Here is a 63,959-nt window from a genome sequence, read left to right on the forward strand (position 1 = left end):
TCATTTCCCTCATCTGAAAAATGGGGATTAAATCCTCCTTCCTCCAATTTAGACTCTGAACCCCTAGAGGGATGGGGACTAGTCCGACATGATAACTCTGTATTTACCCCAGCACTTGATGCATAGTAAATGCTTAACAAATACCATATAAATAAACACATGAATACATAAATAAATCAATAAAATAATCCCAGCTCCACCACTGTGTGGACAAGTCACTTAACTTCTGGCCTGCTTCACGCAGTTCCCACTGAACGAAGCGCAAACCACATTTAGGATTTTGATAACGAGCCTTTGAGCTCGTTCTGAAAACAGAAAACAGAACACAACAAGCTCTTTCCACTTAGTCATGCTGCTTCTGTAGGTTTCAAGTTCAAGGGAAGTTAGAAATCTGTCGCTCTCTCTCTCTCTCTCTCTCTCTCTCTATATATATATATATATATATATATATTAAGTGATTACAATGTTCCAGGCACTATACCACTATACTAAGCACTGGGGTAAGGCAGTCCCTGTCCCACATAAGGGCTCTTAGTCTTAATCCCCATTTTGTAAGTGAGGTACCGGAGGCACAGAGAAGTTAAGTGACTTGCCCAAAGTCACACAGCTGACAAATGGCGGAGCCGGGATTTGAACCCATGAACTCTGACTCCAAAGCCCATGCTCTTTCCACTGAGCCACGCTGCTTCTCTAGAGTACTACATTAAGCGCTTGGGAGGGTTGTGAGCCTGTGAGCTTGTTGTGGGCAGGAATATATCTGTTTGTTGTTATATTGTACTCTCCCAAGCACTTAGTCCAGTGCCTTGCACACAGTAAGTGCTCAATAAATACGATTGAATGAATGTCCTTTTAGAGCGTGAATCTAAAAGTCCTTTTAGACTGTGAGCCCACTGTTGGGTAGGGACTGTCTCTATATGTTGCCAACTTGTCCTTCCCAAGCGCTTAGTACAGTGCTCTGCACACAGTAAGCGCTCAATAAATTCGATTGATGATGATGATGATGAATCAATCAAGTGCTTAAAGGATGCAAATCTAGGTGCAAGGGTGATGCAGAGGAAACAGAGACAGAGTAGGGGACATGAGGACTTGGTAGGGGAGGACCTCTGGGAGGAGATGGGATTTTAAATAAAGTTTTGAGGCTGGAGAAAATGGTGGACTGTCGTGTACGGAGGGGAGGGAGTTCCAGATCAGGGGAGAATGGGGGAAAGCCTGCAGTGTAGTAAGCTCCTGGGCATTCAGGGCGCAGCCATTGCCAAGTGTGTGAGCGATCTATGCCCACGTCAGTCGGTTATAGGTGGAACTGGCACTAGAACTTGGGTCTCCCCCTCAGACTTGAAGGGTGAGGGGAGGAGAGGCAGAGTTTACCACACAGGAAAGTGACAATTAAGGAGAAACATGATGATGATGATGATGATGACGATGACAACAGTATTTGCTAAATGCTTATGATATGCCAAGTACAGTACTAACTGCTGGGATAAACAGAAGATAATCAGGTTGGAACCAGTCTCGGTCCCACCTGGGGCTCCAAGCTCAAAGGGAGGACAATAATAATAATAATAATAATGGCATTTATTAAGCGCTTACTATGTGCAAAGCACTGTTCTAAGCGCTGGGGAGGTTACAAGGAGATCAAGTTGTCCCACAGGGGGCTCACAGTCTTAATCCCCATTTTACAGATGAGGGAACTGAGGCACAGAGAAGGGAAGTGACTTGCCCAAAGTCACACAGCTGACAATTGGCAGAGCTGGGATTCGAACCCATGACCCCCGACTCCAAAGCCCGTGCTCTTTCCACTGAGCCACGCAGCTAGTACAGTGCTCTGCATACAGTAGGCGCTCGATAAATACGATTGAATGAATGAATGAATAGCACTACTAATAATAAGCAATAATAATAATAACCTGTATATAGGTATATATGTTTGTACATATTTATACTCTACTTGTCCATATTTATTCTATTTATTTCATTTTGTTAATATGTTTGGTTTTGTCAGCTGTCTCTCCCTTCTAGACTGGGAGCTCGCTGTTGGTTAGGGACCGTCTCTATATGTTTCTAACTTGTACTTCCCAAGCGCTTAGTACAGTGCTCTGCACACAGTAAGCACTCAATAAATGCAATTGAATGAATGAATGAATGAGGGAGGACAGGTATCGAATCCCCATTTTACAGATGGGGAAACTGCGGTACTGAGATGTTAAGTCACTTGCCCAAGATCACATGGCAGGTTAGTGACAGAGTCAGGATTAGAACCTACGTCCTCTGGCTCTCAAGCTAACTCTCTCCACTAATAAAAATAATTGTGGTATTTGTTAAGCATTTACTCTGTGCCAGGCACTGTACTAAGCGCTGGGGTGGATACAATCAAATTGGGTTGGACACAGTCCCTGTCCCATATGGGGCTTACAATCTCAATCCCCATTTTACAGATGAGGTAACTGAGGCCCAGAGAAGTGAGGTGACTTGCCCAAGGTCACACAGCAGACAAGTGGTGGAGCTGGGATTAGAACCCCTGACCTTCTGACTTCCAGCCCCGTGCTCTATCCACTTCGCCATGATGCTTTCTCTAGAACACAAAGCAATCAGTTTGCCGAGGGCAGGCCATTATTGTATTGTACTCTCCCAAGAACCTCGTACAGTGCTCTGCACACAGTAAGTGCTCAATAAATACTATTGAATAAATGAATGAAATAGGCTCAAAATTGCTTTTTTTTCATTGGGACCCCCCTTTGCAATGTGATGGAAGCAAATTACCAGAAATCCCACAGAAATATTAAAATGATGAGCCCTGTGTAGGACAGGGACTGTGTCCAACCTGATTACCTTGTATCTACCCCAGCGCTCAGTACAGAACCTGGCACATAGCATTTAACAAAGAACATTTTTAAAAAATCACCACTGCCCCAAGTAGTATGAGGCCCTCCCAGCTGAGCTGGAAATGGAAATGCAGTATCTATTCTCCTCTCTTTTGGACTGGGAGCCCTTTGTGGTACGGGGATTGTGTCCAACCTAATTATCTTGTATCTACTCCAACAGTACATGGCACCACTCAGCATTTTCAGGACACAAGCCCTTCCTCCAGCTTCCCAGAAACACCCTCTTAACTCTGACTTTCAAAACTAAATCTTAGTGGGGAAAGGAACCTATTGCTCAATCAGAAAGCTAACGGATGGTTGTCCCACACCAGAAAGATTCAAGAGATTCTCAAGGTGATTCGTTGCTCCTTGGTGGGTTATATGTCAAATTGAAAATGAACCCTAATCAGTCTATTCCTGCTTAAAGCTCAAGGCCAAATACCAGTTCTGGTTACTTGAAACGAAGCACTTTTCAGTACCGTAATGAAGAGCGATACAAATCTTAAAAACAAGTCAGAATTGTTTCAGGGTGGCGATTCCCCAAATTTGCCACTGGATGGAGATGGTAAATTAAAAATCTACATAAAATTCAGATTTCTTAAAATCTGACCTACTGTTTTGGTTTTGAAGCCATTCGTTCTAATGGAGACGAGCCTGACAAGGCTACATCATTTCAATCAATCGATGGTATTCAATGAGCACTTACTTTGTGCAGAGCACTATACAAAGCTCTTGGGTGATGTAGTGGAAAGATCATGAGTCTGAGAGTCAGAGGACCTGGGTTCTAATCCTGACTCTACCACAAGCCCGCTGTGTCACCTTGGACAAGTCATAACTTATCTGTGCCTCAGTCTCCTCATCTGCAACATGTAGACTACCCACCTGTTTCCCCTCCTACTTAGGAGCCCCAGTTGGAGTCGTGTCTGACTTGATTATCTAATATCTACCCCAGCGCTTAGTACTGTGCTTGGCACATACTAAGTGCTTAACAAATATAATTATTAGGATTAGTAGACAATTTTTGCCTTCACAGAGCCTAATTTATTTTAGTGTGAACATGTAAGTGCAGGTTCCAAAAATAGGCAGAAAGACTACCTCATTCCCACTTCATAATTTCAAAGGGCGTAAACTTTGAAACGGGGTTTCTTTGAGGAACTGGAGAGAGTTGGACTTTGCCTAGGAATTCTTGAGCTTGGAGGGGTTGTTTTTATAAACTTCCTCCCTGGCTGCCTTCCCTCCCTATCCCTGTCCCTCTCCCTCCTACCCTTTGGGAATTGAAGCTGGGGAATGGGCTGGAACAGTTTCCCCATTATTGAAGTAGCCTTGAAGGCTCTGACTGCTATAATGCATAGTTTCACAATTTGAGTCTTTGGGCTCTAAGTATTGCCCAGTTGTTCTTGTAATAAAGTCCCTCTTTTCCACGCTAATTTCGAATTCATTCCAAAAGGCTCACCGTTGAAATAAAAATCCATTTTTATAGTACTGAAAATCTGCAAATCTGGTTCATGCATGTATGGAATGAAACGCCCTTACTAGCTTATTAGGTTCACATGTGTAAATATATATATATATATATATATATATATATATTTCTTATATAATATATTATTATTATTATTATGGTACTTGTTAAGTGCTTACTTTGTGCTGGGGTAGATACAAGCTAATCAAGTTGGACAAAGTCCCTGTCCCACAAGGGGCTCGCACTCTTAATCCCATTTTACAGAGGAGGTGACTGAGGCCCTGAGAAGTGAAGTGACTTGTCCAAGGTCACACAGCAGACAAGTGGAAGAGCTGGGATTCAAACCAAAGTCCTTCTGACTCCAAGGCTTGGGCACTATCCACTAAGCTGTGCTGAGCCACCATATTTTCTAAACTATAAGCATAGGTGTGAGAGGGAGTAACAATGGGAACGAGACTGAATACAATACATTTGCTGATCTTCAGAATCTGAAGCACACTCATGTTCATATTGACCTGGGATGTTCTGTCATATTTGCCACCTTCAGGGTCTCGTGCCAGTTTTGTTTCTGTGTCCTAGTGTAGTCATCTAGCAAAAGGCACCCATTTATAATAAGATGATTAAGATGATGATGATGATAAAGATGATTAAGATGATGGGGGCCTTCCCAGACTGAGCCCCTTCCTTCCTCTCCCCCTTGTCCCCCTCTCCATCCCCCCATCTTACCTCCTTCCCTTCCCCACAGCACCTGTATATGTGTATATATGTTTGTACACATTTATTACTCTATTTATTTATTTATTTATTTTACCTGTACATATCTATTCTATTTATTTTATTTTGTTAGTATGTTTGGTTTTGTTCTCTGTCTCCCCCTTTTAGACTGTGAGCCCACTGTTGGGTAGGGACTGTCTCTATATGTTGCCAACTTGTACTTCCCAAGTGCTTAGTACAGTGCTCTGCACACAGTAAGCGCTCAATAAATGCGATTGATTGATTGATTGAATGATTAAGATTCTTGAAAGCAGTTTTTTTTTTTCCAAATGGTATTTGCTAAGGACATACTATCTGTCAAGTACTGCTCTAAGCACTGGGGTGGATACAAGTTAATCAGATTGGACCCAATCCCTGTCCAATTTGGGGCTCACAGCCTGATTGGGAGGAAAAAAAGGTATTTAATCCCCATTTTACAGATGAGATAACTGAGGCACCAAGAAGTGAAGTACCTTGCTCAACATCACACAGCAGGCAACTGACAGAGCTGGGATTAGAACCCCCAGACTCATGCTCTTTCCACTAGGTCAAGATGCTTCTCTGAGTTCACATTAGAGACTCTCAGCAAACTTATAACTGCCTAGAAGAAAGCAAACAGGGCATTTATCTAAGTCCTTAAGCCACAGATAATTGCCTAGAAGGCAAATAAGGCATTTAACTAAGTATTTGAGTCACAAATAAGCATTAGGTTAGCTTCTTTAGACACTGTCATTCAGTCATATTTATTGAGCGCTTACTGTGTGCAGAACACTGTACTAAGTGCTTGGGAGGGTACAACACAACAATAAACAGACACATTCCCCAGTTCCTATCCATTAACTTAATGGATAGAACATAGGTCTGTTAATCAGAAGGACTTCGGTTGTAATCCCAGATCCACCGCATCTGCTGTGTGACCTTGGACAAGTTACTTCACTTCTCTGGGCTTCAGTTACCTCATCTGTAAAATAGGGATTAAGAGTGAGCCCCACAAGGGAAAGGGACTTTGTCCAACCTGAATAACTTCCTTAGAACAAACAGTGCTTGGAACATAGTAAGCGCTTAACAAGTACCATAATTATTAATTATTATTAGACATTGCCACACTTGCATGACCTTGGTGAGGAAGGCTTAACTCAATGGAAGGGTTCTATTCCAACTATGGGGGTCAGCAGGAGTCCCTGATTATACTCTGAACAGAGTAAGCACTAAATAAATGCTGTTGATCAAAACAAGAGACACAATCCCATACTTCTAGACTGTGAGCCCACTGTTGGGTAGGGACTGTCTCTATATGTTGCCAACTTGTACTTCCCAAGCGCTTAGTACAGTGCTCTGCACACAGTAAGTGCTCAATAAATACGATTGAATGAATGAATGAATGAATACTCACCTTGTCTTGTCTTATGCCGTCGAGTCCTCTTCAACCCTTAGCGACCTACATAACACAAAATGCATATGAAAGCAAATGGCCCAAGTAAGTTTAAACTAACGCCTGCTCAATTCCACTAGACTGTAAGTTCCTTAAAGATAGGGATCCTATCTACAAAAATCTACTGTACTCTCCCAAGCATGGAGTACAGTGCTCTGCACACAGTACGCGTTCAAGAAATACCATTGACTGACTGATTGTCAGATGTGGGAGAAACGGACCAAGTGGCTGGGAAGAGATTCTCTTAATTGGAGGAAAAGATGCAGGGATGAAGGGACGGAGGGAGAACACAAAATTGCCTAAGGGAAAACTACAAGGAGAAGGAAGAAGTGGTGGACCTTGAAGAAGTTTCACCCCTGATGGTGTCTAGTTCATCAATAAAGTAGATAATGAGGTGTAATTACCCTGATCCAGGCACTTGTTATCTCCTGAATTGACTAATGAAGTAGCCACCTTGCTGATCACTGTCTCCCCTCACCACTCAATACTTAAATTAACTCTGCTCCCCAGATCATTTTCTGCACAATCCTCTCTACTCAAAAACCTTCAATGCTTACCCCTTCCTCTGCTTCAAACAGAAACTCCTGACTACTGGTTTAGAGATGTCTAATCAGCTCTCTCCCTCCTAATTAGCTGCTGGACTGTAAATATATTATAAGCAGGGAATGCGTCTGCCAACTCTGTTGTATTTTACTCTCCCAAGTGCACAGAACAGTGCTCTGCACAGAAAGGGCTCAATAAATACCATTGATGATGATGCTACTTATCCACTATTTTCTTTCACTGCACTTCAGTTCACATTCTTTGCTCCTTTCAAACTCGTGTATTTGCTGTGCCTCATTGTCGTCTCTCCTATATCATCATCATCATCAATCATATTTATTGAGCGCTTACTGTGTGCAGAGCACTGTACTAAGCGCTTGGGAAGTACAAGTTGGCAACATATAGAGACAGTCCCTACCCAACAGTGGGCTCACAGTCTAAAAGGGGGAGACAGAGAACAAAACCAAACATACTAACAAAATAAAATAAATAGAATAGATATGTACAAGTAATGTTGCCAACTTGTACTTCCCAAGCGCTTAGTACAGTGCTCTGCACACAGTAAGCGCTCAATAAATACGATTGATTGATTGATTGATCCTGCTGTTAAACTCTTGCTCAAAAGCTCGCTCTTGACAGGAACTTCTTCCCTTTTCATATCCAGCAGACTCCAGTTCTCCCCATCCTAAAAATCCTTCAAAAATCACATCAAAACTAGTAGGCCTTACCTGCTGAAGCAGCCTGGTTTAGTGGAAAGAGCCCGGGCTTGGGAGTCAGAGGTCGTGGGTCTAATCCTGGCTCCGCCACCTGTCAGCTGTGTGATTTCGGGCAAGTCGCTTAACTTCTCTGTGCCTCAGTTATCTCATCTGTAAAATGGGGATTAAGACTGTGAGCCCCACGTGGAACAACCTGATTACCTTGCATCTTGTATCTAACAGCACTTGGAACAGTGCTTGGCACAGAGTAAGCACTTAACAAATACCATTATTATTATTATTATTAATCCCACCCAACTAGCACCTCAGGACTTCTGCTCCATATACACACAATCACTTGCAGCACTTAAAATACTCTATTATTTAAGCGCTTACTTCCACATTTCCTTCCTTCCAAACCAATAAATTACTTTGGTATCTCCATCTCCCTGGATAGATTGTAAAACTGAGGGCAGGAATATTGTCTTTTGCCTCTGTGGTACTTTTCCAATGCCTTAGGACAGTGCTTTGCCCTCAGTTGACATTCAAGAAATACAATTGGCTGATTTCATGGATCAATAGCCATTTTATTAATTCATTCATTCAATCGCATTTATTGAGCGCTTACTCTGTGCAGAGCACTGTACTAAGCGCTTGGGAAGTACAAGTTGGCAACATATAGAGAAGGTCCCTACCCAAAAGCGGGCTCACAGTCTAGAAGGGGGAGACAGACAACAAAAGAAAACATATTAATAAAATAAAATAAATAAACATGTTCAAGTAAAATAAATAGAGTAATAAATCCATGCAAACATATATACATATATACAGGTGCTGTGGGGAGGGGAAGGAGGTAAGGCGGGGTGTGGGGAGGGGGAAAGGAAGGAGGGGCTCAGTGTGGGAAGGCCTCCTGGAGGAGGTGAGCTCTCAGTAGGGCTTTGAAGGGAGGAAGAGACCTAGCTTATATACATATATACTGGGGCTGTGGGGAGGGGAAGGAGGTAAGGAGGGGGGATTCATTCATTCAGTTGCATTTATTGAGTGCTTACTGTGTGCAGAGCTCTGTACTAAGCGCTTGGGAAGTACAAGTCGGCAACATCTAGAGATGGTCCCTACCCAACAGCGGGCTCACAGTCTAGAAGGGGGAGACAGACAACAAAACAAAACATATTAACAAAATAAAATAAATAGAATATGTACAAGTAAAATAAATAAATAAATACAGTAATAAACACGTGCAAACATATATACAGGTGCTGTGGGGAGGGGAAGGAGGTAAGGCGGGGGGATTCATACATTCAATTGCATTTATTGAGCACTTACTGTGTGCAGAGCACTGTACTAAGCGCTTGGGAAGTCCAAGTCGGCAACATCTAGAGATGGTCCCTACCCAACAGCAGGCTCGTAGTCTAGAAGGGGGAGACAGACAACAAAACAAAACGTATTAACAAAATAAAATAAATAGAATAAATATGTACAAGTAAAATAAAAAAATAAATAAATAGAGTAGTAAATACGTGCAAACATATATACAGGTGCGGTGGGGAGGGGAAGGAGGTAAGGTGGGGGGCATGGGGACCACAGTCTTCTAGACTGTGAGCCCACTGTTGGGTAGGGACCGTCTCTATATGTTGCCAACTTGGACTTCCCAAGCAATTAGTACAGTGCTCCGCACACAGTAAGCGCTCAATAAATACGATTGAATGAATGAATGAGAGGAAGTAGGGGGCTCAGTGTGGGAAGGCCTGCTGGAGGTGGTGAGCTCTCAGTAGGGCTTTGAAGGGAATATTATTGGGACATTCGGAGGCCTTCCCGGACTGAGCCCCTTCCTTCCTCTCCCCCTCGTCCCCCTCTCCATTCCCCCCCATCTTGCCTCCTTCCCTTCCCCACAGCACCTGTATAGATGTATATATGTTTGTACATATTTATTACTCTATTTATTTATTTTACTTGTACATATCTATTCTATTTATTTTATTTTGTTAATATGTTTGGTTTTGTTCTCTGTCTCCCCCTTCTAGACTGTGAGCCCACTGTTGGGTAGGGCCTGTCAATATATGTTGCCAACTTGTACTTCCTAAGCGCTTAGTACAGTGCTCTGCACACAATATGCGCTCAATAAATATGATTGATTGATTGATTGAAGATGAGGCGGGAAGAGCAATGTACTAAGCGCTAGGGAAGTCCAAGTTGGCAGCATCTAGAGCCGGTCCCTACCCAACAGCGGGCTCACAGTCTAGAAGGGGGAGACAGAGAACAAAACCAAACATACTAACAAAATAAAACAAATAGAATAGTAAATATGTACAAGTAAATTAGAGTAATAAATACGTACAAACATATATACAGGTGCTGTGGGCAAGGGAAGGAGATAAGACTCTGGACATATTTATTACTCTATTTATTTATTTATTTATTTTACTTGTACATGTCTATTCTATTTATTTTATTTCGTTAGTATGGTTTTGTTCTCTGTCTCCCCCCTTTTAGACTGTGAGCCCACTGTTGGGTAGGGACCGTCTCAGTATGTTGCCAACTTGTCCTTCCCAAGCGCTTAGTCCAGTGCTCTGCACACAGTAAGCGCTCAATAAATACGATTGATTGATTGATTGAAGATGAGGCTGGAAGAAATGGCGGCCACAGGGAAGGCCTGTCCCCCCTCATCCCCCTCCCTTCCCCCCTCCCCCAAGGCGGGAAAGAGGCAGGTCCCTCCGGGCTCCGTGATTGGTGCGCGAGGGGGGCGGAGCTACCGCTGATTGGTGAAAACTCGCGGGGTCCCCCCCGGGCACGCGCAGTGCGGGAGGTCACGTGGCGCGGCTCGTGAGGATAAGCGTGGAGCGGGAGCGGCCAGCGCGTGGCCCCGGATCGCCAGGCTGAGGTACGTCCGTGTGCGCGCGCGTGCGTGGTGGGCGGCTGCGCGTTGCCATGGATACCGCCCAGCGGCCTGGGGGCGGGAATGGCGACGCTCGCCGCCAAATCGCCTCAGGAAGGGAGTTTGGGGGCAGCCATGGCCCTGCCCTAACACACGGCCCCCCCCCCCCTCCCCGGATGGACGTTCTTCGTGGGGCCTGTGATAATAATAATAATAATAATAATACCAATAATAATGATGGTTCTTGTTAAGCGCTTACTATGTGCCAAGCACTGTTCTGAGTGCTGGGGAGGTGCCAAGGTGATCAGGTTGTCCCACCCGGGGCTCACAGTCTTCATCCCCATTTGACAGATGAGGGAACTGAGGCCCGGAGAAGTGAAGTGACTTGCCCAAAGTCACCCAGCTGACAATTGGTGGGGCTGGGATTTGAACCCATGACCTCTGACTCCCAAGCCCGGGCTCTTTCCACTGAGCCACGCTGCTTCTCCAATAATAATAATGATGATGATGGCACTTATTAAGCGCTTACTACGTGCCAAGCACTGTTCTAAGTGCTGGGGGGATACAAGGTGATCAGGTTGTCCCAATAATAATAATAATGATGACATTTATTAAGCGCTTACTATGTGCCAAGCACTGTTCTAAGCGCTGGGGGGTTACAAGGTGATCAGGTTGTCCCAATAATAATAATAATGATGGCACTTATTAAGCGCTTACTATGTGCCAAGCACTGTTCTAATCGCTGGGGGGTTACAAGGTGATCAGGTTGTCCCAATAATAATAATAATGATGGCACTTATTAAGTGCTTAACATGTGCCAAGCACTGTTCTAAGTGCTGGGGAGATACAAGGTGATCAGGTTGTCCCAATAATAATAATAATGATGGCATTTTTTAAGCGCTTACTATGTGCCAAGCACTGTTCTAAGCGCTGGGGGGTTACAAGGTGATCAGGTTGTCCCAATAATAATAATAATGATGGCACTTATTAAGCGCTTACTATGTGCCAAGCACTGTTCTAATCGCTGGGGGGTTACAAGGTGATCAGGTTGTCCCAATAATAATAATAATGATGGCACTTATTAAGTGCTTAACATGTGCCAAGCACTGTTCTAAGTGCTGGGGAGATACAAGGTGATCAGGTTGTCCCAATAATAATAATAATGATGGCATTTTTTAAGCGCTTACTATGTGCCAAGCACTGTTCTAAGCGCTGGGGGGTTACAAGGTGATCAGGTTGTCCCAATAATAATAATAATGATGGCACTTATTAAGCGCTTACTATGTGCCAAGCACTGTTCTAATCGCTGGGGGGTTACAAGGTGATCAGGTTGTCCCAATAATAATAATAATGATGGCACTTATTAAGTGCTTAACATGTGCCAAGCACTGTTCTAAGCACTGGGGGGTTACAAGGTGATCAGGTTGTCCCAATAATAATAATAATGGCACTTATTAAGCGCTTACTATGTGCCAAGCACTGTTCTAAGCACTGGGGGGTTACAAGGTGATCAGGTTGTCCCAATAATAATAATAATAATGATGGCATTTTTTAAGCGCTTAATATGTGCCAAGCACTGTTCTAAGTGCTGGGGGAATACAAGGTGATCAGGTTGTCCCAATAGTAATAATAATGATGGCATTTATTAAGCGCTTACTACGTGCCGAGCACTGTTCTAAGTGCTGGGGGGATACAAGTTGATAAGGTTGTCCCAGTAATTATAATAATGATGGCATTTATTAAGCGCTTACTATGTGCCAAGCACTGTTCTAAGTGCTGGGGGGATACAAGATGATCAGGTTGTCCCAATAATAATGATGGCATTTATTAAGCCTTTACCATGTGCCAAGCACTGTTCTAAGCACTGGGGGGTTACAAGGTGATCAGGTTGTCCCAAGAATAATAATAATAATGATGGCATTTATTAAGTGCTTACTATGTGCCAAGCACTGTTCTAAGTGCTGGGGGGATACAAGGTCATCAGGTTGTCCCAATAGTAATAATAATGATGGCATTTATTAAGCACTTACTATGTGCCAAGCACTGTTCTAAGCGCTGGGGCGATACAAGGTGATCAGGTTGTCCCAATAATAATAATAATGATGATGGCACTTATTAAGCGCTTACTATGTGCCAAGCACTGTTCTAAGCGCTGGGGGGATACAAGGTGATCAGGTTGTCCCAATAATAATGATGGCATTTATTAAGCCTTTACCATGTGCCAAGCACTGTTCTAAGTGCTGGGGGGTTACAAGGTGATCAGGTTGTCCCAATAATCATAATGATGATGGCACTTATTAAGCGCTTATTACGTGCCAAGCACTGTTCTAAGCATTGGGGGGATACAAGGTGATCAGGTTGTCCCAGTAATAATAATGATGGCATTTATTAAGCACTTACTATGTGCCATGCACTGTTCTAAGTGCTGGGGGGATACAAGTTGATCAGGTTGTCCCAATAATAATAATGATGATGGCATTTATTAAGCACTTACTACGTGCCAAGCACTGTTCTAAGTGCAGAGGGAATACAAGGTGATCAGATTGTCCCAGTAATAATAATAATGATGGCATTTATTAAGCGCTTACTATGTGCCAAGCACTGTTCTAAGTGTTGGGGGGATACAACGTGATCAGGTTGTCCCAATATGTATATATGTTTGTACATATTTATTACTCTATTTATTTATTTTACTTGTACATAATCTATTCTATTTATTTTATTTTGTTAGTATGTTTGGTTTTGTTCTCTGTCTCCCCCTTTTAGACTGTGAGCCCACTGTTGGGTAGGGACTGTCTCTATATGTTGCCAACTTGTACTTCCCAAGTGCTTAGTACAGTGCTCTGCACACAGTAAGTGCTCAATAAATACGATTGATGATGATAATAATAATGATGGCATTTATTAAGCACTTACTATGTGCCAAGCACTGTTCTAAGCGCTGGGGGGATACAAGGTGATCAGGTTGTCCCAATAATAATGATAATAATAATGATGGCATTTATTAAGTGCTTACTATGTGCCAAGCACTGTTCTAAGCGCTGGGGGGGATACAAGGTAATCAGGTTGTCCCAATAATAATAATGATGATGGCACTTAAGCGCTTACTATGTGCCAAGCACTGGGGGGTTACAAGGTGATCAGGTTGTCCCAATAATAATGATGGCATTTCTTAAGCGTTTACCATGTGCCAAGCACTGTTCTAAGTGCTGGGGGGTTACAAGGTGATCAGGTTGTTCCAATAGTAATAATAATGATGACATTTATTAAGCGCTTACTATGTGCCAAGCACTGTTCTAAGTGCTGGGGGGATACAAGGTGATCAGGTTGTCCCAATAATAATAATAATGATAGCATTTATTAAGCGCTTACTATGTGCCAAGCACTGTTCTAAGTGCTGGGGGGATACAAGGTGATCAGGTTGTCCCAGTAATAATAATAATGATGGCATTTATTAAGCGCTTACTATGTGCCAAGCACTGTTCTAAGTGCTGGGGGGATAAAAGTTGATAAGGTTGTCCCAGTAATAATAATAATGATGGTATTTATTAAGCGCTTACTATGTGCCAAGCACTGTTCTAAGTGCTGGGGGGATACAAGGTGATCAGGTTGTCCCAATAATAATAATGGCATTTCTTAAGCGTTTACCATGTGCCAAGCACTGTTCTAAGCACTGGGGAGATACAAGGTGATCAGGTTGTCCCAATAATAATAATAATGATGGCATTTATTAAGCGCTTACTATGTGCCAAGCACTGTTCTAAGTGCTGGGGGGATACAAGGTGATCAGGTTGTCCCAATAGTAATAATAATGATGGCATTTATTAAGCGCTTACTATGTGCCAAGCACTGTTCTATGTGCTGGGGAGTTACAAGGTGATCAGGTTGTCCCAATAATAATAATGATGGCATTTATTAAGCGCTTACTATGTGTCAAGCACTGTTCTAAGCGCCGGGGGGATACAAGGTCATCAGGTTGTCCCAATAATAATAATGGCATTTATTAAGTGCTTACTATGTGCCAAGCACTGTTCTAAGTGCTGGGGGGATACTAGGTGATCAGGTTGTCCCAATAATAATAATGATGGCATTTATTAAGTGCTTACTATGTGCAAAGCACTGTTCTAAGCACGGGGCGGATATAAGGTGATCAGGTTGTCCCATGGGAGGCTCACAGTCAATCCCCATTTTACAGATGAGGGATCTGAGGCCCAGAGAAGTTAAGTGACTTACCCAAAGTCTCACAGCTGGCAGTTGGCAGAGCCGGGATTTGAACCCATGACCACTGACTCCCAAGCCCGGGCTCTTTTCCACTGAGCCACGCTGCTTCTCATGGGGCTCCCAGTCTTCATCCCCATTTTACAGATGAGGGAACTGAGGCCCAGAGAAGTGAAGTGACTTGCCCAAGGTCACACAGCTGACAAGTGGCGGAGCCGGGATTAGAACCCACGATCTCTGACTCCCAAGCCCGGGCTCTTTCCACTGAGCTACGCTGCTTTTCTGAGGAGACGCTGAGGAAAGTCTGTGAGGACACACTTTCAGTTTCCCATCCATGTGCCATGAACCCACACTGAATAATAATGAATAATTAAGGCGTTTGATAAGCGCTTACTATGTGCCAGTCACTGTACCAAGCGCTGGGGTAGGTATAAGCAAATCGGGTTGGACACAGCCCTGCCCCGCACAGGGCTCACAGTGTCAATCCCCATTTTACAGATGAGGGCACTGAGGCCCAGGAATAATAATAATGGTATTGGTTAAGCGCTTACTATGTGCCAAACACTGTCCTAAGCGCTGGGCAGATGCAAGGTAATCAGGTTGTCCCACGTGGGGCTCACAGTCTTGATCCCCATTTTACAGATGAGGGAACTGAAGCACAGAAGTGGAGTGCCATTCCCAAGGTCACACAGCAGACAAGTGGCGAAGCCCGGATTAATCAATCAATCGTATTTATTGAGCGCTTACTGTGTGCAGAGCACTGTACTAAGCGCTTGGGAAGTACAAGTTGGCAACATATAGAGACAGTCCCGACCCAACAGTGGGCTCACAGTCTAAAAGGGGGAGACAGAGAACAAAACCAAACATACTAATCATCATCATCATCATCAATCGTATTTATTGAGCGCTTACTATGTGCAGAGCACTGTACTAAGCGCTTGGGAAGTACAAATTGGCAATATATAGAGACAGTCCCTACCCAACAGTGGGCTCATAAAATAAATAGAATAGATATGTACAAGTAAAATAAATAAATAGAGTAATAAATATGTACAAACATATATACATATAAAAAGGTGCTGTGGGGAAGGGAAGAAGGTAAGATGGGGGGGATGGAGAGGGATTAGAACCCATGACCTTTGACTCCCAGGACTGGGCTCTGCCACTAGGCCACACTTCACACATAGGGTTTTTTTTGTGTGTGTGTGGTGGCGGGGCGGGGGGAACGGACACGGGCTGTCCTCAAAACTTTGGCCGTAAAAAAGGAACCTCTGAGACAAGTTACGCTGTGCTGAGGGAAACTTCTTGGATTAGCAAACATTAGTGAAAATTTCCTCGGCGTTTCTTGAACGGATAACCGTTGTTATCTGGAAACGCAGTTTGTGGTGCCAATCCGAGAACCTTAAAAATCAAACTAGGAGAGGGTGTAATTGTCACTCCGACTTCACCTCTTCAATGTACACATTTTTTTGCTCCTTCCAGTCCTAATAATAACTATGGTATTTGTGAAGCACATACTGTGTGCCAAGTGCTTTACTAAATAATAATAATAATGGCATTTATTAAGCACTTACTATCAATCAATCAATCAATCGTATTTATTGAGCGCTTACTGTGTGCAGAGCCCTGTACTAAGTGCTTGGGAAGTACAAGTTGGCAACATATAGAGACAGTCCCTACCCAACAGTGGGCTCACAGTCTAAAAAGGGGAGACAGAGAACAAAACCGAAACATACTAACAAAATAAAATAAATAGAATAGATATGTACAAGTAAAATAGAGTAATAAATATGTACAAACATATATACATATACTATGCGCAAAGCACTGTCCTAAGCGCTGGGGAGGTTACAAAGTGATCAGGTTGTCCCACGGGGGTCTCACAGTCTTAGTCTTAATATATGTATATATGTTTGTATATATGTTTCTACATATTTTTTACTCTATTAATTTTACTTGTATATATCTATTCTATTTATTTTATTTTGTTAATATGTTTGGTTTTGTTCCCTGTCCCCCCCCTTCTAGACTGTGAGCCCACTGTTGGGTAGGGACTGTCTCTATATGTTGCCAATTTGTACTTCCCAAGCACTTAGTACACTGCTGTGCACACAGTAAGCGCTTAATAAATACGATTGATTGATTAATCCCCATTTTACAAATGAGGGAACTGAGGCCCAGAGAAGTTAAGTGACTTGCCCAAAGTCACACAGCTGATAATTGGCAGAGCTGGGATTTGAACCCATGACCTCCGACTCCAAAGCCCATGCTCTTTCCACTGAGCCACGCTGCTTCTCTAAATGCTTAGGAACATACGTGACGATCAGATCAGACACATGGGACTCACAGTCTAAGAGGGAGGCAGATCAGGAATTGAATTCCTGTTTTACAGATGAGGTATCTGAGGCCCAGTGAGGTGAAGTGACTTGCCCAAGGTCACACAGCAGGCAAGTGGCAGAATTGGGATTAGAACCCAGGTCCTCTGCCTGGCCCGTGCCCTTTCCATTAGGCCACACTGCTTCTCAGTTTGCTAACCTTACTGCACTATTAATCAGTAGTATTTGCTCTAGCAAATGGACTGCATCCTGGGGATACTCAGTGGTTTTTACAGTTATTTGGTGATTAAAATGATGGTGATGACTTTTTAGGATTAGAGGGGCAATGATTCATTCAATCGCATTTATTGAGCGCTTACTGTGTGCAGAGCACTGTACTAAGCGCTTGGGAAGTACAAGTTGGCAACTTATAGAGACGGTCCCTACCCAACAGTGGGCTCACAGTCTAGAAGATAATTCTAGATAAATGATAAATTCTGTTTCTGTGACTCTTTGCAGCGGTAAGTCATTTCAAAACTTTGAAACTGGAAGAAAATGATGTTGGGAGGCACCATCATGAATTTTTAGAAGTGCAAACAGGTGCTATTCTCAACCAGCTATTCTTATGCAGGGCCAAGGCCCTGACTGCTGCCTGGCTTTGGTCAAGGTCACTTCCTTCCTAATTGATCATGTTTCTGCAATCAATCAATCAATCGTATTTATTGAGCGCTTACTGTGTGCAGAGCACTGTACTAAGCGCTTGGGAAGTACAAATTGGCAGCATATAGAGACAGTCCCTACCCAACAGTGGGCTCACAGTCTAAAAGGGGGAGGCAGAGAACAAAACCAAACATATTAACAAAATAAAATAAATAGAATAGATATGTACAAGTAAGATAAATAGAGTAATAAATATGTACAAACATATATACAGGTGCTGTGGGGAAGGGAAGGAGGTAAGATGTAAGACATCTGTGAACACCCTGGGAATTACGCATTGATGTGGGAATCTGAAAAAATGCTGGACTGGGGTTTCAGTTCCCAGATGTGGAATTTAGAACTAAAGTTAAGCTGTTTACATCCGAGGATTGCTCAAGATACTAAGCAAACATTGATCTACTGAACAACAAATCAACACCTCTTTTTTCTCACCCCACCCCCATCCTGTGGCAACACCAGGTCTGCATTAGAGTGAAAAAAGATAGTGCTAGCTTATAAATTCTGATAACTACTCCTGGAATTTCTAAATTGTTTTTCTCTTGAAGAGGACCCTAGATGAACTGTGGTTGTTCGGTTCAAGGAAATCGTTCCTAACTGTGAGTGATCATTGAGTATGGGTAATAATTATAATAATAATAATAATGATGGTATTGTGTGAAACAGCGTGGTTTAGTGGAAGTAACACAGGCTTGGGAGTCAGAAGTCGTGGGTTCTAATCCCGGCTTCACCACTTAGCATCATCATCATCAATCGTATTTATTGAGCGCTTACTATGTGCAGAGCACTGTACTAAGCTCTTGGGAAGTACAAATTGGCAACATATAGAGACAGTCCCTACCCAACAGTGGGCTCACAGTCGAAAAGGGGGCTCACAGTCTAAAAGGGGGCAAGTCACTTAACTTCTCTGTGTCTGTTACCTCATCTGTAAAAATGAGGATTAAGACTGTGAGCCCCCCCGCCCCCTGGGACAACCTGGTTACCTTGTATCTACCCCAGCGATTAGAACAGTGCTTGGCACATAGTAAGCCCTTAACAAATACCATCATCATTAGTAGTAGTAGTAGTAGTATTGTGTGCCAAGCACTGTTCTAAGTGCTGGGGTAGATACAAGGTAATCAGGTTGTCCCGCGTGGGGCTCAGTCTTAATCCCCATTTTACAGATGAGGTAACTGAGGCGTAGAAAAGTTAAGTGACTTGTCCAAGGTCACAAAGCAGACAAGTGGCGGAGCTGGGATTAGAACTCACAACCTCTGACTCCCAAGCTTGGGCGCTTTCCACAAAGCCACGTTGCCTCTATCAGGTAAAAAGCTAGGACAGGTGGGTGGACTGTGAGCTGGGTTGGAAGAATTAGGTTTTCCTATGAGCAGTGTTTTCTCTCCCATCCAGTGCCTTTGATAATCAATCAATCAATCATATTTATTGAGCGCTTACTATGTGCAGAGCACTGTACTAAGCGCTTGATAAGAAAATAGTCATTATGTCTGGGCTAGAGGGAAATCTAGACTATTTAAACGGACAAGGGTTCTAATCCCGGCTCCACCACTTGTCAACTGTGTGACCTTGGGTAAACCGCTTAACTTCTCTGTGCCTCAGCTACCTCATCTGTAAAATGGGGATTAAAACTTCGAGCCCCCTGTGGGACAACCTGCTTACCCTGTACCCACCCCAGCGCTTAGAACAGTTCTTGGCACATAGTAGGCGCTTAACAAATACCATTCTAATTATCTATTTAGGACATAACTGACATGAGGTTTCAAAGTGAACTTTAACTGCTTGGTAATTGGCCATCACTGATGTGTTCGTCATTTGCTCTCTGCTTGAAAACCCTTTTTGTCCTCAGAGAGTTAATATTTAACCGTTGTATTTCTATATTCCTGGGGCAGAGAGCTTGTTTTCCACCGTGGAAGGTTTTGTTTTTCTGAGTTCCTGGTCTGCAGAGGGACCAGGGTAGCGGAGGGCATGTATGGGAGCAGATGACAAGCTTCTTGGGTTCCCCCGGTCATGCTTGACTGCAGAGATCAGTGTGGCTGCAAATGAGAAGTTTGGCATAGACCCAAAGATACACTACACTATACTACTCTCGCTGCCTTCCAAGCTAGTATAGAAAATAGCTTGACTTAATACGGTCTTCATTTATGGAAGTCAACACCCCAATATTCCAGAACTGAAATACATAAATATGTAAATGCCTTCATTCTAACCCTGCATTTTTTAACAATAAATCAGTTATATGCAGTTTGTGTCATCTAAATGGTCACCTTGAAGTCTGGCCTTGAGCCAAAATTATGAACTTCCCGGATGGGCTTTTTTTATTTCACTTTTTAAACTGTGCTCCTGTCATTATTGTTATTATTAATCATGAAATAATAGCGCTTTTCAAGTAAAATATTCTGCCATATACCCCATAAAACTTCTTAGATTCCATGTCTGAATTTAAAGATTAAAGTACAATTTTTGTTTCTTAATTCCCAGAAGAAATTGAAATAACCAAAGACTGATTAAAACTAATGAAAAGCTAAGTGAAGGTTCCTAAAATAACTTGACAGAGTAGTTTATAGATTGACGCCCTGAAAAAGGTTATTTCACAGATGTCACAGAAAACACTATTGTTGGCAATTTATGGTATTTTTAAGTGTTTACTGTGTGCCAAGCACAGCGGTAGATATAATCAGATCAGATTCTCTTGCACATGGGATTTACAGATGAGGAAATTGAAGTACGGAGAGGTTAAATGATATCCAGTGACAGAGCTGAGATTAGAACTGTCTTTTTATGGTATTTTTTAATGGCATTTAATTATTTATTATGTTCCAGGCACTGTACTAAGTGCTAGGGTAGATACAAGCTAATCAGGTTGAACACAGTCCATATCCCACATGGGGCTCACAGTCTTTATCCCCATTTTACGGGTGAGGTAACTGAGGCAGAAAGAAATGAAGTTACTTGCCCAAGGTCACACAGCAGACAAGTGGCAGTCAGGATTAGAACTCAGGTCTCTCCGATTCCCAGGACCATGCTCTATCCACTAGGCTTCATTGTTTCTCCCAAAGTCTCCTGACTCATAGGCTCATGTCCTTGACACCACACCACTCTGCCTACTCAACCTCCATTTTAGTTTAAAAAAAAAAAGAAAAAAGCTCCAAATATAGAGACGTATATTTCCATTGACTCTCAAAAAGATAGCCTGTATTTAAAATACCACATGTCTTTGAAAACAAGAATTAAAATTTAATCCCATTCATAATCCTTTCAGGAAGATTTTTATTCATTCAATCATATTTATTGAGCGCTTACTGTGTGCAGAGCACTGTACTAAGCGCTTGGGAAGTACAAGTTGGCAACATATAGAGACGGTCCCTACCCAACAGCGGGCTCACAGTCTAGAAGACTTGTTTATCCAGGTTCATAAATAAATTTTAACATTTAAATTTTTTTTAAAGGTCCCATTTCATTTTGAAGATGATAAACTCTGGCATCTATTTTCAGGAAACTAAACCAGCAAAATGGCAGCCCCAGTCAATGGAGAGACTCAGATTGCTGAACTCTGGGAATCCCATAGTAATATGCTTGTACAGCCTCTTAAGGACAATGATATAGAGGTGAGATGATTTCTAGGTTACCAATAATTTTTTGTGCTAAAGTTACTCAAGCTGAATATATGTCAGTTTTGTCATCATTGTCTGTGAGATGGTGTTTCCAAGTAGTGAAGAGACTGGCAATGCCCTTGGTAATATTCCGGGGCTTTTACCTGATGACAGTGAATTCTTGGTCCCAATGTCTGGAATGAGACTTCAAGGAATTAGCTCTAAATTGGTATCTGAGTGCCAGATTTGGAGTAAATGGGAAAATAGCTTGGGTGAAGGGGTGTTGAAGTATTTTAAGCATGAAGATCGAAAAGGGAGAGAAACCAAGCATCTTTCTTTTAAGTGAGAAGAGCCAAAAGAAAGGAGCTCACTAGAGGAGGACACTGGTGGGAATTTAAAGGAAAAACTCAGACGTACAAAGGGAAATTGAATCCGATTTCATCTTAATATATGTACCTTTCTTCCTCAACTCAGTTTTTCTCAACTGTAAATTCCCTTCCTGCTTAGTGTTGGTGATGGTCACCCAGATTTTTTCATAGTGAGTGGTCTTGAGGATTTATTAAGCACTTATTTTGTGCCAAGCACTGGTAAGTCCAAGATAAGTCCAGGTTCAGAAGTGGACCCACAGCAGGTTTGGAGTCTAGGTTGGGGAAGACAGATGCATAGAAAACAGGAATGAACTTCAGTCACAAATTTCAGGCAGAAGAAATATTTTAAAAACGGAGCCATCAAAAATTGAGCATAAGCAGGTAGGTAAATAGTAAATATTTTTACGCTTGTCTCCCCTGTTGGAGTGTAGGCTCTTTGTGAGCAGGGAAAGTGTTGCTTTGTTCTGTACTTCCCAAGCACCTAGGACAGTGCACCACCTATGTGGGCCCTCAATAAATTCTGCTGCTACTACTGCTATGTCTCCTGAGGCTCTTCACTCTCCAGGTCCAAGATATAGGTCACAAATAACATATCCTTCCCAAAGTTCTGCCAGTGGGAGGGCAGACTTTTGCTGGCCTCCTGCTTCTCCAGGGGCAAGTCGTCAATCCTGTGATATCAGACTAGTGGAGGGAGACCAATCCGGGCAATAGGTGGACCTCAGGGCTACTAGGAGTATGGCAGCGCTATCCCCTTGGGTTCTGGGCTTTAATTAGATCAGCCGGGAATACCAGTCTCATCGGTGTAGACCAGAAACGTTTCAACCAAAGGGTGAAGGAGGACCTTTATAGTTTCATTTTGTTTTACCTTGTCCGGTCATAGCAGAATGCAAAGCTAGACTTTGTGGTGACTGTTTTTCTCTCGGCAGGTGTATTCCATCATCAAGAAAGAGAGTCACCGTCAGAAAGTTGGCTTGGAGCTGATTGCTTCAGAGAACTTTGCCAGCCGAGCCGTCCTGGAGGCCCTGGGCTCCTGTTTGAACAACAAATACTCAGAAGGGTACCCAGGGCAGAGGTCTGTGTCCAAGGATTTCAGTTTTAGATTTGTTTCTGCGGTGGCGGTTGATGATGCAAAATAACAGAGGCAGGTCTTAAGGTCTGCAAGACAGCTCTCAACACTCCATCTTTTTGGAGAAACCTTAGGAAAGAAACTGTCTGAATCCTTGACAGATTCAGTTCCACTTGGGATGGGATTCGTTTCTTTGCCATTCATTGCCACACAGAGCAGCTTTAGTTAAAAATGAAGACAGGGATTCACTGAGTTGTTAATAAAGGGGGAGGCAAGCTCGGAGGAGTAGGGGGCTAGACTAGGAGGATCACTGTTGAGAGGACAGTTGTGCTCTCTGTGCCCTGCAGTACGAGGGTCTTGAAAAGTGACCCCTGGGAGAGTTTGACTTAATCGGTATTTGAGCGCTTATCATGTGCAGAGCACTGTACTGAGCGCTTGGGAAAGTACAGGATAGCAGAGTTGGTAGACACGTTTCCTGACCTCAGTGAGTTTCTTCAACGTTAACTGAATTAATGCCAACTAGAAGATGAAAAGTAGGAATAGCCGGAAGTGCCCAAGACAGCATTTCTCACTTCCAATGGGGCTTTTCAGGAAAGCAACTCAAAGGTTAACAGTCATTGGCCATTTCACACTCGGAGGCCTTTTGGGTAATATTTCTCTTATTTTTCTGAGAAGTTAAGTGACTTCCCCAGGCCATATCGTGAGATGTGAACTAAGGAGCAAAGCCTAAGCTACAGATTATGTGTTAACTTCATTTGATTCCGTTGACACTCTAGTTCTGGGAGCATCACCCCAACAGTAAAATCGGTTTTTCTGAAGATGTATTTTTTGCAATCTTTCCACTCAGTCAATGGTATTTATCAAGCAACTTCTCTTCTTGGGCAGATTGAAAAGCAGTGAACTTCCTTTGAGGTTTCGTGAAATTTCTTTCAGTGAGTGTATAACATTTTTGGATCACTTGCATGCTGGAAAAATGTCAAGTTCCTTCCTCTTGCTTCCTCACCTTCCCCACACTCAACCCAGTTCATCATCCTGCTCAGTCTAGGTGTAGTGAAGCCCTGTGGGCTCATCCCTACCTCATAGTGTAAAGACGGCTCTCTCCCAGATAAGTAAAGATTCTGGAGCTCCTACTTTCCCCAGGTAGGAAAGGTGGGGCCTGTAGAAATTGGGGATAAATCATGTTTTTCATGAAAAACAGGCTTTAAGGTACCAAGGCTGGTACTCTAGCCTCTCCCCTCACTCCTAAGCCCTGCTGTTTGCTTCTTCATTGAGGATCCTGAAGTTTAGTGCAGTGCTCTGCACACAGTAAGTGCTTAATAAATAGGATTGACTGACTTTGATCTAGGTATTTTGTTCACCTTTAGGTATTATGGTGGAACGGAGTTTGTGGATGAGCTGGAGCTCCTGTGTCAGAAGAGGGCTTTGCAGGCCTATAATCTGGATCCACAAAGCTGGGGAGTTAATGTGCAGCCCTATTCAGGTAACACCCAGGGCCAGGTGGTCCCATCTGACTGCCTTCTGCTTCGAGGCTCGGCTCCTGTTTCCTGAGGTCGGAGCTCTCACCTCATGGGCGAGAACGATACGATTCTCTTACACCCTTTCTGGCTTGTAATAGAATGTAATTCCCGGTTTTGAGGGGAGGGCAGACCAGGCACATTTGGTGGCCACCAGATGGTAGCTATGCCGGCGGAAATATGAAAGAAGTAGGCTTTTCCCCGTTCCAGGCTCTCCAGCGAACTTTGCAGTGTACACTGCCCTGGTGGAGCCACATGGGAGGATCATGGGTCTGGACCTACCAGATGGGGGGCATCTGACTCACGGGTTCATGACAGACAAGAAGAAAATCTCGGCTACCTCTATCTTCTTTGAGTCCATGCCATACAAGGTAAGGGAGAACCTTTCTGCCCGTCTCCAGGCTAATCCACGGGGTTCCGGGGATGGGAACAGTTCCCCAGTCGTGGGAACCAGCATTTCTGAAAGTGTCTGCAGCCGCGATCCTAGGGCCCAGTGAGCGGAAAACAGTTTGGTATTCACTGACGGGGAGGTCTTGGTGCCTGCCTGGGTATTAAAACCTCTCTTGTCTTTGGAGGTCACGGCTCCACTAAACAAATGACATTCCCCTCTTATCTTCATATCCAGCATCCTAGAATGTCTTATGGTGGTTTGTGACAGGTGTCCAGGAAACAAAAGTCATCAGCTGAAAACAAACTCTGTGTCTCTCCCGGCATATGAGCTTAATTTGCATGGAAAAACACCTTTGAAGTGGGAATCCCCCACTCTGTGATTTTTAACTTTCAGTGTATTCTTCTTTTGAGAAGCTTCTCAGTTACAAAATGATGTCATCACCTTCATCGTCGTCAGCTGTATTTAAGTGTCTCTTGTTTTAGATGCCAGTTTACGGTCTGAATTTGGTTTGATTTAAATTGAGGACTGCACTCTCAAAGACAAAATGTTGCTGGGTTTTGTGCATGTCTGGTGCCATTGCTAAGGAATGCCCCAGTTGGTTAAAGCATTTCTAATGGGAGGTGCTGTCACAATCTTGGTGGACTCCGTTGTGCAATGTTAGTTGTTTCACCCATCCCAGAGCTTGAGAAATGACATTTCTGATCCAGCTGGGGCAAAAGGAAGCAGCGTGAGCAATGTGGTTCATGAGAAGTAGCATGACCTAGTGGATAAAGCATGGGCCCGGGTGTCAGAAGGACCTGGGTTCTAATCCTCGCTCTGCCACTTATCTGCTGTGGACCTTGAGCAAGCCACTTAACTTCTCTGTATGTCAGCTACTCTATCTGTAAAATGTGCATTAAGACTGTGAGCCCCAAGTGGAACGTGGACTGATTCCAAACTGATTAGCTTGTATCTACCCCGGTGCTTTAGTACAGTGCCTGGCGCGTAGTAAGCATTTAACAAATACCATTTAAAAAATAAAACCAACAACTTCCTGGTATTCATAACAGGCAACATATGAGTGGCAGGAGGTAGAAATCCTTCGATATAGGTGAAAGAAGAGGCTACTGGGTCACACCACTTAATCTGTCTAATTCTGTTTCTCTTTTGTCATAGGTGAACCCAAACAGTGGCTATATTGACTATGACCAACTGGAGGAAAATGCCCGGCTCTTCCACCCAAAGCTGATTATTGCAGGTTACTAGCTGGGCAGAGAGCTGCCCTACATGTTGATATCACCCAAGCAGGGCTGCTTGACGGGTCTCTTTGTCAGTTGACATGGAACACTTTTGCTTCCCCTACTCGGACTTCTGGTGTTCATTCATTTGTACATTCAATCGTATTTATTGAGCACTTACTGTGTGCAAAGCACTGTACTAAGTGCTAACATCAGAAACACACATTCCTGCCCACAACGAGCTCACAGTCTAGAGGGGGAGACAGACATCAATATAGATAAATTACAGATCTATACAGAGATCTACATATGTGCTATGGGGATAGGAGGGAGGATGAATGAAGAAGCAAGTAAGGGTGGCGCAGAAGGGAGTGGGAGAAGAGTAGAGGAGGGCCTAATCAGGGAAGGCTTCTTGGAGGACATATGCCTTCAATAAGGTTTTGAAGTGGGGGAGAACAATTACCTGTTCGATATGAGGAGGGAGGGCATTCCAGGCCAAAGGTAGGATGTCGGTGAGAGGTGGGTGGCGAGATAGATGAGATGGAGGTATAGTGAGAAGGTTAGCATTAGAGGAATGAAGCGTGTGGACTGGGTTGTAGTAGGAGAGTAACCCTGCTCTTCTTAGGAACCTGAGCTGAAGGCCCCTATTTTCTTGACTCTGTCTCAGCCTGGAGGCGGAGTCTCTGTAGTCACCATCAAAATCTAGTCCTAGAGCCGGGAGGCGAGGAAAACTCCGAGGCTTTTCGTACAGTTACAGGTGGCTGCAGTCTGTCATGTAAGCACCTGAGGAGACAAGGGCTTGCTAGGTCTTTGTTAGTTCTCATTTAAAATCAGGTGGTCAGCAGTACTGGGAGAGGTGCCTGAGTAATTGGGTATCTTAAATATTAGGTGGATTTGGATCCTAAATATGGAGGAAGTATACTGGTGATTTCAAAGCATGGAAACTCTTGGCTTTTGCCTGCTTTTCAGACACATTTCCCTACCCCTGAACCCTGTGGATTTGGAGCAAAGGGAAAACTTCAGCCCTTTTAAGTGTTCCCAAATGTCGTTCTGTGATAGAGAATATTACCAAAGAAATACCTGTCCTATAATTGTACGTGTGTCTTAAAAATAAGTTAAAATAAAACCTGAAACTTTCTGAGATTTTTTTTTTTTAGGGCCCCCACCACCCCCAACCCACCAAGATCCACATCCTCCGCACTAATGAAGGCACTAGGGCCAATGAGTTTCTCAAATCTGACCCAAGCAACTTGCCTTCCATAGGAATCAGCTGCTACTCCCGGAACCTGGACTATGCCCGGATGCGGAAGATTGCCGACGAGAATGGGGCCTACCTCATGGCTGACATGGCCCACATCAGCGGCCTGGTTGCCGCCGGAGTGGTGCCTTCCCCGTTCGAACACTGCCACGTGGTGTCTACCACAACTCACAAGACCCTGCGAGGCTGCCGAGCGGGCATGATCTTCTTCAGGAAAGGTTTGGCTTTGGAAGCAAAGAAAGAAGTGTGGTGTGGGGCTGAAACCAGCTCGGCCTCCGGCACTGGGCTGAGCAATTTCCAGTGGGGCCCCTCCTTCCTCTGGGGAGCAGGAGCTTTGAAAGGAGCAAGAGGGTTGAGGCCTCTGAGATAGGCACACTGTGGTGGTGGGAAAGGGAGGGTCTTTGCAGGTAATCGTGGATGTTTCGGGCAGGGGTGGGCAGCCCTCGGTTGGCACAGGGGCTGGGGCACATGGATTGGTACAGGGCCTGTTTCTGGGGCATGGTTCAGGGGGGTGGTTTATTCGTGCATCTTTAACTGCTTATATCTTCTTCCTCCTTTCTCAAAGGACCCTGTCGGACCTAGCCTGTCAAGCCCTGGTCCCCCTGGGGCTCCTGTACCAGCCCACGGTCCAGGACTGAGGGGCCTTGCCTCTTGGGCTTTAGGGAGGCCCCACTATTCCCTACATCAGGCCTGGGGTGATGGCCCCAAATTGGCCAATGGGAAGGACAGCCCTTGTTTCAGGGCTGGTGGTCTAGGTGTCTGGCCCATAATGATATGTCTGGCAGACCCCCACTCTCGACAAGCCACTAGAAGCAGAGAATTGAGAACCAGATTCATGCATTCATTCAGTCATTTATTGAGCACTTACTCTGTCCACAGCACTATACTAAGGACTTGGGAAAGTACAATACACTAAAGAGTGACAATCCCTGCCCACAATGAGCTCACAGTCTAGAGGGGGAGACAGACATCAATATAGGTAGATAAATTACAGATCTATACAGAGATCTACATAGGTGCTATGCGGATGGGAGGGAGAATGAATGAAGGAGCAAATAAGAGCGGGACAGAAGGGAGTGGGAGAAGAGGAGAGAAGGGCTTAGTCAGGGAAGCCTTCTAGGAGAAGATGTGCCTTCAGTAAGACTTTGAAGTGGAAGGGAGCAATTGTCTGTCAGATATGAGGAGGGAGGTCATTGCAGGCCAGAAGTAGGATGTGGGCGAGAGGTCAGCGGAGAGATGGACAAGATCGAGGTACAGTGAGGAGGTTATCATTAGATAAATAGAAACTCAAGCTTTTTTTTTGGGGGGGGGGGGTGTTTGTTGAGCACTTACTGTGTACCAGGCAGGCACTGTACTAAGTGCCTAAACCAGTTAAACCAGTTGGACATAGTCCATGGGGCTCACTGTCTCTTCAATCCATTTTACAGATGAGGTAACTGAGGCACAGAGAAATTAACTGACTTGCCCAAGGCCACACAGCAAACAAGTGGCAGAGCAGGGATTAGAACCAGAATCCAGATCCTCTGACGCCTAGGCCCATGCTCTTTCCACAAGGCCATGCTGCTTCCTCATTATTTACATTAGATATAAGGACACACATGGATTAGAAGAGTCCTTTTCATTGCTCTCTCTTGGGGCTGGAATAATGTGTCTAGATGGAATAGAACTTAAAATTTGTTGTTAAGAAGCCAGAAGCACTCACTATGAATTGGTGCCAGGATTGCTCTCCTATTATTTCCTTGCCAAGGAGGAACTTAATTAGCCTTTGGTCAAATAGTCCTGAGGAATATGGGAGAATTTAAGGGTCTGGTCTCCAAGTCTCTAAAGGGCCCTTTGCCCAGAAGCTCTTCCTAGTTAGTGCTTGAATCATACTAGAGAGGAACACCAGAGACATTTTTATTCTGTTTTTCTTTGTCTTTCAGGAGTGCGCAGTGTGGACCCTAAAACAGGCAAAGAGACGCAGTACAACCTGGAATCACTCATCAACGCTGCCGTTTTTCCAGGACTTCAGGGAGGCCCTCACAATCACGCCATTGCTGGTAAAAAGACACCTAAATGGAACAGTACAGCCTCCTGGTTAAAATACATCAAGCCGCTCAAGGGAAATTCAATTTTTTTTTTAATGTTTCTATTGGCATCCCCATACTAATTTACCCCAATTTCTACTCTCAGTTCATTTTTATTGTTTTTAAAAAGGTACCATCTCAAATTTAATTTTTTAAAAAATTGTTAATGGCTAAGTAGATGTATATTTATGAATCCATCCAAGTTCTTGGTTGACATGTTGATTTCCTGCATTTGTGTGACAAATTTTCAGTATCTCCACTATCACCAGTAGACTTGAGTATTTGGGATTATGGCGTCAGGAGCAAATAGTCATTTTAAATTCATATTTTGTTTCTGCGGGATTTCTTTTTTCCCCACTCCATAAAAAGCCTGGAGTTTCCTCAGGTAACTGGCATCAGTGGTCAGTTTTTGTCATCCCTTGCCTTCACCTCAGGGGTCAGATCTGAATATTATTAAATTTGAGATTGCTGTCGGGTTCTTATATCCCAAATTCAGCAAGGCTGCCTTAACATTGCTACATCCAGGTGTCTGACTTGTCAAATGTTCATTTAGCCAATTGGACATTTTCATAGGCAAGAAAGGAGTAATATTACCAAAGAAACACTTGTCATATAGGGGATGTACCTGAATTGTACATATAAGAGCTGAAACTTTTGAGACTTTTAAGACCTTTCCCTAATCAAGACACTCATGATTAGGGACTTGTCAAATGTTCATTTAGCCAATTGGACATTTTCATAGGCAAGAAAGGAGTAATATTACCAAAGAAACAGTTGTCATATAGGGGATGTACCTGAATTGTACATATAAGAGCTGAAACTTTTGAGATTTTTAAGACCTTTCCCTAATCAAGACACTCATGATTAGGGACTTGTCAAATGTTCATTTAGCCAATTGGACATTTTCATAGGCAAGAAAGGAGTAATATTACCAAGAAACACTTGTCATATAGGTGATGTACCTGAATTGTACATATAAGAGCTGAAACTTTTGAGATTTTTAAGACCTTTCCCTAATCAAGACACTCATGATTAGGGACTTGTCAAATGTTCATTTAGCCAACTGGACATTTTCATAGGCAAGAAAGGAGTAATATTACCAAAGAAACACTTGTCATATAGGGGATGTACCTGAATTGTACATATAAGAGCTGAAACTTTTGAGATTAAGACCTTTCCCTAATCAAGACACTCATGATTAGGGGCTTGTCAAATGTTCATTTAGCCAATTGGACATTTTCATAGGCAAGAAAGGAGTAATATTACCAAAGAAACACTTGTCATATAGGGGATGTACCTGAATTGTACATATAATTGCTGAAACTTTTGAGATTTTTAAGACCTTTCCCTAATCAAGACACGCATGATTAGGGACTTGTCAAATGTTCATTTAGCCAATTGGACATTTTCATAGGCAAGAAAGGAGTACTATTACCAAAGAAACACTTGTCATATAGGTGATGTACCTGAATTGTACATATAAGAGCTGAAACTTTTGAGATTTTTAAGACCTCTCCCTAATCAAGACACTCATGAGCCTTTAATTCCTGAGCAGTGCTAGCTGACCTCTTTGATTTGTGTTGACAAAAGGACAGTTCCAAGACTGTATTGCAGAAATATAATGGGATTGCCATTTCCCCAGAGATCTCAAGTCCCTTATCTCTTCTGCCTAGGAGTTGCTGTGGCCCTGAAGCAAGCCATGACCCCTGAATTTAAGGTTTATCAGCAGCAGGTGGTGGCCAACTGCAAGGCTCTATCTGCAGCCATGACTGAGCTGGGTTACCATGTTGTAACAGGTAAAATGAAAACCGGGAGAAAAAAAAACCGCTCTGACCTGGAATTCCTCTCTGGCCCTTCCTGAAGGCAGTTTCCATCTATACTCATCACTGCTTTGTGTCACTCCTGTTCATTGTCCTGTTGTCCTGCAGCTGCTTTTTGGAGGCACTTTCCTCTCCTGTCCCCATTTCTGGTGAATAAAAACAGTTCTGGCTGCAACGCTTCAGGATTAAAGGCCGGCCTAATGACTCACTGTTAGAAATTATCAAGAGGCAGGACAAGGAAGGGACCAAAATGGTGCTGGGCCGACAGTGATTCCCTCTCCCCCACATTCCAGTTCTTTTCCAGCAGGGATAGATATTTGGTGAACAACACCACTGAACAGTGACAGAGTGCAATTGCAGTGAGAGGGTGTATCATTTTCTTAAAAAAAAAAGATGTTATGGTATTTAAGCACTTACTGTGTGCCAGGCACCATACGAAGCACTGGGATAGATACAAGATAATCGGGTTGGGCACAGTTTCTGTCCCACATAGGGCTCACCATCTTCATCCTCATTTTGCAGATGAGGGAACTGAGGCACAGAGAAGTGAAGTTGCCCAGAGTCACACAACAGACAAGTGGCAGAGCCAGGATTAGAACCCAGGTCCTCTGACTCCCAGGACTGGCTCTTTCCACAAGGCCACGCTGCTTCTCACTATGAACATGTCAGTGTAAGCAAGTGGTCGTTGCTGCCCTCCTCCAGGAAAAACTTGCTCTTGGAACGATTTCTTCGAAACAATCTCAAGCAAGTTGGCCTTATGTGGTCAAGGGAGTTTGAGTGAGCAGAATCCCCATTCTCTGGCCTCACTTTCTCTCTTCCCTTCCCCTTTTGTAGAGAAGCAGCGTGGCTCAGTGGCAAGAGCCCGGGCTTTGGAGTCAGAGGTCATGGGTTCGAATCCCAGCTCCGCCACATGTCTGCTGTGTGACCCTGGGCAAGTCACTTCACTTCTTGGAGCCTCAGTTACCTCATCTGCAAAATGGGGATGAAGACTGTGAGCCCCACGTGGGACAACCTGATCACCTTGTATCCTCCCAGCGCTTAGAACAGTGCTTTGCACATAGTAAGCGCTTAACAAACGCCATCATCGTTGTTATTATTATAGACACAAGTTGGTTCCAGAAATCCATTGCTTTGTATCTAAGTGTAAAAATAATAATAATTGTGGTATTTAAGTGCTTACTACGTGCCAAGCCCCGTGCTGAGAGTCCCCGTCCCCCAGTCAGAGCTACACTTCTACCGAAATCACAGTTCTTTTTTTAATGTTATCTGTTGAGCGCCTGGCAAGCACTGGGGCAGACCCAAGCTAATCAAGTTGGACATAGTCTTTGTCGCACTCGGGACTCACTGTCTTTAATCCCCATTTTACAGATCATCATCATCATCAATCGTACTTATTGAGCGCTTACTATGTGCAGAGCCCTGTACTAAGCGCTTGGGAAGTACAAATTGGCAACATATAGAGACAGTCCCTACCCAACAGTGGGCTCACAGTCTAAAAGATGTGGTAACTATGTACAGATGTGGTAACTAAGGGACAGAGAAGTGAATTGATTTGCTGTACTTCCCAAGCACTTAGTCCAGTGCTCTGCACACAGTAAGCGCTCAATAAATACGATTGAACGAATTTGCCCAAAGTCACACAGCAGGCAAGTGGCAGCGTCCAGGATTAGAACCCAGGTCCTCCGATTCCCAGGCCCGTGCTCTTCCCACTAGGCCATGCTGCTTCTCAGATCCCTCCCCAAAGACTAACCCAGTGCTCTTTGGCAATCAGCGTGACTTCCTGGACTGTACAATTTTTCCGCAGGGGGTTCGGACAACCATCTGATCCTCGTGGATCTGCGCAACAAAGGCACTGACGGAGGGAGGGCCGAGAAGGTCCTGGAAGCCTGCTCTATTGCCTGTAACAAGAACACCTGCCCAGGTATGAGCCCCTTCTAATCTGAGCCACTCTCTAAGGCACAATCGATATTGTGTGAGAGAGCAGGTGTCCACTGTGGTCCAGCAGCAGACCCTGTGAAACTTGCCCAGCCCCAAAATGAACCTATCCTGTCTGGTGAGGCCCGTGTCAGAAATTCCCGTTGTAGTGGGAATTCCAGCCCAATCAGGGAAGGGGATTTTGAAAACTTGAATTAAGCCTGAATGCAGTGGTTAATTTGCACCCGCTGAAGTCAGTCAGTGGTATTTGAGTGCTTATTATGTGCAGATCCGAGTAGTAAGCACTTGGGAGAGTAAAACAGAAGTAGCAGACATGTTCCCTGCTTGTAACAAACTTACAGTCTAGTATTTGAGGGCTTAAACTATATGCAGAGTACTGTATTAAGTGCTTATTATGGAAAGGGAATGTCTGTTAGTGTTTAGAACTGTGCTTTGCACATAGTAAGTGCTTAAATGCCATTATTATTATTATTGTTGTATTGTACTCGCCCAAGCACCTAGTACAATGCTCTGCACACAGTAAGTGCTTAATAAATACAACTGAATGAATGACTGTTCCCTGCCCTCAACAAATTTACCGTCTAGAGGAGGAGATGAATATTAATATATATTTTTATATTCATTCAGTCATACTTATTGAGTGCTTACTGTGTGCAGAGCACTGTACTGAGCACTTGGGAAGTACAAGTTGGCAACGTATAGAGATGGTCCCTACCCAACAGCGGGCTCACAGTCTAGAAGTCTTATACATTCATTCATTCATTCAATCGTATTTATTGAGCGCTTACTGTGTGCAGAGCACTGTACTAAGCGCTTGGGAAGTACAAGTTGGCAACATATAGAGATGGTCCCTACCCAACAGCGGTCTCACAGTCTAGAAGGCCACTTCTAGACTAAATAATAAATACGATTGATTGATTAGAAGGGGGAGACAGAAAACAAAACATATTAACAAAATAAAATAAATAGAATAAATATGTACAGGTAAAATAGAGTAATAAATACTTACAAACATATATACAGGTGCTGTGGGGAGGGGAAGGAAGGGGCTCAGTCTGGGAAGGCCTCCAGTCTAAGCGGGGAGACTGAGGATTTAATCTCCATTTTAGAGATGAGGAAACCACACACACACACACACACACACACACACACACACACACACACACACACACACACACACACACACACACACACACACAGCCCTTAACATACATATCTATAAGCTATATATAAAGACTTCATATAGATAGATATATATAAAGACTTCATATAAATATATATCTACACATAGATATATATATCCACCTCAACCCCATAGCACTTAGCATACATATCTATAAGCTATATATAAAGACTTCATATAGATATATATATAAAGACTTCATATAGATATATATCTACATATAGATATATATATCCACCTCAACCCCATAGCACTTAGCATACATAGCTATAAGCTATATATAAAGACTTCATATAGATATATATATAAAGACTTCATATAGATATGAAGCATATATCTATATGAAGTCTTTATAGCTTATAGCTATGTATGCTAAGTGCTATGGGGTTGAGGTGGATATATATATCTATGTGTAGATATATATTTATATGAAGTCTTTATATATCTATCTATCTATATGAAGTCTGTCTTTATAGCTTATAGATATGTATGTTAAGTGCTATGGGGTTGAGGTGGGTCAAGTGAATGCTTCTTGAGAAGGGTCCATTTTTCTAGTGAGTCCAGGTGAAACACCGTGAAACCTTCCCTTGCCAAGGGAAAGCTTCATTTCGTGGTAGGTGAGACCTCTCATCTGCCTTCGCTTGAGTAAGTTGTTTTTGAACCAGACCCGCGGAAGCGACGAGCTCCCTCTAACTCCTTCCTGTCATTCTTCGCACTTCTGGAAACCCTGGTTCAGGAACCTGCCAGCAGGCAACTTAAGAAGCAGCGTGGCTCAGTGGAAAGAGCCCAGGCTTTGGAGTCCGAGGTCATGGGTTCAAATCCCCGCTCCACCGCTTGTCAGCTGTGTGACTTGGGGCAAGTCACTTCACTGGGCCTCAGTTCCCTCATCTGGAAAATGGGGATTAAGACTGTGAGCCCCACGTGGGACAACCTGATCACCTTGTATCCCCCCAGCGCTTAGAACAGTGCGCTGCACATAGTAAGTGCTTAACAAATATCATTATTATTATTATTAAGTGATGTTTCTAAACCTACTGCACCTGCTTTTAAAACCTGGATGAGCTGGGCCAGAAACCTCCGGCCATGTGACAACAGGATACTGTGGGTGTTGTTTTTTGAAAGCTTTCTCCTTTGTATCGGGGGCAAGAATGATTCTGTGTTCTTCCTTCTCAGGTGACAAAAGTGCATTACGACCCAGTGGTCTGAGACTTGGGACTCCAGCATTGACATCCAGAGGCCTCCTGGAAAACGATTTCATAAAAGTAGCTCATTTTATCCATAGAGGTACGAACAAAGTCTTGGGAACCATGGGGTAATGTGAAGTTTCTCTGTAAGGAGCCAGTTTTCTGTCATTGTGGTATCAAGTGTAAGGTCCCGACCTTGAAACAGGACTTCTTAGGGACATTTTGTGTCCTGTGGTCTCCATCTTAGGGAAGCAGCGTGGCTCAGTGGAAAGAGCCCGGGCTTTGGAGTCAGAGGTCGCAGGTTCAAATCCCTGCTCTGCCACTTGTCAGCTGTGTGACTTTGGGCAAGTCACTTCACTTCTCTGGGCCTCAGTTCCCTCATCTGTAAAATGGGAATGAAGACTGTGAGCCCACGTGGGACAACCTGATTACCTTGTGTCCACCCCAGCACTTAGAACGGTGCTTGGCACATAGTAAGCGCTTAACAAATACCGACATTATTATTATTATTGTTATTATTATTATTATGTGGGGCTTCTATTACCAAGGTAACAGAAGAAGTGAGAGGCAATGTTGTGTAAGAACTGGGAATCAGGAAGAGTAGGAAACCCAGCTCTGTACCCCTGACCTGCTGTAACCTTGGATAAATTTTTGAGGCTTTTTGTTTGTATTTGTTTAGCACTTACTCTGGGCCAAGATCCTTAGTAATAATAATAATTATGGTATTTGTTAAGCACTTACGTGCCAGGCACTATATTAAGTGCTGGTCCTGGGGTAGATACAAGATAATCAGCTTGGCTCAGTGGAAAGAGCACTAGCTTTGGAGTCAGAGGTCATGGGTTCAAATCCCAGCTCCGCCAAGTGTCAGCTGTGTGACTTTGGGCATGTCTCCCCCCTTCTAGACTGTGAGCCCGCTGTTGGGTAGGGGCCGTCTCTATATGTTGCCAACTTGTACTTCCCAAGCGCTTAGTACAGTGCTCTGCACACAGTAAGCACTCAATAAATACAATTGAATGAATGAATGAACTTATCTGGGCCTCAGTTACCTCATCTGTAAAATGGGGATTAAGACTGTGAGCCCCCCAAGGGATAACCTGATCACCTTGTAACCTCCCCAGCGCTTAGAGCAGTGCCTTGCACATAGTAAGCGCTTAATAAATGCCATCACTATTATTATAATCAGGTTGGACACAGTCCCTGTCCCACATGGGGCTCATGGTCTAAGTGGGCCTCACTGCCTCTGTTTCTTCATCTGCTCTCCCTTCCTCTTAGATTGGGAGTCCCAGGTAGGACAGAGCCAGATCTCCCCGTGCTTAGTAGATAAGCACTTACTAAATGTCATTCTTAAAAGCTAAATTTCCATAACGTACACTGTGCTATAAAGTAGGCATCGTCTCCGGCCCCCATGGAGCCCTCTGGCTCAGAGGGATGGACTAGGTGGGCTGGACCCTGGGAAGGGCAAAAAGTAGAGTTATCAGCAAGGGGGAGGGGAAAGGAGGAAAAAGAGGGAACCAGGAGGGATAGTGCCAAGGAGGCTGCAGAGGGAGTAGGGCTAGCTGGTGGAAACAGAAGCCCTAGCAAGGAACGGGAATGTGTCTTTTGTTGTATTCTCCCAAGCGCTTAGTACGTGCTCTGTACATAATAAGCGCTTGATACAATTGAATGAACTAACAGGACTGCAGTAGGAGGTGGGGAAAAAGGGCAAGGCCGCCATTCCGCTTCCTCCCTTTCTCTGCTGTGCTCCAGTGCGGTGGAGGCTTTCACGCTGAGCGGGCACTGCCAAGCAGCCGCCCTGGCCCTGTTGGCCCTCTGCCTGACCATTCATTACTCGGGGCCCAGCTGGGAGTCTTCTCTTCCCACAGCTTCGGTTCCCCTCTGCCACCTTAGAAGTTCAGGGCAAGGTGAAGGATGGGCTTCATGATTTCCATTCATTCAGGGACAAAAAGCAACAAGCTGGGCCATACACATGACAGACATAAACACATGTGCGAGCCTGATAGACGTACAGTCCAAGATAGACGAAAAACAGACTAAGGGGAAAAATGCCAGAGTAAGGGGGTGAGGGCTGCAGGAAGATGAGAGAAGGAAGAATTCTGCTCTTGTGACAACTGGTGTGCAGAAAACTGCATTCACTTCTCCATTCGTAACTTACCCCTATTCCCCAAGGGAGCATATGCTCACGTCAAACCCATGATCCATCACCACACTTATCACCCTTCCCGCGACATTCACCCTACATGAATATGTGTATACATCCTCTCCGATATATTGTCAGATTCCTCCAAACATTGGCTTATACATACATCTCTCCCAAAAGGCAATCTTCCCCCCAAAATCCTCCAAAATTCCCACCCCAGGAGTATATTAAAAACAAAACAAAAAAACAGGTATTCATATTCATTCAGGGGCAAAAAGCAACATGCTTGGTCATACGCAGAGGACAGACATAAACATACTCACGAGCCTGAGAGAGGCAGACAGTCACACAGCCTGAGACAGGAGAAAAACAGAGGAAGGGAAAAGTCTAACCCTGCTGATGACCAGATATTTCTTACATGGCAGCCAAAGTCTTTTAAGTGTTGGGTGATTATGCGAATGGAATTTTTATTGGTTACTCCTCCTTAGGGGAAGTCCAGATTGCAAAACTTGGCCTCCTCCCTGGGTCCTAGTGGCTTTTCCTAGTTTATTCATTGAGTGTTTAGTATGTGCAGAGTGTGGGAGAGTACAAGAGTTGGCAGACACATTCCCTGCCCACAACAAGTTTGCAATCTAGAGGAGAGAGACGTTAATATAATTTACAATACACAACTTAAAGATATGTACACAGGTGCTGTGGGGTGGCTGTCAAATACCCGAAGGTCACAGATCCAAGTGCATGGACAACACAGAAGGGAAAGGGAGCTGGGGAAAAGAGGGTTCAAACAGGAAAAGCCCCTTGGAGATGTATCCTTAATCCTGCACTAATATTCCTCCCCAGCTTGACAGTGGGTGGATGTATATCCCTTGGTCCTGTCAGTTGTCCCGGGCTGTTTGAATGCACTCACATCAGAATGTCTTTGCTCCCTGAGAATGTGGAAAAGATTCACCTGTGGCTTATCGCCCTGTGCAGGAATAGAACTGACTCGGATGATTCAAAGTGAGATGGCTGCTAAAGCCACCCTGAAGGAGTTCAAAGAGAGACTGGCGGGAGATGAGAAGTACCAGAGCATCATCAAGTCCATCAGAGAGGAGGTGGAGGGCTTTGCTGCCGCCTTCCCCTTGCCTGGCCTGCCTGACTTTTGACATGAGATGGCACGGTCCCTTCGCAGACCGCGTTAGTTTCAGAACCAATGTCAGTGTGTCTACTATGAAGGCTCAGGGGTTCATGTGCCAAAATTGCCTTTAAGGAAAAAGCAAGTGAGAAAAGTGGCTTTTTCCTGGTGAAGAATCAACCTTGACTTCTTCCTCTTTCCTAGATTTCTCACAAAAACCACTTCTAAGACATGTGCCAATTGCGACGACGGTGTGGATCTAAGCCAGGAATGATCTGTTTCATTTTCCACATTACGCTAATGGTGTGGGATTTTATTTTTGAAATCACCAATTAAAGAATGAATCTATCAACTTCTTATAGAGCGAACTGGACTTGTTTACAGGAGATTGGACTGTGATACAGCCCAATTTTTCCAAAGGCAAAGCATAAAGCAACGGGCAGGGACTATCTCCACCTAACAATATCTACTCTCCCAAGGGCTTAGAACAATACCCTACTCACAGTAAGCGTTCAACAAGTACCACTGATTGACTGAAAGCTGTTAGTAAGAAAAGTCATTTTGCTTCCTCAATGGTAACAATCAATCAATGCTATTCATTCAATCGTATTTATTGAGCGCTTACTGTATGCAGAGCACTGTACTAAGTGCTTGGGAAGCCCAAGCTGGCAACATCCAGAGACGGTCCCTACCCAACAGTGGGCTTGCAGTCTAGAAGGGGGAGACAGACAACAAAACAAAACATATAAATAAAATAGAATAAACATGTACAAATAAAATAGAGTAATAAATATGTACAAACATATACACAGGTGCTGTGGGCTATGTGCAGAGCGCTGTACTAAGTGGGAGAGAACAAGAATTGTAATCACATTCCCTTCCCACAGGGAACTTACAGTCTAGACAGGGGACAGACGTTAAGATGAATAATTTCAGGAAATGAACATACAAGTGCTATGGGGCAGAGTTGGGGGTGAATACCTAATGGGGACAGAGATCCAAGTGCAACAGCCACCCACTCATCAGAACTATATGTTGCCGATTTGTACTTCCCAAGCGCTTAGTACAGTGCTCTGCACACAGTAAGCGCTCAATAAATACGACTGAATGAATGGAACTAATCCCTTCCTCACAGCTACAACCACACTTACCTTGCGCTTCAATTAATATTAGTTTTGAAGTTATGAAGCTTCCTGTAATGCAGAATTTGGACAACTTCAGGGCCAGTAGGTATCATCATCTATTTAGGAAGGTGTCTAAGGAGCTCCCCATGCCCTTCTTTTCTCCTTAATGTTCAGCATACTGCAGGGATAAAGTGTGGTGAATATTTTCAGTCTAGAGAGTGTACATTGTGCCACTAACAGGCCCTAGATTTCTCTCCCGTTTTGGTGCCCGGCGTACCCATCGCCTTCCTGTTAGTGAAATAAACCGTCGCCTTCCCAAATACATTTTATTTTTCAAATAGCTGAGTGCCAAACACAACTATGACTTTTTTAATAAGCACGGTAAAATTAAGACCCACAGAATGTTTGACGAGAATTATCGCTTTAAAAAATACAACCAATTTTATATTTCAAAAATATCTGAACTCAAATAAATTAAATCTTTTTTTTTTAAAAAAAGTACACTCTTCTCATGTTCATTTGGCATTAACTCTTGTTAAACTCTTGTGCAGCAACACCTACAAAATCATATTACGCACACATGCCAGCTGCGCCACTTTCATGGGGGCACCTGTTGAAGCTACTGCTTATGCAAATGGTCTGTACACACAAACACACCCCTACAAACGAGTGGACATGCAGTATTAAAATAGGTTTTCTTTCAAATGATGAGAGAATTCACCCTGCAACCCTGAAGGCAAGTTTTATCCCAACCCAAGGAATATGCCGAACTCCCTGGCATTTGAATAGGGGGTGAGGTACCCTGTAGCTCTGCCTTCCGGGTGACTTTTCCAGCGCTCCCAGACATCAGCCCTGCCCCTTCTGGTTCTGACTCCCCCAGATTACCGGCCCCCGTCGTCGGGGTTAATGAACTCTGAGATGACTTACTGTAACTGCAAAGATCACAGCTTCTATTAGGGGTTTTGTCATTCACACACGTTTGGTAGCTGGTCTAAGAGACTTCCCTGCTCCCAAACGCGCGGTAAACGGACTCTTCAGAAAGGTTTCTCAGCAGCAGGGCCCTGGAAGAATCCACCGGCCCCATTGAAGAGCGAACTCTTCATTCCAGGCTAAGGTGCAAGTATTGACGTTACTTTGTTGCAAAGTGCAAATTGCTCTTTCCCTGTCTCTTCCCCATCCCGGCAAGGACTTCCAGGAGAAAAGGAGGAAAGAACCAGAGGGTCGCAACTAATAATCTTCCAAAGGGCCTTCATACAGGCGAGGGCAGGCCGTTCAGGAACTGCTCAGCGGGTCGAGAACAACGGACAGAAAGGGGCACCGTACCAAACCCCTTGTGAAAGCAGTACGGTACACCAACTGCTGAGCTTTTCACTTTTTACTTCTCCCCGCTGCTCTTCAACTGCACGGGGGAGACGTGCAATTTAGCAGTCTTTAAAGGACACAGTCGTCCTAACATTCACTCCTTCCATTTCCCGTTGAACCGTTCACACCGGGGACGGACCAGAAGTCTGGCTTGATTTCCAGCACGGGGCCAAGGGATCTTCTTCTCAGCTCTTGGGAAAGTAAACGAAACTTGGCAGAAACTTTTCTCCTGTCTTAAAAGGTATTCCTCCAAAAGGCTGCTTTGATGAATTCTCTGATGGGCAGAGAAGGTGCCTTCAGCTGTGCCGACAATGATGGTACGAGGAGTTACGCTGGAAACTATGATTGGACGTGCGATATTTCGGGGGTGCGTGCGCTCGGCATTCACAGAAGCAGATAATGGGCAGGCTCGGCGTCACGATGTCCAGTAGGCAAAACACCCTTCCCGGCAAGGCAGGCTGTACGGAACAGCCGCGGTCCTGACGGGCAGAATAGGAGCCGTCGACGTTTTCTAGGATTTTGAGATGGGATTTGCGCGTCACTCCCGTGCGCCTGAAATTAGCTTCTTCCACTGGTTCTGATTTGAGATTAGGACCACTTGAAACCTGTTCTAAAATCCAGGACTCTTAGGGTGGACTACAGATTAATGCTTTAAGTTCGACTTTTGAGGCGTCTGTGTATCTGTCTCGCCTTGACCTTGACGATGAGACTGACGTCTAAGGAGGTACTACGGAATTCTAGGGGCTATGGAAGGTTTGAGGCAGTAGCTGTCGGGAAAATATGGCACTGCATGTGCTTAAAAGACCATTTGCTTTTGACAATTTTTCAAATGAGGTCTTTAAATGTTGCACATGTGCATATTTGCAAGAATGACATTCATAACCAACTAATATTTTCATAGCTCTAGCGTAACAGGATCAAAAAGAGGGTATAAAATAAATAGCAACATTCAAGTATAAAGCTCAAACTTCAGAATAAAAGGCAAATCTTATTCTCTGTGCTTCACTCCCTGAGTGAGAAGCTGATGATGGAGATGGGGCCCAAATCACAACCAAAGGAGGGAAGTGCTATTGTCAGTTTATTTCTGGGAAATGGCTTAATTTGGTTTCATTTCTTAGACACCGTTTTGGGGGTTTTTTTTGCAGACTTCAATTAGCCTAATTACTAGAGAAGAATCTCAGCTATTTTGGATATCCCTTGCTCAAAATCCAATATTCTTCCCTACTATCCCCCCTAGCCAGAATCTATTTTAATGCCTGTCTCCCCCCTGTAGACGGTAAACTCCTTGCGGGCAGGGATCCCGTCTACCAACTGTATTGTACTGTCCTTTCCCAAGCACTCGGCACAGTGCTCTGAACACAGTAGGCTCTCAATAAATACCACTGACTGACTGATTGATAGACAGGATCTCAACCCTGGAGACTCTTCTTCCCATCAACATTGTAAGAAAAGGTCTTCTAATAGATTCAGTTCTCCAAAATGGGATTCTGGAAAGGGAACAAAGATCAGACAGTCTGGAGGTGGTTTGTAGCCTGAAGTGACCGCAATTGGAAATCCCTTATTTGTGGGGATACGATAGTTCAGCTATCACTGATCGTGTTAGAAATAAATTCGCCAAAAACTGAAACATCCACCTATCAATCAGAACTAGCATTGTCCAAGTTATTTCCCGACTTCCATTTTTAATTCAGAAGGTTAACCACTAATTTGCACATCTACCTTGCCTTTTCTTAGGAAGAGATGACAAACTCTCACAATTAACTGTCCAATCTTCAGGGCCCAGGTTCATAAAGAAAGAGTTCTGCCCTACCCACTCTAGGCAAAAGAGATTCTAATGTGCCTTGTTCTCAATGCCTTCGTGAGGCCATGTTAAGACCAGAGGTAAACACCCTTAAAGATCTTTAAAGATCATTCTAGGCAATTTTAACTAAAGTAAATCTGAAGTTACCTAACTCCACCAAAAAGCTGACCTGCTGTTTGATCATTTTCCCACTGTCCGGCTGCCTTTACAATGTCCACTAAATAACCCCCTTTTAGAATAATAGCACTGATCCTTTTTGATCCTCTTGTTACAAAAACAATCTCATGTGGGCTTTGATATAGGCTTTTTTTCCTTTAAGGTAAAAGGTTACACGGTCACTTCCTTAAATGAGCTAGCGGAAGCTGTTCACCACGCAATAAGGTAAAACATCTTGCCATTTAAAAACAAAACAAAAGCAAGCTTTCCCAGTGGGCCTGGTTCACATGCCGAAACACTGTACTCTTCGCATTTAAAACTGGGACAGGAAACTCTTCACGTGTTCACGTTTTGCACTGAATTATGTGCTGAGGCCAAACACGGATGCAAAGGGGGCTGATGAAGAACACGGGCTTCTCAAGCCATTGCTTGAGATCCCCAACCTCAGCCTGATGATCAGAATAATAAACGCTGTGATGACACCCCTCCCCTTAGCTGGGAGCACCATGGGTCCGACCTCATTATCGTGAATCTACCCCAGTGCTTAATGCATAGTAGGTGCTTAACAAATACCGTAACTCTAACACTACTACTGACAACAGTAAGGCAGAAATCTCGACAGCGAGCCTTGGGGACCGTTTCCCTTTTCTCGAGCAAAACCCTTGGCCTGACTTTCCCTTATGAGAGGCAAAAAAATGGTGAAAGCCAACCTTTCTTTGCCATTTTTGTTCTTTAAGAGACTGGAGAGAAATAAAATGGTTAGAGCTCGCGACCCTTCTTGGCAAAGAGATGGGCTAAACCTGGAAACGTGGTTTGACCCGACGTTAAAGAAATCCCCTCGGTTCAGGACGCTGAACGGAAGTGCAAACATTGGCTCAAGTTGTAAGGGAGGGGGCACGCTACACCAAAGCATCCTCCCCAAATCCTGTCACTGTCCCTTGGTACGCTGACACTCGTCACCTTCATTTCCAGAATCAGAATTAGCTGAATTCGATTCAATCGTATTCATTGAGCGTTTACTGTGTGCAGAGCACTGTACTAAGTGCTCGGAAAGTACAATTCAGCTACAAAGAGAGACAATCCCTGCCGGCAACAAGGCTCACAGTCTAGAAGGAGAGAGTTTAAGTCTAATTGCAGAACGTAGCTGCTAATTCTGTTGTATTGTACCCTCCAAAGCATTTAGTACAGTGTTCTGCACAGTCTAGAAGGAGAGAGTTTAAGTCTAATTGCAGAACGTAGCTGCTAATTCTGTTGTATTGTACCCTCCCAAGCACTTAGTACAGTGCTCTGCATACACTAAGAGCTCAATAAATACCACTGATTGATGGATCAATTTTTACTGGGGCAACGTAAAAACAAAAATTAAAACTAAGGGTTTCCCCTACAGCTGGATACAAAGCACTGTTGTTAAAAATGCACATTCAAAGTTCTGCAGTTGTCCTTTCTGCAAAAAGTGTTCTTCGCTCTCTCCGTACCCGGAGGAGGGAGGGAAAGACAGACAGTTGCAGGGCGGAGAAAGTTCTCTACCAAGAGGACAGAGGTGAAAGACAAAATGTGCACTGCACTGGGCCTTTCCCCTGAGATTTACCGGGAATCCTTTGGAAAGAAAAAGTACATGTGGGTGGAGCGGTCGTTCCTCGCTGACCAGAGAGATCGGCGGGGCTCCAAGGGAGGGTCTGAGAGACAGCAAATTCAGCGGCTCAGTCGAAGGGCCGCCTGCCCAGCCCACGCTATCGCCAAGCCAACCAGCCTAGGGAATTTCAGAAGATCGGAAATACCCACAGCCCCTCAACACACCAGAATCCTGTCTGACTTACGCTGGAGAACGATGCCCTTCGAGAGGTAGCCGAGAGGTCGCGGAGGTTTGCAGAGAAAAGAACCTGGAAATGAAGGCGACGTTGCCACTTGTGCCCAGTTCGAACATTTCCATACTGGCCTAAAGGAGAAGTAAACTAAATCCAACATCCCCCGCAAAAGCCAACGGAACCAAACAAGCCAGAAACTAACAGCAGAACTCCTGAGGTGTGTTAAAACAACCTGATTTAAATTTTGGTCCGGCCGCACTTCCCGCCTTGGGCATCTTCTGGCAATGTTTCTCTCCGCTGGGTTGCTGTTCTGATTCCCTCTCAACTCTTAGCTCCCCATATAAGTCCTGTTGCCGGACCATAAAATGTAAATTTTGGAGGCTGTGTAGGTGGCCCTCTTTCCCCAGACTTGGAGGAATGAGGTTGCAGCTGGGTGAGATCCAGGCCCCTCCGCAACCCCTGGGCCCCCCCATGCCTCCCACAGGCATGGGAGTTGGCGTGGGCTAGTGGATGTGTGTCACTGCTCAAAGAGGCTCCCTGATAGGGACTCTCAGGCTGCAGAGTCAGTCGGGGCTTCCACCATGACGACATCTGCGCTTCGATCTCTCAATTCCGTGGATCGGGGGACGAGCAACTTCGGGGGCTGAGATTCATAAAAATCCTTTCAGGAAAACCAGCCCCACGATGTAGAATTAGCCAAGGGATCCTGCTAATTGAGTTCTGAAGAGGTACAGATAGATACATACAGATGCATATACGTTAGGGACGTTTCTAATTACCAGGGTTGAGCTTAAAAAAAAACCACAACTTTTCCAGCACTAATTTTTGCCCCTCGTTCCCACCCCCACAAACCACACGTTTGGCAACTGCTGTGTTTAGCTGTGCACTTCATCCCAGCTAAGAGGCCACCCCCCCACCCCTGAGTTTCCATCCTAGCCAGGACCATCTCCTCCTTGAGATCCCGTGCTCTGAGTTATGCTCTGAGTTACACGACACTTAAGAGTTTGTAGCTGCTCAAATCCTCCAGGCAGAGCGTAACGCGATCACCCGCTCTCTCCTGGTCCGGACCGATCGCTCGCTGGAAATCATAAAGTCACTCCACGGCCGGAGAACCCGCCTCCCCAGACGGTTACCAGCAGGCTGAGAGCCCTTTTGGCCCCTTCCCACGTTGCCTCGTGGTGAAAAATCCCAATCCCGCCCCGCCGCCACGACTCCAGTTTTCCATTTGCCAGATACCACCCAGGAATCCTGCGCTTTCTTCGACGACGACGGGCAACACGGAGACGCCGCCCGCCGCCAAAACGTCCAGTTCCTTTTCCAGCCGGCCTCGAGGAGGGAAAGCGTGGAGTCCGGCTCGTGTTTCCCTTCCCCGCCGGCCCTCCCGGTCCTGAGCGTCCAGCGGGGCTTAGATTTTGTACAGAGAGCTGGGGACGTAGTCAAACCTGAGCACGGGGTTCCTGTCCCTGGGGGGCTCCTGGACGTACCGCAGTTTGAGCAGCTCGGCCAGGTAGCGCACCACCTTGACGTCCTCGTTCACCAGGCCCAGCTGCAGCTTGAGGAAGTTCATCTGCCGGCCCAGGACGGCCTCCTCGGGCTCCTTCTCGCTGACGGGCAGGTGCAGGTGGTGGCAGAAGGTGTACAGGAAGGCCTTGGAGCACAGCTGGGTCAGGAGGCTCTGGACGTGCAGGTAGTACGTGCCCCCCCGCTTGATCTGCGTGCGGTGGTCCGCGAGCCGAGGGACCAGGGTTCCGCGGTACGCGGGGCAGCACAGGGTCTTGCTGTCCAGGTCCAGGACGCTGGCGTAGCGGCTGTAGCGGTTCAGGGCGTGCAGGGTGTTGACGCCGGCTGGGGAGGTCACTCTGAAACAAACAGAGGGAACGGGGGTGGCGGGACGCCCAACACCGATAGGACGGTGCGCCGTTAGACGGGCACGCGGTCAACGCCCGGTGGGGTTTCTGGGGAAAGCTGATGTTGCTTTTGAAAAAGGCTTCTGGGAATGCTTGATTCCCAGATGGAACCACAGGAGGACAACTGGGAGCTCGGGCGGATAGGGAACGGGTCTGCTTACTGTTATATCGTAATAACAATAATAATAATGGCATGTATTAAGCGCTTCCTATGTGCTGTCCATCACCTCGCCCCCTCCTACCTCACCTCCCTTCTCTCCTTCTCCAGCCCAGCCTGCACCCTCCGCTCCTCCGCCGCTAATCTCCTCACCGTACCTCGCTCTCACCTGTCCCGCCATCGACCCCCGGCCCACGTCATCCCCCGGGCCTGGAATGCCCTCCCTCTGCCCATCTGCCAAGCTCGCTCTCTTCCTCCCTTCAAGGCCCTGCTGAGAGCTCACCTCCTCCAGGAGGCCTTCCCACACTGAGCCCCTTCCTTCCTGTCCCCCTCGTCCCCCTCTCCATCCTCCCCTTCTTACCTCCTTCCCTTCCCCACAGCACCTGTACATATGTATATATGTTTGTACATATTTATTGCTCTACTTATTTATTTATTTTATTTGTACATATCTATTCTACTTATTTTATTTTGTTAGTATGTTTGGTTTTGTTCTCTGTCTCCCCCTTCTAGACTGTGAGCCCACTGTTGGGTAGGGACTGTCTCTATATGTTGCCAATTTGTACTTCCCAAGCGCTTAGTACAGTGCTCTGCACATAGTAAGCGCTCAATAAATATGATTGATGATGATGACGATGCAAAGCACTGCTCTTAGCGCTGGGGAGGTTACAAGGTGATCAGGCTGTCCCACAGGGGGGTTCACAGTCTTAATCCCCGTTTTACAGCTGAGGGAACCGAGGCCCAGAGAAGTGAACTGACTTGCCCAAAGTCACACAGCTGACAGTTGGCAAAGCCGGGATTGGAACCCATGACCTCTGACTCCAAAGCCCAGGCCCTTTCCACTGAGCCACGTTGCTTCTCCAAGTGCTGAGTACGGTGTTCTGCACACAGTAAGCACTCAATGAGTATGATGGAATGAAATGAAATGAGTGCTGATTTTAGTCACATTTATTGAGCGCTTACTGTACTAAACGCTTGGGAGAATACGACAATAAAGAGACACATTCCCAGCCCACAACGAGCTTACAGTCTAGATTTTACTAGGCTTGTGGGATGATGAGGATTTAGGGGTGAGAGCGGGTTGTTAGCTGTGACCTCTAGGGTTCGATTCACTTTACACCTACCCTGCCCACCATCAAATTATAATAAAAATAACTGTAGCATGTATCAACTGCCTATTACGTAGCAAGCACTGGGGAAGCCGGCATACCCCAGATTGGGCCCCAAAGGGCCGTCGGTCGCAGTTCCCCATGGGGCTCACAGTCTAAGCGGGAAGACTGAGGATTTAATCTCCATTTTAGAGATGAGGAAACTGACGCCCAGCCAAGTTAAGCGACTTGCTCAAGGTCACAGAGCAGGCAAGTGGTGGGGCCGGAATGAAAGCCTCTGACCTTCTGACACCCGGGCCCGTGCTCTACCCGCTACGTCACGCTGCTTCTCTAATCTCAAGCCCGGCTTCTCGCATTAGTCAGCTGTGTGACTTTGGGCAAGTCACTTCACTTCTCTGCGCCTCGGTTCCCTCGTCTGTAAAATGGGGATTAAGACTGTGAGCCCTCCGTGGGACAACCTGATCACCTTATAACTTCCCCAGCGCTTAGAACATCATCTTCATCATCAATCGTATTTACTGAGCGCTTACTATGTGCAGAGCACTGTACTACGCGCTTGGGAAGTACAAATTGGCAACATATAGAGACAGTCCCTACCCAACAGTGGGCTCACAGTCTAAAAGAACAGTGCTTTGCACATAGTAAGCGCTTAATAAATGCCATTATTATTATTATTATTAGTCACCCTGCTTCCTTAACACACCTCTTCCAAGCTTCACCATCTAGTTCAGGCAAGCCTAACCTGGCCTTCTCTCCCTGACGAACGCGCGCTTCGTCGATGACTCCTCTCCGCAGCCTCCCTCCTTCTCTCCACCATCCTGCCGCGCCCACGGATCTCCTCCCCCGTTGTTCCCCTCCCTTCTTCCCGTCCGCCTCGGTCTGCCACCTAAACCGTCCCGACGACCCGCCCGCCACCACGACTCCGGTTCTGATGCTGTTGCCAATATGTACTTGTATGTATATGTATATGTTGCCAATTTGTACTTGCCAAGCGCTTAGTACAGTGCTCTGCACATAGTAAGCGCTCAATAAATACGATTGATGATGATGATGATGATGATGCGCTGCTTTTTACCCCGGGAGCCGCCTGTCCCTTTTGGATCGGCAGCGACATTTTGGCCCGCGTTTACACTTCTTCAAATCCTACTTCTGTAAAAACTGTTCGAGAGGGAAGTAGAAAGAAGAAATGAGGAAAATGGAAACAGGAGCCAATGACCTCACCTCCCCCTGCTACCTTGTTAGTCCTGTCAGAGAGTCATCCGGCCATTTTTTACACACGCTCCCAAACCCCGCAATTGCTGCTCCTCAATAAACAAGGGCAGTTGTGAATGCTTCCCTGGCGATTCATCAGCTGTGGGGCTCTAATTGGGACAACCATATTAGTGGCTTAACAAAATAATACTGGGAAGCAGCATGGCCTAGTGGTTACAGCACGGGCCCGAAAGTCACAGAACCTGAGCTCTTTCTTATCCTGGCTCTGCCACTTGCCCTCGGGTTGACCTTGGCCAAGTCACTTCACTTTTCAGTGTCCCAGTTCCCTGATCTCTAAAATGGGGATTAATAATAATGACGGCATTTATTAAGCGCTTACTATGTGCAGAGCACTGTTCTAAGCGCTGGAGAGGTTACAAGATGATCAGGTTGTCCCACGGGGGGCGGGGGGGGGGGGGGGCTCACAGTCTTCATCCCCATTTTACAGATGAGGGAACTGAGGCCCAGAGAAGTTAAGTGACTTGCCCAAAGTCACACAGCTAATTGGCAGAGCCGGGATTTGAACCCATGCCCTCCGACTCCAAAGCCCGGGCTCTTTCCCACTGAGCCACGCTGATTAAGACTGGGAACCCCCTGTGGGACAGGGACTGTCACTTGCCCTCGGGGTGACTTTGGCCAAGTCACTTCACTTTTCAGTGTCCCAGTTCCCTGATCTCTAAAATGGGGATTAATAATAATGACGGCATTTATTAAGCACTTACTATGTGCAAAGCACTGTTCTAAGCGCTGGAGGGGTTACAAGATGATCAGGTTGTCCCACGGGGGGGGCTTACAGTCTTCATCCCCATTTTACAGATGACGGAACTGAGGACCAGAGAAGTTAAGTGACTTGCCCAAAGCCACACAGCTAATTGGCGGAGCCGGGATTTGAACCCATGCCCTCTGACTCCAAAGCCCGGGCTCTTTCCCACTGAGCCACGCTGATTAAGACTGGGAACCCCCTGTGGGACAGGGACTGTCACTTGCCCTCGGGGTGACCTTGGCCAAGTCACTTCACTTTTCAGTGTCCCAGTTCCCTGATCTCTAAAATGGGGATTAATAATAATGACGGCATTTATTAAGCGCTTACTATGTGCAGAGCACTGTTCTAAGCACTGGAGAGGTTACAAGGTGATCAGATTGTCCCACGGGGGGGCTCACAGTCTTCATCCCCATTTTACAGATGAGGGAACTGAGGCCCAGAGAAGTTAAGTGACTTGCCCAAAGTCACACAGCTAATTGGCGGAGCCGGGATTTGAACCCATGCCCTCTGACTCCAAAGCCCGGGCTCTTTCCCACTGAGCCACGCTGATTAACACTGGGAACCCCCTGTGGGACAGGGACTGTGTCCAACCTGATGAGCTTGTATCTACCCCAGGTCTTAGCACAGTGCCCAGCACGTAATAAGCACTTAACCGTAACCATTAGTACTACTACTACTACTAATAATAATAATAATGGCATTTATTAAGCGCTTACTATGTGCACAGCACTGTTCTAAGCACTGGGGAATTTACAAGGTGATCAGGTTGTCCCACGTGGGGCTCACAGTCTTCATCCCCATTTTACAGACGAGGGAACTGAGGCCCAGAGAAGTTACACAGTTTGCCCAAAGTCACTCAGTTGACAAGTGGTGGAGCCGGGATTTGAACCCATGACCTCTGACTCCAAAGCCCGGGCTTTTTCCACTGAGCCACGCTACTACTAATAATAATAATAATACACAATGCCTTGCTAAACAGTGAAAGATTCCAAGCAAGTCTTATACAAAATTCACCTCTTCCCAGGATATACGTGTTCACTGGACATTTGGTATTCACCTCACCCTCAGCCCCACAGCACTTACGTATATATCTAGAAATTATTTATTTATATTAATGTCTTCCTACTCCCCAGACTGTAAGCCTGTTGTGAATGCCAATTCTGTTCTATTGTACTCTCTCAAGTGCTTACTACAGTGCTCAATTCTGTTCTATTGTACTCTTTCAAGTGCTTACTACAGTGCTCAATTCTGTTATATTGTACTCCAAATTTCAAGTGCTTACTACAGTGCTCAGCACACAGTCAGAGCTCAATAAATATGACTGATGGATTGCTGTAAAATGTTCCATTTCCACTGCCGGATCGGCTGCAGCAAATCCAAGGCAAACTATGCTGTATACGGCCCTCCGCACACACAAACTGAACCACTAAAACAGAGTCTCACAAAAAAATCTGCTGTCAATCACATCACCAGAAAGGTAGTTCTCTGCTGCACAAGAGGTGTACACGCCGAGACCCTAAAGAAGCCGTGTCCTGTTCATCATCAATCGTATTTACTGAGCGCTTACTATGTGCAGAGCAGACCCTAAAGAAGCCGTGTCCTGTTCAGTCGACAAACGCAAACAAAATGCTCTGTAAATAACTTCTAATGGAAAGTTTTAGCGCCCATTCTTGTATATCTGCACGGGCTCCATTCTCCATTGGTGACCCCAAGATGAAAATGTAATCATTATTTTTACAGCGAGCTGGTAGTCAAGGGACCTGGACTTTAATTCCGGCTCCGTAACTCACCTGCTTGTGACCCTTTATTGAGCGCTTACTGTGTGCAAAGCACTGTATTAAGCGCTTGGGAGAGGACAAGTCGCTTAACTTCATCTCTCCGTGTCCTAATCGGTACTTATCAGCTGTGTGACTTTGGGCAAGTCGCTTAACTTCTCTGTGCCTCAGTTACCTCATCTGTAAAATGGGGATGAAGACTGTGAGCCCCCCGTGGGACAACCTGATCACCTTGTTAACCGCCCCAGCGCTTAGAACAGTGCTTTGCACATAGTAAGCGCTTAATAAACGCTAAAAAAAAAAAAATGGGGATTCAATCCCTAGTCTCCCTCCCCCTTAGACTGAGAGTCCCAGGTGGAACAGTGACTGCGTACGATCCTGACTGTACCAACCGCAGAGCTCAGCACAGTGCTTTGGCATATAGTAAGCGCTTAATGGATACCACGATTACTATTAATCCTCCTTGTCTGCCAGGGGTGACAGTTACGATGAATGTTTCAAAATGTGGATGAACTTTATCAAATCTAAAGAGATTTATCTCAAAATCCCTGCCAAACAGCAGTGTTCCCTGGAAACAATTCAAAGAGTTTTTCAAAGCACAATAAGGGGCAAGTCATTCTTGACTTCAGGGCCAGCTGACAATTGGACCATTTTCAGACAACTCTGGTAAGTTTAGCGACCACCGTGCACAAGTTTTATTTTGTGCATCTATCTGCCGCCAGTTCCTTCTTCCCATTTATAGTCTTAGATTACGCCTGCCTCCTTTCCCCCTCCCAAGGGACAGGGACCTGGTATAATTGGTATTTGTTAAACTCTTACTGTGCGCCAGGCGCTGTACTAAGCACTGGGGTGGATACAAGCAATTGGGTTGGACACAGTCCCGGTCCCACGTGGGGCTCAGTCTCAATCCCCACTTTACAGACAAGGTAACAGGCACAGAGAAGTGAAGTGACTTGCCCGAGGTCACACAGCATACAAGTGGTGGAGCTGGGATTAGAACCCGTGACCTTCTTACTCCCAAGCCCATGCTCTATCCACTACGCCATACTGCTTCTCTTCCCACCTGTGTATTCTCTCCCAGCGCTAAGTCCAGAGCTCTGCACCCAATAAGGGCTTAAAAAAACACCATTACTGCTGCCATCTGCACGCTGAAATTACCGAAACAACGGTAAACTTCTGGGCCACGCCTCTTCAGGAGTTCCTATTCGGAGATGATTTCAGGTGAATTTTATTAAAACAAAAAACCAGACACCTGCGCACCCTAGAACGTAAGCTCCCTGTGGGCAGGGAACCTGTCTCCTGCCCTTTCTGTACTTCCTAAGCACCGTCTCATTGCATTGCCCGAGTGAGTGCTCAAAAAGTGCCATTACTGCAACGTTTACTACTATGCACTTAATCTCAGAGACTTCCAAGTCTTAGATAAAGGCTCAGGGGCAGTGGATCTGTCAGCTCCTCCTTACCACCACAGAACCGGGTCCCGGCTCAGAATCCACTGGCTTTCCTCCTCCCAAGGGAAACCTCTTGGAAAACGTACAGGTTCTCTAGGAACAATACCGGTTGGATTAGGGCAAGTATCAGAGAGACACCAGGGGCCCCTCTTTAAATTACTTGCGCACCTTCCGCTGCCAGAGTCCAGTGAAACCCAAACACGTTTAGGACCTGGGACAGGGAGGGTGGAAATACTGTTCGACGGGACGCGTGAAAAGCCAGATATTTGTGAATGGGAATCCCATTCCCGGCTGGACCGCCGACTGTTTCGCCTCAGCCGACGGCTCCAGCTTTCTGATTTGGAGAGGGTGCTAAACTCGGGAGATCTGTCCTGTGCAAGACACAACGACAGCGAGGCTAACTGGCTGCTGGGCAGAAGAGCTTGGTGACTACCAAGCGGAAGAAATAAATGTCTACCTTTTTTAGGCTGGCGGGAAGAGGAGAGGCCTTCTAAGACCCACACGCCTTCCAGGCGTTAATCCTTCTTCCGAGTCCAATGGGTAGAAATCGGTCGCCCTCCCTGCCCACAACGGCAGTGCCTGTGAACCTGGGCCTCAGAGGGAAACTCTGCTCCAAATACAGAGTGGGGTGGGACTGGACGGCGCATCTCCTTAGACGGTTTTTCCAGGATGACAAGGGACCGTGGGCCCGTTTCTACCCTGCCCTCCGATCAGGCCCTCATTTACCTCTGCAAGCCGATCAGCTTCCACTTCTGAAAATCCGTTATGTGCAAAGGGGTGGTGAGCCAGTGTTTCACGGGCTTGGTGGACCCGCCATAGTTTGGAACAAAGATGGTCAGGGCCGTCACCAGCTTCCTCACTAAAGCTTCTTCTTCCCCCAGCACGACCAGGGTCCTCCCGCTGAGCAGGGAGTAGATGGCCGGAGGGGCGAAGGGGTACTGCCGGATGAACTTCAACGCGTTCTGCCCCGCCCTCTTTCTGTGCCGCTCGGAGGAGTGGCCGGCTTGGCGAGCCGGAGAGGGGGTCCGGTCGGAACCCGTGGAGGCCGCGCTGCTGCTCACGTGGCTGGTGGAGTCGGAGTATTCGTCCAGGCTGATCCTGCTGATGTCCCGGCCGCCGCCCGGGCAGCCCGGATCCACCTCGTGAACGGGGGAGCCTCCGGGGGCCTCGTCCCGGGAAGGACAGCCGAGGTCCTCGACCGTGAAGTCCACGTGGAAGCCCAGTTCCCTCTGCCTGTAGGGCCGCGGGGGGATACTGACCACCCCGTCGTCGTCGCAGGGTTTCTGGGTGAGGGCGGGATGGGGCCCCAGGAGACCGGGGCTCTCTTTCCCGATGCAACAGCTCGAGTCCGACTGCGTCAAGGGGATTTCTCCGCCACCCTCGGCCTCGCCGACGCCTCCGGGGCTTCCGCCGGCACTGAAGCGGATCCCTCCCTCTTCGTCCTCCGCAGGCGGCTCTTCCGCACAGGGCTCTTCTTCGTTGATGGCACTTGGGTAGCTCGCTTTGAAGTCGCCGGGGATCAACGACTCGGAGGGACACGTGCTGAGGACCTCGATGCTGTCCTCGCTGATGGTCCTTTGGCTGACCGCCTGGCTCCGGACCACCCGCGGGCTCAGGGGGGCCGTCAAGCTCGTCTGGCTGTCCGACTTGGGCAGGGCGGAAGAGGACTTTTCCGTCCCCAGGACCTCGATGCTTTCGCCGCTACTGACGCTGCCTTTCATATCCATGTCCAGGTAATCCAGGCTCTCCCGGTAGCCGTACACGCTAGGCTCGGTCGCCTCGACGTCTCCGGGGTCCTCTCCGAGCTCCGGCTCCATTTTGATGGGCACGGACTCCACGCTGGACTTGTAAGACCCCACGCTGATGAAGACTTTAGGGACCGGATACTCTTCCAAAGACTTGGGCTGGGCCCCTTCTTGATCGGGCTCCAGCTGAACGTCATCCCGCTTCCTCGCCCCCGTCTCGTCGAAATCCACCAGATCTTCGAAGAGGAAGTTTGTGATGCACTGCTGCTGTAACAGCGCTCGGTCGATCTGGCTCGTCAAGAGGTAGCACAAGTCCCCTCTAAACATGTGTTCGATGTGACTCAACTGAGCCAGGGTCTGGGTGAAAAACTCAGTATCGCAGAGCTCCTCTAGGGTCTTCAGCTTTTTATCGAAGCACTTGGCGGACTTGGCCTTGATGAGCTTGGGGGTATAGGAGGCCCGGCGGGCATAGAGGTTGGTTTCCACGAGCTCGTCGGGGTTGGAGGTAGCGGGTGCCCGGTCGGAGTTCGGGGCGACTTGCTCCCGGGGCCCCTCGGGCCCGTGAGGGCGCCGGCCCGACTCCTTCGGCTTGCGGGCGGGGTAAGACCTGACTTGCTTTAACAGATCCTCATGCTCGATGATGGACTTTTCCACGCTGGCCAGTTCGTTGGCCTTCTCGATGGCCTGGGAGGAGTAGAACCCTTTGTCGTTGGCCTTCTTCTGGATCTCCGTTTCGGTGTGCAGCACGGTCCTGGTGTAGTCCAGGTCCTTCAGCTTCTTCTCCAGTTCGCCTGCGAAGGCTTTGCGGTTCCCCTTCTTCAAGCACTCGGACGCCCTGGAGAATTCCGCGGAGAGCTCCTGGAACTGCTGCATGATCTTGCGCTCGTCGGTGGAAATGTAGGCCATGCAGAAAGGCCTCACAAAGCCCCGGGCCTCTAGGTCGTAGAGGGTGAGGTGGTGCACGTAAGCAAAAGCCCCTTCCTTGGAGTCCCCCAGCACGACTTTGGAGTCCTCCACGAAGTTCAGCTTGGGGTAGGCGCACCCGGGTGGGTGGCCCACGAACGAGGCCTGATAATCCACAGACATGATCCGCAGCGAGAAGTAATTGAGGTCGAAGGTGCCGAAGACCCTGGCGTCATCGGGGACGGTGAGCAGGGGCTGCGGGCCCACCTGCTCGGAGAACTCGGAGATGAGGATGAAGTCCCTGGCGAACTTGGCCCCCGACAGTCTCGACCAGGGGTTGGACCCCTGGCTGGCAAACGGAAAGAGGGGCACTGAGTACTCCTCGGGCAGCGCCGGCTCATTGTAGGGCTCTTCCTCGTACTCTTCCTCTTTGGTAAAAGCCACCACATCAGGGGCGCTGATCATATTTCCGGATGTGGGGAAAGGGCATGGGGAAGGGAACCAGAGTGGGAGGTTAGGACATAGCAGTGGTCAGCGGGAGGGAGTTGGCTGGATACCCTCCTTGCTGTTCCTCGTCCCTCCTAGGCCCTCTGTTGCCCCCAGGCCGGCTGGTCCTTTCCAAGTGGCAGGCTGGCAGCCTCTCCCCACAGCCCATCCAGTGGCTCGGACTGTTCCCAGATCTTCCCCCCGATTTCCCACGTCTCCTGGCAGGGCGGATTTGTTGTGTCCGTGCTGCCCCTGGGTGGGATGGGGGGCTCAGCTCGACCCCAACGAGTCCAAGACTGTCCCAGCTGCCAGGATGCTTTCCCCTGAATTCCCTGCCAGGGCCGCAATCCCGACAAAAAGACGACGGGATGCTGCTGCTGCTTCTCCTCCTCCTTCTCCTTCTTTTCCTTCTTCTTCCTCCCTCTGGAAGCCGGGGTCTTCGGGGAACAATCCAACTTGTCCTCACGGCAGCCAGGGCTACAGGCCCCGCGGCGCCGCCATCTTGGGGGTCACATGACCCGCCTGCCGTTGCCCCTAGTGACCCGGAAGCCCCTCCTCTCAGGGCCCAACAGCCACCGGAAGTGCCCGATTATTATTATTATTACTAATACTAATAATACTAGTAATACTACTACTACTAATAATAATAATAATGGCATTTATCAAGCGCTTACTATGCGCAAAGCACTGTTCTAAGCGCCGGGGAGGTGATCAGCTTGTCCCCCATGGGGGGGGGACACAGTCAATCCCCCATTTGACAGTTGAGGGAACTGAGGCGGCCCAGAGAATAATAATAATAATTAATAATAATAATAATAATAATGGTATTTATTAAGCGCTTACTATGTGCAAAGCACTGTTCTAAGAGCCGGGGAGGTGATCAGCTTGTCCCCCGGGGGGGGGGGGGGGGGGGACACAGTCTTAATCCCCCATTTGACAGTTGAGGGAACTGAGGCCCAGAGAATAATAATTATTATTATTATTAATAATAATAATGGTATTTATTAAGTGCTTACTATGTGCAAAGCACTGTTCTAAGCGCCGGGGAGGTGATCAGCTTGTCCCCTGGGGGGGGACACAGTCTTAATCCCCCATTTGACAGTTGAGGGAACTGAGGCCCAGAGAATAATAATAATAATTAATAATAATAATAATAATGGTATTTATTAAGCACTTACTATGTGCAAAGCACTGTTCTAAGAGCCGGGGAGGTGATCAGTTTGTCCCCCGGGGGGGGACACAGTCTTAATCCCCCATTTGACAGTTGAGGGAACTGAGGCCCAGAGAATAATGATAATAATTAATAATAATGGTATTTAGTAAGCGCATACTCTGTGCAAAGCACTGTTCTAAGCGCTGGGGAGGTCACCAGGTGATCAGGTTGTCCCACGTGGAGCTCACAGTCTTCATCCCCCATTTGACAGTTGAGGGAACTGAGGCCCAGAGAATAATAATAATCATTAATAATAATAATAATAATGGTATTTATTAAGTGCTTACTATGTGCAAAGCACTGTTCTAAGCACCGGGGAGATGATCAGCTTGTCCCCCGGGGGGCGACACAGTCTTAATCCCCCATTTGACAGTTGAGGGAACTGAGGCCCAGAGAATAATGATAATAATTAATAATAATGGTATTTAGTAAGCGCTTACTATGTGCAAAGCACTGTTCTAAGCGCTGGGGAGGTCACCAGGTGATCAGGTTGTCCCACGTGGAGCTCACAGTCTTCATCCCCCATTTGACAGTTGAGGGAACTGAGGCCCAGAGAATAATAATAATTAATAATAATAATAATAATAATGGTATTTATTAAGTGCTTACTATGTGCAAAGCACTGTTCTAAGCGCTGGGGAGGTCACCAGGTGATCAGGTTGTCCCCCGTGGAGCTCACAGTCTTCATCCCCCATTTGACAGTTGAGGGAACTGAGGCCCAGGGAATAATAATAATAATTAATAATAATGGTATTTATTAAGCGCTTACTCTGTGCAAAGCACTGTTCTAAGCGCTGGGGAGGTCACCAGGTGATCAGGTTGTCCCACGTGGAGCTCACAGTCTTCATCCCCCATTTGACAGTTGAGGGAACTGAGGCCCAGAGAATAATAATAATAATTAATAATAATAATAATAATGGTATTTATTAAGCGCTTACTATGTGCAAAGCACTGTTCTAATTGCCGGGGAGGTGATCAGCTTGTCCCCGGGGGGGGGGGGGCACAGTGTTAATCCCCCATTTGACAGTTGAGGGAACTGAGGCCCAGAGAATAATAATAATAATTAATAATAATAATAATAATGGTATTTATCAAGCGCTTACTATGTGCAAAGCACTGTTCTAAGCGCCGGGGAGGTGATCAGCTTGTCCCCCGGGGGGGTGGGGGGGGGCGACACAGTCTTAATCCCCCATTTGACAGTTGAGGGAACTGAGGCCCAGAGAATAATGATAATAATTAATAATAATGGTATTTAGTAAGTGCTTACTATGTGCAAAGCACTGTTCTAAGCGCTGGGGAGGTCACCAGGTGATCAGGTTGTCCCACGTGGAGCTCACAGTCTTCATCCCCCATTTGACAGTTGAGGGAACTGAGGCCCAGAGAATAATAATAATGGTATTTATTAAGCACTTACTATGTGCAAAGCACTGTTCTAAGCGCTGGGGAGGTCACCAGCTGATCAGGTTGTCCCACGTGGGGCTCACAGTCCTAATCCCCCATTTGACAGTTGAGGGCACTGAGGCCCAGAGAATAATAATAATAATTAATAATAATAATAATGGTATTTAGTAAGTGCTTACTATGTGCAAAGCACTGTTCTAAGCGCTGGGGAGGTCACCAGGTGATCAGGTTGTCCCCCGTGGAGCTCACAGTCTTCATCCCCCATTTGACAGTTGAGGGAACTGAGGCCCAGAGAATAATAATAATAATAATAATGGTATTTATTAAGCGCTTACTATGTGCAAAGCACTGTTCTAAGCGCTGGGGAGGTCACCAGGTGATCAGGTTGTCTCACGTGGAGCTCACAGTCTTAATCCCCCATTTGGCAGTTGAGGGAACTGAGGCAGCCCAGAGAATAATAATAATAGTTAATAATAATAATAATGGTATTTATTAAGCACTTACTCTGTGCAGAGCACTGTTCTAAGCGCTGGGGAGGTCACCAGGTGATCAGGTTGTCCCACGTGGGGCTCACAGTCTTCATCCCCCATTTGACAGTTGAGGGAACTGAGGCCCAGAGAACAATAATAATAATTAATAATAATAATAATGGTATTTAGTAAGCGCTTACTATGTGCAAAGCACTGTTCTAAGCGCTGGGGAGGTCACCAGGTGATCAGGTTGTCCCACGTGGAGCTCACAGTCTTAATCCCCCATTTAACAGTTGAGGGAACTGAGGCGGCCCAGAGAATAATAATAATAATTAATAATAATGGTATTTATTAAGCGCTTACTATGTGCAAAGCACTGTTCTAAGCGCTGGGGAGGTCACCAGGTGATCAGGTTGTCCCACGTGGAGCTCACAGTCTTCATCCGCCATTTGACAGTTGAGGGAACTGAGGCCCAGAGAATAATAATAATAATTAATAATACTAATAATGGTATTTATTAAGCGCTTACTATGTGCAAAGCACTGCTCTAAGCACTGGAGAGGTCACCAGGTGATCAGGTTGTCCCACGTGGAGCTCACAGTCTTAATCCCCCATTTGACAGTTGAGGGAACTGAGGCCCAGAGAATAATAATAATAATAATAATTAATAATAATAATCGTATTTATTAAGCACTTACTATGTGCAAAGCACTGTTCTAAGCGCTGGGGAGGTCACCAGGTGATCAGGTTGTCCCACGGGGGGCTCACAGTCTTCATCCCCCATTTGACAGTTGAGGGAACTGAGGCCCAGAGAAGTGAAGCGACTTGCCCAAATCAATCAATCGTGTTTATTAATCAATCAATCAATCAATCGTATTTATTGAGCCCTTTGAGCCCAGTTCTAAGCGCTGGGGAGGTTACAAGGTGATCCGACTCCAAAGCCGGGGATCTTTCCACTGAGCCACAAGCGCTTAGTCCAGTGCTCTGCACACAGTAAGCGCTCAATAAATACGATTGAATGAATGAATGAACATGGGAAGCGCTTAACAAATGCTGTAATAATACTAATAATTAATCAATCAATCGTATTTGTTGAGCGCTTACCGTGTGCAGAGCACTGGACTAAGCGCTTGGGAAGTCCAAGTTGGCAACGTATAGAGACGGTCCCTACCCAACAGCGGGCTCACAGTCTAGAAGGGGGAGACAGAGAACAAAACCAAACATATTAACAAAATAAAATAAATAGAATAGATATGTACAAGTAAGATTAATAAATAAATGAATAGAGTAATAAATATGGACAAATATATATACAGGTGTACTAAGCGCTTGGGAAGTCCAAGTTGGCAACATATAGAGACAGTCCCTACCCAACAGTGAGCTCACAGTCTAGAAGGGGGAGACAGAGAACAAAACCAAACATATTAACAAAATAAAATAAATAGAATAGATATGTACAAGTAAGATCAATAAATAAATAAATAGAGTAATAAATATGGACAAACATATCATCATCATCATCATCATCAATCGTATTTATTGAGCGCTTACTGTGTGCAGAGCACTGTACTAAGCGCTTGGGAGGTACAAGTTGGTAACATATAGAGACAGTCCCTACCCAGCAGTGGGCTCACAGTCTAAAAAGTTGGCAACACATAGAGACGGTCCCTACCCAACAGTGGGCTCACAGTCTAGAAGGGGGAGACAGAGAACAAAACCAAACATATTAACAAAATAAAATAAATAGAATAGATATGTACAAGATAAATAAATAAATAAATAGAGTAATAAATATGGACAAACATATATACAGGTGTACTAAGCGCTTGGGAAGTACAAGTTGGCAACATCTAGAGATGGTCCCTACCCAACAGTGGGCTCACAGTCTAGAAGGGGGAGACAGAGAACAAAACCAAACATATTAACAAAATAAAATAAATAGAATAGATAAGTACAAGTAAGATAAATAAATAGAGTAATAAATATGTACAAACATATACACATGTATACAGGTGCTGTGGGGAAGGGAAGGAGGTAAGATGGGGGGGATGGAGAGGGGGACTAGAAAGTCACACAGCTGACAATTGGCAGAGGCGGAATTCGAACCCATGACCCAGTCTGACTCCACAGCCCGTGCTCTTTCCACTGAGCCATACTGCTTCTCTCTCAATTAGGACCGGACACAAAGACTGGGCCAAGGGAGTATTATATATGTATATATGTATATATGTTTGTACATATTTATTACTCTATTTATTTATTTATTTTACTTGTACATATCTATTCTATTTATTTTATTTTGTTAATATGTTTGGTTTTGTACTCTGTCTCCTCCTTCTAGACTGTAAGCCCACTGTTGGGTAGGGACCGTCTCTATATGTTGCCAACTTGTACTTCCCAAGCGCTTAGTACAGTGCTCTGCAAACAGTAAGTGCTCAATAAATACGATTGATTGATTGATTATTAGTATTATTACGGCATTTGTTAAGCGCTTCCCATGTTCATTCATTCATTCATTCATTCAATCGTATTTATTGAGCACTTACTGTGTGCAGAGCACTGGACTAAGCGCTTGTGGCTCAGTGGAAAGAGCCCGGGCTTTGGAGTCAGATGTGATGGGTTCATATCCCAGCTCTGCCAAGTGTCAGCTGTGTGACTCCAGGCAAGTCACTTCACTTCTCTGGGCCTCAGTTCCCTCATCTGTAAAATGGGGATTAAGACTGTGAGCCCCCCGTGGGACAACCTGATCACCTTGTAACCTCCCCAGCGCTTAGAACAGTGCTTTGCACACAATAATAATAATAATAATAATAATAATGACATTTATTAAGCGCTTGCTATGCACATAGTAAGTGTTTAACAAATGCTATTATTATTATTGTTGTTGTTGTACAGATCTATTACTCTGTTTATTTTACTTGTACATATTTACTACTCTATTTTATTTTAATATGTTTTGTTGTCTGTCTCCCCCTTCTAGACTGTGAGCCCGTTGTTGGGTAGGGACCGTCTCTATATGTTGCCAACTTGTACTTCCCAAACGCTTAGTACAGTGCTCTGCACACAGTAAGCGCTCAATAAATACGATTGAATGAATGAATGAATCTCCACTTTACAGATGAGGTCACTGAGGGCACAGAGAAGTGAAGTGGTTTGCCCAAAGTCACACAGCAGACAAGTGGCAGAGCGGGATTAGAACCCACATCCTCGGGCTCTTTCCACTAAGCCACGCTGCTTCTCTTCCATCTTTTCCATGATGGAAAAAAAAAAATCCCCTTCCTTATAGGACGGGAACCGGCGAGGTGTGTGGAAGTTTTGTTTTTTAATTCCGAAGAAAGCGTTCAATGGGGATGAAGACTGTGAGCCCCACGTGGCACAACCTGATTACCTTGTATCTCCCCCGCCCCCTCCCAGCGTTCAGAATAGTGCTTGGCACATAGTAAGCGCTTAACAAATACCATAATTGTTATTATTAATTAATTAATGAGTGAAGAAACAGGCCAAATCGCTAGGTAACAGTGGAAGTTGCAGTTCGGAGGCAGGAGCCCCCCCACGGAGCTACTGACAACCGTCAGTAAATACAGACTGAGCCCCCTCCTTCCTCTCCCCCTCCCCCCAGCCTTATCAATCAATCAATCAATCAATCGTATTTATTGAGCGCTTACTGTGTGCAGAGCACTGGACTAAGCGCTTGGGAAGTACAAGTTGGCAACATATAGAGACGGTCCCTACCCAACAGTGGGCTCACAGTCTAGAAGGGGGAGACAGAGAACAGAACCAAACATACTAACAAAATTAAATAAATAGAATAGATATGCACAAGTAAAATAAATAGAGTAATAAATATGTACAAAGCCTTATCTCCTTCCCCTGCCCACAGCACCTGTATATATGTTTGTACGTATTTATTACTCTATTTTACTTGTACATATTTACTATTCTATTTATTCTATTTTGTTAATATGTTCTGTTTTGTTGTCTGTCTCCCCCTTCTAGACTGTGAGCCCGCTGTTGGCTAGGGACCGTCTCTAGATGCTGCCAACTTGTACTTCCCTAGCGCTTAGTACATTGCTCTGCACACAGTAAGCGCTCAATAAATACAATTGAATGAGTGCATTTATTTATTTTACTTGTACATATTTATTCTGTTTATTTTATTTTGTTAATATGTTTTGTTTTGTTGTCTGTCTCCCCCTTCTAGACTGTGAGCCCGCTGTTGGCTAGGGACTGTCTCTAGATGCTGCCAACTTGTACTTCCCTAGCGCTTAGTACATTGCTCTGCACACAGTAAGCGCTCAATAAATACAATTGAATGAGTGCATTTATTTATTTTACTTGTACATATTTATTCTGTTTATTTTATTTTGTTAATATGTTT

The 63,959-nt window shown here is 45.6% G+C and overlaps 2 protein-coding genes across 4 annotated transcripts; one reads left to right on the plus strand and one right to left on the minus strand.

The window, feature by feature from the left end:
* Window positions 1-10,546: 10,546 nt before the first annotated feature.
* On the plus strand, window positions 10,547-39,060 carry SHMT1 (serine hydroxymethyltransferase 1). 3 transcript variants are annotated; one of them, XM_038763690.1, is made up of 12 exons: window positions 10,547-10,621; window positions 21,355-21,467; window positions 22,747-22,892; window positions 24,251-24,366; window positions 24,611-24,771; window positions 25,947-26,028; window positions 27,272-27,484; window positions 29,189-29,305; window positions 31,006-31,128; window positions 32,957-33,073; window positions 35,444-35,554; window positions 38,564-39,060. In XM_038763690.1, exons 2-12 carry the CDS (start codon window positions 21,372-21,374, stop codon window positions 38,734-38,736), a joined length of 1,455 nt encoding a protein of 484 aa, XP_038619618.1. In that variant the 5' UTR covers window positions 10,547-10,621; window positions 21,355-21,371; the 3' UTR covers window positions 38,737-39,060. The 3 variants fall into 3 exon arrangements, with proteins under 3 accessions (XP_038619618.1, XP_038619617.1, XP_038619619.1); XM_038763689.1 differs by lacking the exon at window positions 10,547-10,621 and adding an exon at window positions 18,388-18,464; XM_038763691.1 differs by lacking the exons at window positions 10,547-10,621; window positions 35,444-35,554 and adding an exon at window positions 18,388-18,464.
* Window positions 39,061-45,708: 6,648 nt separating this feature from the next.
* Window positions 45,709-56,942, minus strand: SMCR8 (SMCR8-C9orf72 complex subunit). The gene is made up of 2 exons (XM_038763740.1): window positions 54,090-56,942; window positions 45,709-46,812 (listed from the first exon to the last, which is right to left on the minus strand). Exons 1-2 carry the CDS (start codon window positions 56,474-56,476, stop codon window positions 46,359-46,361), a joined length of 2,841 nt encoding a protein of 946 aa, XP_038619668.1. The 5' UTR covers window positions 56,477-56,942; the 3' UTR covers window positions 45,709-46,358.
* Between the last annotated feature and the right edge of the window lie 7,017 nt (window positions 56,943-63,959).

Source organism: Tachyglossus aculeatus, chromosome 21 (genome assembly GCF_015852505.1).
Source record: "Tachyglossus aculeatus isolate mTacAcu1 chromosome 21, mTacAcu1.pri, whole genome shotgun sequence".
Lineage (NCBI taxonomy): Eukaryota > Metazoa > Chordata > Mammalia > Monotremata > Tachyglossidae > Tachyglossus > Tachyglossus aculeatus.

Bases quoted from the DNA above. Each gene is read 5' to 3' on its own strand.
- SHMT1 (XM_038763690.1), top strand. From the start codon at position 21,372: ATGGCAGCCCCAGTCAATGGAGAGACTCAGATTGCTGAACTCTGGGAA. The intron at 24,772-25,946 runs GTAAGGGAGAAC...CTTTTGTCATAG, and splicing joins TTGAGTCCATGCCATACAAG to GTGAACCCAAACAGTGGCTA. The intron at 35,555-38,563 runs GTACGAACAAAG...CGCCCTGTGCAG, and splicing joins AGCTCATTTTATCCATAGAG to GAATAGAACTGACTCGGATG.
- SMCR8 (XM_038763740.1), bottom strand. From the start codon at position 56,476: ATGATCAGCGCCCCTGATGTGGTGGCTTTTACCAAAGAGGAAGAGTAC. The intron at 46,813-54,089 runs GTAAATGAGGGC...TGTTTGTTTCAG, and splicing joins AAGCTGATCGGCTTGCAGAG to AGTGACCTCCCCAGCCGGCG.